The 72089-nt window shown below is 30.6% G+C and overlaps 4 protein-coding genes across 7 annotated transcripts; all 4 read left to right on the top strand.

Moving 5' to 3' along the window:
* Positions 1-8627: 8627 nt before the first annotated feature.
* Positions 8628-9557, top strand: LOC129310311 (21 kDa protein-like). Its single transcript, XM_054952127.1, has one exon. It carries the CDS (start codon positions 8731-8733, stop codon positions 9346-9348), a length of 618 nt encoding a protein of 205 aa, XP_054808102.1. The 5' UTR covers positions 8628-8730; the 3' UTR covers positions 9349-9557.
* Positions 9558-19362: 9805 nt separating this feature from the next.
* LOC129311545 (elongation factor G-2, chloroplastic) lies at positions 19363-23368 on the top strand. The gene is made up of 4 exons (XM_054953882.1): positions 19363-19728; positions 20353-21767; positions 21881-22393; positions 23100-23368. Exons 1-4 carry the CDS (start codon positions 19467-19469, stop codon positions 23265-23267), a joined length of 2358 nt encoding a protein of 785 aa, XP_054809857.1. The 5' UTR covers positions 19363-19466; the 3' UTR covers positions 23268-23368.
* A 2156-nt stretch (positions 23369-25524) lies between these two features.
* Positions 25525-33588, top strand: LOC129310960 (uncharacterized). Of its 3 annotated transcripts, none has more exons than XM_054952865.1 (2): positions 25525-25633; positions 32437-33588. In XM_054952865.1, exon 2 carries the CDS (start codon positions 32456-32458, stop codon positions 33365-33367), a length of 912 nt encoding a protein of 303 aa, XP_054808840.1. In that variant the 5' UTR covers positions 25525-25633; positions 32437-32455; the 3' UTR covers positions 33368-33588. The 3 variants fall into 3 exon arrangements, with proteins under 3 accessions (XP_054808840.1, XP_054808837.1, XP_054808839.1); XM_054952862.1 differs by lacking the exon at positions 25525-25633 and adding an exon at positions 27113-27133; XM_054952864.1 differs by lacking the exon at positions 25525-25633 and adding an exon at positions 31189-31513.
* Positions 33589-49766: 16178 nt separating this feature from the next.
* LOC129311310 (legumain-like) lies at positions 49767-56925 on the top strand. 2 transcript variants are annotated; one of them, XM_054953534.1, is made up of 7 exons: positions 49767-50269; positions 50394-50558; positions 53205-53361; positions 54634-54719; positions 54813-55061; positions 55201-55410; positions 56064-56925. In XM_054953534.1, the coding sequence occupies exons 1-7, from the start codon at positions 50036-50038 to the stop codon at positions 56451-56453; spliced, it is 1491 nt and encodes a 496-aa protein (XP_054809509.1). In that variant the 5' UTR covers positions 49767-50035; the 3' UTR covers positions 56454-56925. The 2 variants fall into 2 exon arrangements, with proteins under 2 accessions (XP_054809509.1, XP_054809510.1); XM_054953535.1 differs by having other exon boundaries at positions 50128-50269; positions 50389-50558.
* Positions 56926-72089: the final 15164 nt, after the last annotated feature.

Below are 72089 nucleotides of genomic sequence, written 5' to 3'. Positions count from 1 at the left end.
TTTTAATTGATTTTTTTGTGCAAATTATTGTTATTTTAAAAAAAATTAAACTTGATATGTTAATGTTTGATAATTTTTGTTAATATTTAAAAGTTTAATGTAGGAAGTTTTTGTTGATGAAGTTAATGATGTTAAGTTAAATAATTAAAAATACATTTTATAAAATTAAGAGATATGATAAAAAATTGTATAAAATTAAACAACTAAAGATACACTTTAGCCTAAGAATTAATCATTGTTAAATCATTATATTGTTATCATTTAAAACATTGTTTAATGATTAAATCACATCAAGTTATAGTTTAAAAAATTAATATTATAGAGACTAGAGGATTGATATACTTTTAGGTAAACCAATGTCTTTTTTTTTTTTTTAACCAATAGAAGGGGACCTTCATCGAAGTGATAAACCAAGTCTGCAACATAACAAAACATAATAGCAATGAAAAGTCATAAGCCATCGAGGCAAAGACCTAAGCAGAACTATAAGAAAGTACCCCCCCCCAAAAAAAAAAAAGGCAATCAGCCAATTCCTTCTTGGTCCCTGTTGATCACTGGAAGTTGATAATCATATTGATGAGAATTCTTGTTTTTTAAGGATTATAGCAACAAGAGGGGGTGGAGGGATAATCACCCAGCCATCCGCTTCCACATCCTTTAGAGATGAAGCAACCATCTAGTCGGCAAAGTATTGTCCCCAGTAAACTCATTCATGATAACATTATTTTAAAGCACCAGATCTTTCACTTTTTGAAAGTGAAACACATTGGTGTTGATTGCTACTTTGCTTTTAAGATGGACATGAATGAAGCTTTTGATAGGCTTGAATGAGAATTTATTAAAGTAGTTTTGAAAATAATAAGGTTTTTGTGATACATGGGTTCAATGGATTATGAAATGTGTTATGTGCTCAGCTTTTAATATTCAAATCTTTGGCAAGACTGTGGCTTATATAAGATAGCAAAGGGGATTAAAATAAGGAGATCAACTCTCCCCTTATCTCTTCATCATTGCAACTGAGTTTCTGTACCAAATGTTGAATATAATAGGCACATTGATGGGGGGATATTACAGGTGTCAGAATTATTGATGATTTTCCCATGCTAACTCACTATCAATTTGCTTATGAGACCATCCTATTTCTCCAAGCTGATAGGAGAAACTAATGTGTTATGAAAGAGCTCCTTCAATCCTATTGTAATGCCTTAGGTCAGTGAATCATCTATGATAAATCGTCTTTATATTTCCCTGCCAATATTCCACAATCTATAAAAGATGAGGTTTACTCATTCCTCCATGTTAATGTTGTGGATAATCTAGGTGCCTATCTGGGGCTTCCTATCCGGAAGATCAAAAGTGGCTGCACTCGCATATGTTCTAGATAAAGTTGGGGGAAAAGTTCATAATTAGAAGAGCAAGTTTTTGTCTTTTGCTGGTCGAGAAATAATAATCAAGTCAATTATTAATGCTATACTTATCTTCCCTATGACTTGTTTTAAATTTTGTAAGAGGACTTGTAATGAGCTCAATAGTCTTGCTGCTAATTTCTTTTGGGGATAATTTGAGTCTAGGAATTGTATTTATTGGAAAGCCTAGTTTATATTAAAGCCATACAAGATATGTATGAGGGGGTAAAACTAGTATAAGAACGCCTAGTGGTCAAACAAAGGATTTTTCTATAAAAATTGAACTACATCAGGGATCATCTCTAAGTCCTTATTTGTTCAACTTGATCTTAAATGTTTTGACGGAACATATTCAAGGGGAAATTCTGAAATGTATGCTTTTCGCGGATAATATAGTTCTTATAGTAGAGACAAGAGAAGAAGTTAATTGCAAACTTAAGTTATGGAGAAGGACATTGGAGTCGAAAGGTTTTCGTTTGAGTAGAAGTAAGACGGAATATTTATATTGTAAATTTGGTAAAGGACTATTTGATAATAATTTGGAAGTGAAATTGAGAGATCAAATTATACCTCAAGTGAAAAAGTTTAGATATTTGGGAGCCATTATTCAAAATGATGGCGAAATCAGTGGAGATATTTCACATAGAATTTAAGCTGGATGGTTTAATTGGAGAAAAGCTAAAGGAGTTATTTGCGACCGTAAGGTGTCTAATAAACTTAAAGGAAAGTTTTATCGCACTGCTATCAGACCGGCAATATTATATAGTAGTGAATGCTGGGCTCTAACGGGACAACAAGAGCATAAAATTAGAGTAGCAGAGATGAGAATGTTACGATGGATGTGCGGACATACACGTAAAGATAAAATTTGAAATGAGCACGTACGCGAAAAAGTGAAGGTGGCACCTATTGAGGAAAAAATGGTAGAAAATCGGTTGAGATGGTCTGGGCATGTACAAAGAGGACCAAGGGAGGCACCAGTGAGAAGAGTGGAACATATAACTTTGAGTCCGATTAAGAGAGGTAGAGGAAGGCCTAAGAAAACACTCTTGGAAGTTATTGAACGCGATCTCTTAATTAATAATATTCCTAAAAGCTTGATAAATGATAGAGCACAATGGCGTCTTGCAATCCATGTAGCCGACCCCACCTAGTGGGATAAAGGCTTTGTTGTTGTTGTTGTTGTTGTTGTTGGAAAGCCTAGTTTAAATTATGTGCCCCTACAAAAGATGGTGGACTCGAATTTTGAGACTTCATGAACTTCAATGATGCCCTTTCAGCCTAAATGTCATGGCAGGTGCTAAATAACCCCCACCAACAGTCTACAAGCTAAACATGGCCCAAAGGCATCATGGGATTAGAGCAGTTTACTAGCTAGGCGTGATCTGCTTCTGAAGGATGCTTGCTGTAGAGTGAACTCAGGTGTTGCAATAGGACTCTGATCAGACCCTTGGATACTAGGTATGCCAAACTATAAAGCTATTTGAATTAGTAACTCGAATATAGACAAAAACTTGAAAGTGGTAGATCTTATTTCACATGGCACTAGATTGGGATATAGATTGAAATATGCACGACGACACCCAGTGCTACTTACGGCCCCTAGTACCTCTTTGGGTTTCCCACAGCAGCTTTGGAAGGAGGTTTGGAGTTTGAAAATTCATCCTATGGTGAAAACACTTTCTCTGGCATGCACTAACTTGTTCGCTTGCAACCGAGGAAGCGCTACACTCTGGAAGGTGTGCCACAAACCCTTTATGCCCATTTTGTAAATTACACCTGAAGACTATTGAACATCTTTTGTTGTTATGCGAGTGGTCAAGGAAAATATGGTTTGGATCTCCTTTAACACTAATCATGGATCCCTTGAAAACTTCCTCTTTTCCACACTGGTGTAAATCTTTTCTGGTTGATGATAATTTGCTAGATGACTATGAAAAAGCCATTGTTGCTTGTCTTTGTTGGAATGTTTGGAAAACTAGGTCGGCATCAGTGTTTAATGCCACTACGCTGAACCCTGAACATGTTTTATTTTCCACTAAAGCTATTGACGAATTTTGGAGGTTTAATTGCAATGCAGCTGTTATTGCTGCTAACACATAGAAATTCAATGATGTTTGGCACCCACCTGCCTGTGACACGTTCAAGATTAATTGCGATGGGGCTTTTCAACAATCTTCTAAGAAAGCTGCTATTGGTGTTATAATCAGAGATAGCTTTGGAGAGTTTATTCAAGGATGGCAAGGTTCGGTTTCTGCTGATTCAAGCTTCACGTCAAAATTTTTTATGCTTTTGAGAAAGCTGTCTCTTTGGCTGCTAAGTTCAGTAATTCCAAAGAGGAGATTGAATTAGACTGCCTGGAACTTTCCCGAGCTATTGTCAATAAGGATCGTTCGTTTTGCTCGTGGACTTACCAAGGGTATCTTGAAGATTTATTTGTGTTTCTAGGATTGATGGATCACATCACCTCCTCGTTTGTTAAGCGAAGAGGTAACTCTGAAGCACGCTGATTAGATGATACACTATCTCCCAAAATTCCCTTAAAACGATTGGCCAGAATTTTTGATAGAACTTTGAAGGCAAAATTGTATAAGCTAATTAATAGGCTGAAATTGGCTTACCATTTCATGGCATTCAATCTTTGGAATCAGTACAAGATTGGTTTCATTCAAATTTACAGGCTCCTCATCATTGAACAAAATATTATTTACAAGCGTGAAGAGAGAGTCACTGACCTCATCCCAGGATGATTCACAGAAATGTCCTTTGAAACCATCAGGCCCCGGTGCCTTTGTTGCACCCAATTGAAAGAGAGCTTGCTTTAATTCTTCTTTACTGATTGAGGAGACCAACCAGTTATTTTGTGGCTCAGAGACGCAAGGTTGGAGATAGTTTAGTACCAACTCCAATTTGTGCATTTGACTCTTAGAAAAGAGATCTACTTAGAGACTAACTCAACTCCGAGTTGGGCATTTGATGCGATGTCTCTTTATTTGACATTGTGAAATTTTAGGATGTTAACTACCATTTTTCTTCCTTATTCTGTCTTTGAAATAATGCTCCCAACAATGAATAATTAATTATAGGAGATAACTTTGTTATTAGAATTAGTGTATGTGTTCATGCCAATTTTTTATTATTTAACGCAATTTTATCTAATCACATTAAAATAACCATGCCGTAATTTTAACAATAAATTAAAAATAATAATATTGTCAAATATTATTAAAAAATAGTAACTTAATATTACGCTAATTTTTTGAAGTTTTGACCAAAAACCTTGGCCATTTTAAATAGAGTATGCTAATTTGAAACCTTTATAAATAAATGGACTTTTCAAGTTTATGTATATTTAAAAGCATAATTTTTTTAAAAAATCCTAGGTAGTTTTAAATAAAAGTAATTTTTAAAATAAAATGAACTAATGATTCACCTTTTATGCAAAATAATTAAGGGAGAATTTGAACTAAAGACTACGGAAGATAAATATTGATCGGCGGGTTTTCAAAAAATTTAAAAATTCTCTACAAGTATTTTGAAGTGAACTAAAATAAAATTAGTGATTGAGAAGACTGAAGTATCCTTTTATAAAAGAAAGAAAATATGATTGACAATTAATATTGTTAAATTAACAAGAAAAGTTAAAAAATTAATAACTAATAATTTATGCATTTCAGATAAAATGATTGAACTAGTATGATTATTGCTAAATAAAGTCATATAATTTATAATTGATATTAATAAATTAACAAGTAAAAGTTAGATAATTAATAATTAATGATTCTGTATTTTGGACAAATAATGATTAAACTAATATGATTATTAACATATAAAGTCAAGTAATTTACAACTTTCAGCAAAAAAAAAAGTAATTTACAATTAATATTAATAAATTAATAAGTGAAATAAAAAAATTAATAACTAATAATCATATTTTTCAGTCAAATTAAGTGAACAAGTCTTGTAAAAGATTCACAAGTCACTTTAAGTAGTTAATAAATTATATTAACAAATTAACAAATAAAGTTATAAAAATTAATAATTAAAATTTTTAAGATTATGAAGTCACAGAATTAACTAACTAATTATTTAACAAGTACTATTATAAAATTAACAAATATAGATAAGCAATTAATAAATAAAGTTAGATAATAATCAAATGATGCAATTGACTTTAAGGAGTTTCAAAATAAACTTGCCACATCTATTGTGCAGCATCATTTCAAAGGTTTTACAACTAATATAAAGGAATCAATAACTAATGTGACATTCACGTACTTCACAAAAAAAAAAATGTTTCTACTTGTTAATTTTGTAAAAAGATATTTTAGCCTTTTCAGCTATCAATTTTGTTTCAATTCAATCCAAAAAACTTGCAAAGAATTTTCATATTTTTGGGACCAACTGATAAATATTTTTCTTTTCTAATCCTTAATTAAAATTATCTCAATAATTAATAGGAAAAATGATAACACAATTCCTTCAAAATATATAAATAATAATTTGTCTCTCAAAATATCATAATTTCTCTAAAATCTCTAGATACTTTTATGTCATTAATTAATTTATATAAATTACTAAATTGCTCTTGTTAAAAATAAATAATTCACAACTCTTTTTCTTATACGTGTAACTTTGCTTCTTAAATTTACAATAATGCAATGGCAAATCACAACTTTGTATGTTAAATTTCTTATTTGCAGTTGCATTATTGCGAATATAAGAAAGAAAGTTATAAATATAAAAAGAAAAGTTATGAATTATTTATTTTTAAAAAAATAATTTAGTAATTTATATAAATTTATTAATGATAGAAAAGTTTCTAGAGATTTCAGAAAAATTATAATATTTTAAGGGATCAAATTATTATTTATATATTTCGAAGGGATTTTATTGTTTTTCTTAATTAATATATAGGACTATAAATTATTCTAGAAGATAATTTTTTTTAGCACCAGTATAGTCCAGTTTGATGTAAGGTCGAATATTGAATATAGGCATTTTTTTTAATAGAGATTTAAACTTTAATTCACTAAGGTGTGAGGAATTAGTCTCTTTCACTTCCACTAAAAGATAATTAATACTCCATTCATCTCTATATATAAGATATTTTTAATCAAATTATATAAATTAATAAAAGTTGATTATCTGATTAAAAGTATGACGATATTTTAATTTTACCTCTAATTATTGTAAATATAAATAAATATCTTTTTTAAAAGTAAATTAATGAAAATACTTATTTTTTTAAATTTAATAAAGATATAATGATTAATTTATTAAAAAAATATGTTAACAATTTTTTATATTTAAAGATAAAAAAATTTAAAAAACTTTTTGTATACAAGAACGGAGGGAGTATATCGGAGTGTTATACTTGTAATTGTAATATTTTTGAAAATATACATATGTAATAAACTAATAAGGAGTCTAGATGTAATAAACAAGTGCTGCTTTTTTGTCGCCGCAATAAATGCTCCTTCTTCTTCATTTTATAAGCCTTTTTTTTTAAGAAGCAGAGAAAAATGCTTTTAGAAAAATAATAATTCAGAAAATTTAAAAAGCAAATTTATAACTCATTAATAAATATTATTTAAAAATTACCTTTTATTATTTTATTCTTTAAATATATATTTTTTTATTTTTCCTGTTAAATAAATATTATTTTTAAAAATTATATTTCTTTTTTAAAACAAATTATTTAGTTGATTTTAGAACTATTTATAATTTCAGAAAAAGTATTTGAATTACAAAGCAAGAAAAAAGAAAGAAAAAAACTCTAAAATATGCGCACAATAACGCCTTGTACATGTTATAATTCTTCTCAAATTCTTAAAGATTTTTCTGATATTGATAATTTTTTGATAACATAACTAAAATTCTTAATTTAAAATATAAAAAAGTAATACTCCCTTCATTTAAAAATGTACAGTATTTTTTAAGAAGTTGGATGTTCAAAAATATAAGACATTTTTAATCTTTCAGAGTGTAATAATTACCTTTTTTAAAGTATCCCTGATGACATTATATTTATTGTAGGATATTTAAAAAGAATAAATATAAAAAGATAGGGTTAATTAAAAAATAAGTAACTAATTACTTTATTGACGGTCAGATTCAGTTAAAAATATCTTGCATTTTTTAATGGAGAGAGTAATCTAACACACACACACACACAAATGTCAATTATTAATTTAATTTAAGTAATAACTATTTTTTTCTGATAATAAATGGAGCAAAATAAGCAATTATAACTTTCTCATGAAAATTTTTTATTCATTAAAATCCAAGAGTTGTAAATATTCAAGAATACTTTAATTTAAGTAATAATTACTTTTCTTTTGGCAATAACTAAAATGAAACAAGATATTAGAACTTTTTTTGTATAAATTTTGTATTCATTGAAATTTAAATATTATAAATATTTATGACTATTTTAATTTAAACAATCACTGCTCTCCTTCTGTTAATGACTAAAATAAAATAAACAGTTACAATTTTTCTATGTAAATTTTTTATTCATAAATTTTTAGTATTGTAAATATTTATAACTAATTTAATTTAAGTAAGAATTGTTTTTAGAAATAACTAAAACGAATCAAACAATTATTATTTTAATTTCAATTATTAATGTTACAAAGGTAGCAAGGAACTTAAAAAAAAATATTTCACAATACCTTATTATAATTTACATATCAAAAACAATTTCTTTCATTTTTCAAAAAAATAACGATGGAGTACTTGCTTTTTTTAATAGGGTTAATGAATAAATATGATTTTAAATTCTTTTTCTAAAATCACCCTAAATTTTAAACTCTTAAAATATATAAAATGAATTTTAAATTTTTAAATTTATAATAAAATAAATTTTGATCGTTAATTTTTTTTAAAACTGTTACTGCCCACACAGTGTTAAAAATAAATTTTAAATAGTTAAATTTGTAGGAAAATAAATTTTAAATAGTATCTACATAATAGTAATGATATTAAAAAATTAATAATTAAGTTTATTTTATTATAAATTTAAAATTTATTTTATATATTTTAAGAGTTTAGTATTAAAAAATTTTTTAAATAATAATTCAGAATTCTATTTATTCATTAACCCTTAATAAGGTTGTTTATTATTATTATTATTATTATTATTATTATTATTATTATTATTATTATTATTATTATTATTATTATTATTTATTATTGTTGTTGTTGGGGAGTGTGACCATCCGACCGTCACCGCAGTTTTCTTTACATAAGGAAGCGACAAGAATGAATCAGAGCGAAATCTGTACATATTCGATATTTCATTTCTCACTCAGAGTCAGACATGGCGAGATTTGGGACTTCTCTACTGCTTCTGAACCTCCTCATCATTATTCACACCTCCGAATCCGCCACAGCAAGACCTTCCAATTCCAACCCAACAACAGACTTCATCAAATCCTCTTGCAGAGCCACTCGCTACCCTGTTCTCTGCGTTCAATGCCTCTCCGGCTACGCAACCGTGATCCGCCATAGCCAGCGACAACTCGCCATCACTGCTCTCTCCGTCAGCATCTCCAGAACCCAATCATGTGCCTCCTTCGTCCACAATCTCGGCCAAGCAACCAGAATCAAAAAGTCCAGAGAACACAGAGCCGTTCAAGACTGCATCGAGAACATGGCTGATAGCCTGGACCGTCTTCGCCGATCGGTTCATGAGCTTGGCCGAACCGGTCAAGCCGGTGGTCAGGAGTTCGTGACGCATATGAGCAACGTTCAGACTTGGGTTAGTGCTGCTCTCACTGACCAAGACACGTGTCTTGATGGCTTTGCTGGTCCTCGTTTTGATGAGAATCTCAAGGCTAATATTAAGCTAAGGGTTGTGAATGTTGCTCAAGTCACTAGTAATGCACTTGCTCTGGTTAATCGCTTCGCTTCAAGTTCAAGTCATCGAAAAAGTTAAGAGTTTTTTATGGGAATCTTGTGATGAATATATTCGAGCTTTATAAACTGAGGTTTTGGGTTTTTCAAGGTTTTGATTTCCTGTTTGATGTATGTGTTTTTGTTGTTTGTAGTGTTCTGTTTTACTTTTGTTGTAATAGTAGATCTTCAGCTTCAAGGCTTGTTTCTTAGTTCAGTGACTATGAATTAGTTGTTTTGCTTTTGTTGTCATCCTTTCGGCTTGTTTATTTTGAAGTTTCCTTTTGGTCTGGGAATCATGAACTTTCTCTGCTTTCAAGGCGACTGAATCTGGTCTCGCAGTGGATTTCCTATGTCACAGTCCACAGACAATCTTAATTTAAAGGATAATTAATAATTATGATTATTATTTGGATGAACATCAACAGAAAAAGTGAAAAACCTCTCAACGGTATGAATTTCACATGGGTTGGAAAGGAACGAGAGCTCAACTTATTTTCATGTGATCCGAGAATATTTCAACTTAACTCAAATCATGTGGGTTGGTAAGAGATGAAAACCCAAGCTAGTTCAGCTCAATTTAAATCAGGCATATATGAGGGGGCTTGAATATGATTTTTGGAAAACAAATTTTAATTTTTACGTTAAATTTAATTATTGTTATTAGAATACTTAAAAAATATAGAATACCAATTTTTTTATGAAAATTTTAAGTTTCAAATTTTAAAAATTAAAATTAAAATACATTTTCAATATTATTTTAAGACATTTTACAAATTAAAAATAATATAAATATTTTAAATTTTATAAGAAAAAATATATATAATAATATACTTAAATATATAGTTTGTCACTGTAAAATGAAAATGGGAGAATGACATATAAGCCTGAAGAGATCAATTAATTTAAATTAAGTCTTACCTAATTTTAAAGTGCAAAATTTTATGAATTTACAAATTTAACATTCAATTTTGATGAATTTATAATTTTTTTTAAATTTTAATATAATTTAAAAATAAATAAATTTTTTTATATTAAAATTTAAAATACAAATTATAAATTTATTATAATAAAATTAAAATTTAATATTAAATTTATAAATTTTTGAAACTTGACACCTTGAAACTTGGTTTGATTTAATTTAAATTAATGGATTCTTGTACCTTTATGTTATTTTTCCGATGAAAGTTTAGATGATTAGGATGAACATGAACTACAAAACCTCTCAAAATAGAGTATGATCAGGCTACCTGGAAAACGCAGAAAACTGGTTAAAGAAGATAGGGTCCACACTCCACACAAGGGGTAGAGTAATTAATTAATGGAAAAATAGCACTGCGCTGCACATAGTTAATACTTAATGTTATGTTCCTACTTTTGAGTCTCGAAAAGAAAGAATGAAAGAAACGTTTGTGATATTCGAGACTTGCTGCCCGATGCGAAAGCACAAAAAAAGGTTAAAAATTTGTATAAATGGAATAGTCGGAATTTTTTTAAATTAAAATATAATTTTAACCCTAATTTTAATTTGAAGATTTAATTTTATAGAGTATTATTTTAATCATTAATTTTAATGTTGTTAATTTTAAATTATTATTTTTTATATTTATTATTATTATTTTTAAAAATATTAAATTAAATATGTAAATATTTAAGAATATTTTGTTAATATTTAAAATTTAAATATAAAAATTTGTTAGGATAAAATTAACAATATTATGATTAAAGGATTAAAAAAACACTTCATAAAATTAAAGAATTAAAATAAAATATTATATAAAATTAAAAAATTAAATGTGTGCTTTAATTTTTTTTAAATATCATTAAGTTGAGGTAGGTAATCAAAGTTATGAATTAAAAATGAGAGAATATTTTATGTTTTTTAAAGTATTCTCTCCATTTAAAAATATAAAGTATTTTTAATTTAATCTTATCTCTCAATAAAGTATTTACCTACTTTTAAATTAATCTTTTTTTTATATTTACTTCTATTAAATACCTTATAATAAATATAAAGTTATTATTAATAAGAGTATTTTAAAAAAAGATAATAATTATATTTTGAAATATTAAAAATGTCTCATATTTTTTAACATCTAATTCTTTAAATATTTTTTAACAAAGGGAGTATAACTAAGTGAACATGAGGATCAAAAATTTCATAGAAATTCATTAATTTTAATTTTAGAAAATTTAATTTCAAAAACCACAAAGAAATAGGGGCAGAGTCCACTAAAATGGTTATGAACATATAGAAGAAAACGAGATCAGTATAATTTCTTTTTAATGCAAAGGAAGGCATAGTTTTAAGGAGAAAATTGAAAGGAAAAAAAAAGGGGGGATTAACCTGTAAGGTCTAAAATATTCCTAATCAAATCAATTAAATATTAATTAATTTTTATTTTATACTAAGAGATCCTATGTAAATTTGCATATATTGTTATACATATTTTAAAAAAAATTGAAAAAATTCATGTTGTTTGTATTTCTATACTTTTATATGCAAAATATCTCAAAATAATATTAAAAAAATATATTTGAATTTGACTCGCCCACGGTAATTACTAGCTCTAGATAATTCTATGATGATTATCTCATCGTCATTCATGATTTCATGTTGAGTTTTTTCGCCAGCCAATCAACGGTATGGTGATAAGTCATACTTCTCCATATTGTAAAATACTTTTAATCAAATCACACACATGTTAGAAAGAAATGAGTTTAAAATTAATTAACACTCTTAAATTTTTGAAACAAAATTATTATAAAATTATTAAATTACCATTAATTAAAATTATTAAATTGTAATTTTAACATTAAAATTAAACAATTCATTCTAATGAACTAATTGGACATGTGACCATTTTTAAAAATAATTATAGAATATTTTACTAAATTTTATAAAGCATCTTACGTTTAGAACCAAATGAAACATTTTAAAAATTTATTGGTAAGAGAAAGTTACTATGGCATCTAATGAAGGCAAAAAAAGAGTATAAAAAATCACTCAAACTTGTATAAACATCAAGAAAACGAGCAGTGGTGTCAATGATTTATTCATATAAAGAGGTATAGAAGTGAATTAATATTGATATTTAATACCCAACCATGTCTCCAATAAAATAATACTTGTATGTAAGAAAAAAGAGAGAATGATTAAGAGGTCCCAAAGAGATTAATTAATTTAAATTAAATCTCAAGTGTCAAATTTTATATTTATAAATTTATCTTTCAATTTTACAATTTCATTATAATGAATTTGCAACTTGTATTTTAAATTCTAACAGAATTAACCAAACTTACAAATTCTTGAAGTTTGACACTTGAAATCTCATTTAAATTAATTGATCCTCTTAAGATCCATCTATTATTCTCTCAAGAAAAAAAAAAGATATTTTTAAAAAAATAAAATGATATCTCTTGACAAATGATGTATTTGAATACTTAATTGTAGATAGATTATAACGGTGTTCTGCCATTTATAATCTTACTTGCAAGATAACGTCTGTACTTTGTTGTTGTTATTGTAATATCTATTCACAAAGTGTAGGGGTACCGCAAATTCAGTAGTAAAATATATTATAGAATACTCTTCTGTTTAAAAATATAAAGTATTTTTTGAGAAGTTGTATTTTAAAAAATGTAGGTATTTTTAATTTTTTAAAGTATAATTATTGTTTTTTTAAAGTGCCCTTACTGATAATAAATTTATATTTATTATAGGGTGTTTAATAGAGATAAATATGAAAAGATAGGGTGAGTTGAAAAATAGATAACTACTTTATTGAGGGATAAATTTAATTAAAAATACTTTATATTTTTAAATGGATGGAGTAAAATTTAGTTAAATGTTGTTGAAGGGGAACATTCATTGCTGTTTGACAAGTCCATGGTCTTCTCAGTTCTGGCATAACAAATAGAGAGAATGATAAAGAAGTTATTTTAATTTAATTTAAATTTCAAGTCTCAAATTTCAAAACTTTATAATTCAGATTTTAATTTTTTAATTTTTTCATGATGAATTTATAATTTATATTCTAAATTTTAACACAAAAAATAAATTTATTTATTATTCAATCATATTAAAATTTAAAAAATAAGTTTTTAAATTTATCATAATGAAATTGTAAAATTAATAAACAAATTTATAAATTCCTGAAGTTTAAAATTTGAAACCTGAGCTAAATTAAAAGGACTTCTCTGTCATTAACCCTGACAAATGTCACAAATGTATCCCCCAAAAAAAAAAAAAGGCAAGAAAGAAAGAAAGAAAGATACGGGAAAGTTTGACTGAAGTATTTGACTCATTTCAATAAATTGATAATGTCAAGCTGCATTTCCTCAGGCCCAGCAAAAAGAAAAGAGCCATATTTCTAGGATTGGGCTCACGCCCAAAATCCTCTAGCCGGCAAAAGAAAATTTGGTTTCTTTTTTTTGTTTTTGTTTTTGGTTTTTTTTTAATAATGAAAGTTTTGGATTCGCGCTCATCATCCCAAAAGGTTATATTCGCCTTTTATTTTATCTCAAATGACATTAGCTGTTGATTTTTTTAAATTATTTTTTAAATATTAATATTATATTTATCAATATAAAAATTATAAAATAATTTAATATTAAATAAAGATTATTCAAAGTATATATAAATAGTCAATTTGTAAAAACTATTAATATTAAAATGACTGTTCAGATTGTATATGTACCATCCTTATATCTAGATAGTCAACTTATAAAAATTATAAAAAATTAATATTAAATTTGATCATTTAAATTAAATCTATACAGATAAGATTGATGATAAGCAGAATTTTTAAATATTTATATATTTTATACATTTTTATTATAATAAATATAAAATTTTTTAGAAGCTTAGATCTAGATTGTTTATATCTTATCTGAGGTTATGAGTACCATAGCGTGCATCCTCTGATAAGCATAGAGAACTTATCATATTTAATATTAAAATTTTATTATAATTTTTATATATATTTCTTTTGATAAATATAATATTAAAAATATTTTAAAAAACAATTTTAAAAAATCAATGGCAGAGATCATTTGAAATAAAATGAATGGCTAAGATTACCCTTGGGGTGATGAGCACCCAATGCGGATTTGAAACTTTTAGTTTTTTAAATTTATCTCAATTATTGATTTAGTCTTTCAAATTTAATTTTTTTTATCAATTTGATTATTTATATTTGTTTAATTATCAATTTAATTCTTATTATTTAAAGAGGAGTAAGCCAACATTTATGTTTTAGATGCTCCAGGACATAGAAGCAGGGTTAAAGCTGGCTCTTGTAGGTAGTATTTCCATTAAAATTATCTTTCTTAAATTTCTTGCTTCAGGTTGTTTTGTTATATTTTACTATAAGTTGTTTAAGTGCTTGCAGGATCTGTGAAATTCAGTGGTAGGTGAGGAGTTGCTCAATGCTTACTGGCAGTTTTAAATACACGAGAGAATGAAAGGGATTCAATATGACTTTGAGTAAACGCATGAATACAATTTAAAAAACCTTTTACGCTTTGCTTGGCTCATAGAAGAAAATAAAAAGGAGAGAAAATGAAGAGACAAAAAAAAAAAGTGATAGGATGCAATTTTTTCTTGCTATGCTTGGCTGAGCAAAAGAAAATAGAGAAAAGAGAAAATTTATTAGTTTTATATGAACAATAACAGCATTATTATTTATAAAAATATTTATATATAATAAAATTTAATATTTTGACATATTATATATATAACAATTTCTATCATATATTATTGATTGAATATAAATACAATTATAAATTATTTTATCAAAAAATTATTTTATTCAATTTATAATTTTCTTTATTAAATTATTAAATAAATATTAATATATTTTTAAAATTTTGAAACTACAACTAAATACAAGGAATTTAATTTAAAATTTAAAATTAACATTTGTCTAATTAATCTAAAAATTATATATATTGCTTCTTTAACAAAAGTCCATGATCAAAATGTAATTACATGTTATTGGTGGGTAAATTTGAAAATAAAAATTTTTCTCCAAAATCTCTCCATATTTGGAGAGAAAAATTAAAGATAAAAATATGTAGGTCTTATATGTTATTTTTCTTCCACTTTTTTTTTTTACTTTTTTTCTATAGTCAAGCAGGAAAAAAAAAATTTTGCCCTCACTTTTCTTTTTCCCTTGTTTTCTTTTCTGCCAAGCACAATATTAAGTGAAAGAGAATGATAAATCCGCCAGATAAATCAGACACGGTTTATGTTGAGGTAACATGCCACAATCTTCCCCTTAAAATTTCTCTTATCGGCAAATGGAATTTTTACACGCATTGGGTCATATTCGTTTGGCTGCAAGTCTTGTGTTTGCAAGTTGCAAGGGCAGGCATCGTAGGCGACCATTTTAGGTTCTATATTTTTGGAGGGGCTGGGTTTGAAACAATGGGGGATTTTAGTATAAAAAATTTTTAGACCTTATCTTTATAATATAAGCTTTATTCATAAAAGCTCAATGTCATGAATGATATCTTCATGACCATGTAAACAACAATATAATGAACGATCCGCTGGTTAGCCTCGCACAATATGAGTAAAGGGTGACATTAGCATTAAGTGCATTCTGCCTTAGTTTTCGGGCTAAGTACACAACTGATCGGGGGCTAGTACCACCTCCCTGATGAGCCCATGGCAGGGCGAAACCAGTGTGATTCGTATGTGGTAATGCTTGTCTCGGGATTATGGGTTCTCAAGACGCCGCACGGGCGCTGTGTGCTGCGCCAGACTCTCAGCCCGTGACATTAGGCTAATCTTTAAGTTCTTATAATTTTTGTTTTGGTTTAAAGGGTAAAAATACCCAACAATTTTTTCTTGATAAGCACTCAGTACCTTTAAGTGAAGAAGGCATAAGGATACTTACGAATTTTTGATAATAAGTGTAACAATCTCATTTCGTTAAATTTGACTAATATCCGTTAATGTTATTTGTTTAAAAAAAGAAAGCAACTGTAAGATATAAAAGTATCCATAAATTTTTTCTTTAAAAAACTTCTAGTATTTTGAGTCAATAATGATACATGGACATTAACTTTATAAAAGAAAAGAAGCAATATAGCCTAACTTAACCCTAACAATTCAAACTTTTAAACTCATTTGAGATGACCCGAATACCTGAATTGTTAAGTATTATTTTATTTTTATTATTTTTTCAATCAATTTTAATTTTTAAATTAAAAAATTAAGATTTTCAATTTTTATCTAATTTTAATTTTATTTTATTGATAATAAAAAATAATTTGAGTATTCAAATTAAAACCATTCAGGTTTGAATTTGGCCCAATTTGTTCATGCTTATTTTGGTAGCTGAATAAGGTTGAAGTAAATAAAGTTTTCTAAACTTTAAGTTCGATTTTAAAATTTTTCAAACTTATTTAAACTAACTTATCGAGTTTGATTCATATTATTGACTCTAATTTTTTTAATCAATTAAAATAATATGACATTGATCTTGAAATTCTAATAATAGAACTTAACATCTTAGAAAATATTGGCCTATTTTATAAAATTAATGGGTGTTTATACACCATTATTGACTTTTGGATACCAAAGCTCCTAGAAAAAATATGTTTAAGGGAATTTTTGCACATTATGTTTGTTTTTTTTTTTTTAACGGTCAATGTTAATGGACCAATTTAATGGAATATGGACTATTGCACTTATTATAATAAGTTCATGTAGATTCTTGCATCTTTATTCATTTGAAAATATTGGATGCCTTGGAAAAAAATTTGGTAGGTATTTTTATTCTTTAACCCTCACCAACTTGCCTCTTACTCTCTTAGTAGTATATGTCCAAATCATTTTAAATAATTTTTTATTTTCTTTTTTTAATGGATGCCATGTCTATTTTTTTCTTTTATATATTTATTATGAATTTTACTTTTTTAATATGTCCACACATCTATATTAATATTTCTATTTATATTGCTCCACCTTTTTATTGCAATTTTGCATAGGATAAACATATTAGTCTTATTAATAAAATAAATCATTAAAGAAGAATATATACTTCATTCGTTAAAAAATATAAGTAATTTTTTGAGGAGTTAAATATTTAAAAATATAAGACGTTTTTAATCTTTTAAGATATAATTATTATCTTTTTTTAAAAGTATCATATTAATAATAATTTTATATTTATTATAAAATATTTAATAAAAAAAAAAAAATAAAAAATTAAATTAAATTAAAATTAAATAATTATTTTATTAAGGCAGAGATTGGGTTAAAGGGCGACAAGCCTGTCACTCTTGGCCAGTAGCAAAAAGGCAACCCCTGGTAATGCAGAAGGTAATATTAACTGGGATTACAACAACTTGGAAGTCAAGCCGGCTTATCCAAAACACGAGTCACTGTTGGAGCTTGGAGGAAAATTTATGAGGAATTAAGAGAAGGAAAAATAAATCAAAATAAAATTCAACCGCAGGATGAGATCGCTCCACATGTGTGTTTTCTCTCATTGCTTTACGGCCGCTCGTTGGTTCTCTGGTCTTGCTCAACATTAACAAATTTTTCATTCATTTAAAAATATAAAATATTTTTAATTAAATTTTATTTTTAATAAAATAATTATTTATTTTTAAATTAATTATATCTTTTTATATTTATCCTTATTCAATAAAGTATTTTACTTTAAAATAAATATAAAATAATTTATTTAATATGAATATTTTTTTAAAAAGATAATGATTATACTTTGAAAGATTAAAAATACTTTATATTTTTTAACTTTCAACCCTTTAAAAAATACCTTATATCTTTAAAAGGAGAGAGTAGTATTTTTCTGCCCAAAAAAAACAAATAGTATTTGAAGCATTATTAATATTATATATATATATATATATATATTTCATAATTTCAAATTTGATCATTCTACAATAAATTTTTTGTATCTCTGATGAAAATTAAAAAATAATAATCATCAGTATGCCAAAAATAATAATAATCATCAATATCAATGTATTTATAAATTTATAATGAAAATATCATTGAAAGACTCTAGAAAGAATTTAATATCTAATAAAAACTTTTTATTAGTAAGCATTAACAATTAATAAGTACAGTTTAAATTTTAAAAAATATTCAATCCGTCTAAATCCTTATCAGATATTAAATTCTTTTACAGGTCCTTCATTTACATTCTTCTTTTATGAAAAAGCTATATAGTTTATAAGTTATAACCAGCTTAGGGAGAAGAAAAATTAGGACCCTAAAAAAATGTTAATGTTAAGTTAGGATCTCTTTACAACTAAAATTCCTAAATTTAATACTCATCTTTTATATTTCAATACTAAAATTTTGAAAAAAAAATCTTAATTTGACATTAATCTCATTATGGCCCTTACTTGTCATTCTCCCAATAGATTCCACAATCTTGATGAGCCGTTAGAGGCACTGATTCCACATGCATCCATATCAATTTCGTTGACAAACATGTTTTAGGAAGAAATATGAATGAAGATAATTCAAAATAGCTTGGTAAAGATCAAGCTTGTGAGCATAATGAATGATAGAGTTTCTTATATTTTAAATACTATAGATTAAAATAATGAATCCCTTTAGAAAATCAATTTTCTTGTCCAGAGTCCTTCAGAGAACGGAGATAACTTCAACAATCCAGAAAATCAGATCGGCTAGCATAATCTCCAATTTGTTTGATGAAGTTAAAACTAAGACTCATGGAAATGTCTGAAGCAGTAGCAGCCTTGAGTGCTCCTGGTTAAGCTGTTTCCACGTTGCTCTAGTCTGCCTCCATTGAAAACAAATAACGGAAAACTAATTATAAAATTATAAATTATAAATATACGTGAGGCCATCACCCAAAAAAAAAAAAAAAAAAAGATGTCCCAGGGCCCTGAAGTGATTCCGTGGTTTCTTCTGAATGAGGGGTGAACATTGTAATTATAATTCTTTTAATTATTTTTAATTATTAATTATTTTAATGAAAAGAAAAAAGAATAAAATGAACGCTCGAGATTGCTTGGGTGAATAGAAGGTCTCAAGCTTGCTCGTTTACTATATCGTTATCCCTTGAGCCACCCGAACGGAGAGCAAGAGGGGGAAGAGGGGGAGTGAGCCAACAACACAATCAGCGAAAAGCAATCTTTTCCGGCAATATGGCGATGGAGTCTCTCAGAGCGACGGCGACCTCAGCTTCAGCTTCCTCTCTACGCAATTTAAATGGCTCTCAGAGGAAGCCAACCTCTATCTATCCACTTCGTTTCATGGCTGTTCGCCCTCTACCCTCTCGTTCTCTCACTTCTTCTTCTCTTTCTCAGTTCTTTGGAGCTTCTCCAATTAAGTCTAAATCTTCCCAGCTCTCATATTTACGCCACCGGAGCAGAAGAAACTTGTCTGTTTTCGCCATGGCCGCCGAAGGTCTGTTTCCCTGGTTTCAGTCATCTTTCATGCTTGAACTCCTTAATTTTTCTTTCAATTCTCTATTCTGCTTGGATATTTGATTAATTTTATGGGATGTCTGGCCTTCGTTTCTGCTTTATTTATCTAACTTGAATTATGAAACGATTTGAAGTGAATGGTTCTGATTACCTTAGGTTGTTCATTATGATCCTCTTTCTTCATACTTATTCTCATCGTCAGTAACTTGAATCTTTTATGTTTGGTCATGTAATCTTGTTTGATATATTTATCCGTTCTGTGGACGTAAAATGTCAATCATGTTTGAAATTTCTAGGTACACCTGGAATTTCATAAAGTTATATTGTATGACTGTCTTTGAAGTTCTGTAGAAAGGAAAGAACTCCTTTTGCCAGAGAAAATCACTGGAAGGAACATATATACGTTCTTTAGTGAATGTTTCAACTGGGCCACTGCTAATAGCATGGCCTTTTTTTATTTGACTTTAGCAAAATGGTTGTTATCTTCATAATGCCGCTGGTGAACTCTTATTCTATTGAATTTTAGAGTAGTTTAGATTCATATTTTTAAAGTGACAATGCATCAAATAACACAAACACGATGGCCTCTTAAATTTCTCCTCAGATGGAAGTCGAGCTGTTCTGTTGAAAGACTATCGCAACATTGGAATCATGGCACACATTGATGCTGGAAAGACAACCACAACCGAGCGAGTTCTCTACTATACTGGAAGAAACTACAAAATTGGAGAAGTGCATGAGGGAACAGCTACGATGGACTGGATGGAACAAGAACAAGAAAGAGGGATTACCATAACTTCCGCTGCAACAACTACATTTTGGAATAAACACCGGATCAACATAATTGATACTCCTGGTCATGTTGACTTCACTCTGGAAGTGGAGCGTGCTCTTAGGGTGTTGGATGGAGCTATATGCTTGTTTGATAGTGTTGCTGGTGTGGAACCACAATCAGAAACTGTGTGGAGACAAGCTGATAAATATGGGGTTCCACGTATTTGTTTTGTTAATAAGATGGACCGTCTTGGAGCTAACTTCTTCCGAACAAGAGATATGATAGTGACAAACTTGGGTGCTAAACCACTTGTAATTCAGATTCCAATTGGTTCGGAAGATAACTTTCAGGGAGTTGTTGATCTTGTAAAAATGAAAGCTATAGTTTGGTCTGGAGAAGAGTTAGGTGCCAAGTTTTCTTATGAAGATATTCCTAGCAATCTTCAAGAGTTGGCTCAGGATTATCGATCCCAGATGATTGAAACAATAGTTGATTTGGATGATCAAGCCATGGAGAGCTATCTGGAAGGAAATGAACCAGATGAGCAAACCATCAAAAACTTGATTAGGAAGGGAACCATATCTGGACAATTTGTGCCAGTACTGTGTGGCTCAGCTTTCAAAAACAAGGGGGTTCAACCGCTGCTTGATGCTGTTGTGGATTATCTACCATCACCAATTGAGTTGCCACCCATGAAGGGAACTGATCCTGAAAACCCAGAAGTGACAATAGAAAGGAAAGCAAGTGATGATGAGCCGTTTTCTGGATTAGCTTTTAAGATCATGAGTGATCCATTTGTTGGTTCCCTTACATTTGTGAGGGTGTATTCTGGAAAGCTAAGTGCAGGGTCTTATGTACTCAATGCAAACAAAGGGAAAAAGGAGAGAATTGGCAGGCTTCTGGAAATGCATGCAAACAGCAGGGAGGATGTTAAAGTAGCTTTAGCAGGTGATATTATTGCTCTTGCAGGTTTGAAAGATACTATTACAGGTGAAACGTTGTGTGACCCTGATAGTCCTATTGTGCTTGAGCGCATGGACTTCCCTGATCCTGTGATAAAGGTTGCCATTGAGCCCAAAACTAAAGCTGATGTTGACAAGATGGCAACTGGTTTAATTAAGCTTGCCCAAGAAGACCCTTCTTTCCACTTCTCCAGGGATGAAGAGATTAACCAGACGGTGATTGAAGGAATGGGAGAATTGCATCTTGAAATCATTGTTGATCGACTCAAGAGAGAATTTAAGGTTATATTTTTGACTATTTCTTTTCCTTTTTCTCCCCTCCCTTCTTCATTTTCTTATATTGGTATTATATATGATTGAAATAATTGTCTAAACTGTCAGATTTTTGAATGCAGGTGGAAGCTAATGTTGGTGCACCCCAAGTGAACTACAGGGAAAGCATTTCCAAAGTCTCAGAAGTGAAGTATGTGCACAAGAAACAGTCAGGAGGACAAGGTCAATTTGCTGATGTCACTGTTCGTTTTGAACCTTTGGAGGCAGGTAGTGGCTATGAGTTCAAGAGTGAGATCAAAGGAGGTGCTGTACCTAAAGAATACATTCCTGGAGTGATGAAAGGATTGGAGGAGTGTATGTGCAATGGGGTACTTGCTGGATTTCCAGTTGTTGATGTACGTGCGGTGCTTGTAGATGGATCTTACCACGATGTAGATTCAAGCGTCCTGGCATTCCAGTTGGCAGCAAGAGGAGCTTTCCGGGATGGAATGAGAAAAGCTGGACCAAGGATGCTTGAACCAATTATGAAAGTTGAAGTGGTTACTCCTGAAGATCATCTAGGAGATGTTATCGGTGATCTCAACTCAAGAAGAGGCCAGATCAACAGTTTTGGTGACAAACCTGGTGGCCTAAAGGTATGTCAATCAACCTGATTCTCTGTATTGGATTGTTCTGTTAATTTTGAAGGATGACAACAAAGTACTTATGCTAATTCTTTGGTTAACTTTACCTGGCTGTTTGTCTCTAGTAAGTACATATGCTAATTTTGATGGTAAGTGATAGTAGTCAATTCAGCTGCCTCGTTGTCATTATGCCTATTTAGTCTTTGCCTAAATTTTACTTATGGCTGTTTGGTTATTGGAAATGATAAGAATAGAATGGATTAAAGAAATGAAAACAAAATAAAGTCTCCATTTTAACATGATAAGTTGATGACTGAACATCTATCTTGTTATCATTTTTTCCATGGAAAAACCCAATACCACAAATGTGAAAATCATCACGTCCTTCGCAAACTTATGAATCATGATTTCCAACTTTATGAACTAAATTTCTTTTTCCTCTCATGAGCATGGTTGACCTATCTCCTTTCCACATTTACTTTGTGTTTATTACTTTAATCCATTCCATTCCCATTATTTTCAGCAACTAAACTGCCTCTTAGATTAAAAATTCAGAATCTTATGCAACTATTGCGGCTTTCACTACAAGTCCAAGAATCTCATCTTCGTATCCCTGCCAAATGGATGCTTTTTTTTTTTTTTGACACAATTATAACTTTTGGACCATTATTGTTACTGAGGGTTGGACTAACCAATTGTTACTTCCTTTTGACCACAGGTAGTTGATGCCTTGGTTCCTCTTGCTGAGATGTTTCAGTATGTGAGTACACTGAGAGGGATGACCAAGGGTCGTGCGTCTTACACAATGCAATTGGCCAAGTTTGATGTTGTGCCTCAGCACATCCAAAACCAACTCGCCTCAAAGGAGCAAGAAGTTGCTGCTTAATGTATTATTTTCCTTCGTCTCCTCTTGAGGAGGAACAATTTTTCTTCAACAGTTTGTGTTGTCCAATAGTTACAAGTTTTTTAATTTATTTTTTATTGTCATTTTTCCTCTTCCAGTGTGAAGTTAGATGACAATTATTAAAAAAAAAAAACATAGAAAAGCTATTTTCCCTTCAACTCAGATAGAACTGGCTTTAGGCAAAAGGAAAATCTGTTTTTCAATCTTTCGGCTCAAGTTAATCCACCAGTGTAAATTATCCAGGTCAATTTTCATTAGTTTGAATTTATTTAACTATGTGATATTATAATGATAATCTTATGAAATATTAAACCTCAACCATGCAATTTTTAATCCAAAGGATAGAAATGGAATGAGGTGAAGAAAAGGAAACAGAAAACGTGGAGATATCCAAATCTGTTTGGATTGCATGTAATTTGCAATTGAATTCCATTTTGAGAAGCCGTTGTTTTGGTTAGTGTTTGCAAAATTAAGATTTTGTTGCACCAAAAAAAAAAATTAAAAATTTCACAAACCAGAGTTTCCAAACTAAAGTTTAAATAAAAAATTAGTTACTGAAACATTATTTAAATTTGGATACATTTTTTTTAAAGGATTAAAGGTTAATTTTTTTTTTCAACTTTATTTAAATTTTATCGCTTCAACATTAAAGAGTTTCTCTCTCATCATCTGTGGTTTTTTCACTATCTTCATTTTTAGTGGACTTCACATTACAATTTTTTAATATATTTTAATTATAAAATATTTGAGTTTAAGGTGCCATTGATAATTTAAAGTAAAGTTGAAGGGTAAAAATGACTATTAATTCAAAATTTTATAATAAAAAATATTTAAAAAAAATGGAGTGTAAGGCTTATTAACAATGAAGATATAGTGAATTAACGTCAAGAGTATTGAGAGAGTGAATTTCTAACGTTGAGGGACATACTAAACCCTTATTTGAGTGAATTTCTAAGGTACTCACTAATCATTCAGGTAAAGTTGAAGGATAAAAATAACTCTTAATCATTTTTTAAAAAAAGGAAGAATGATAAAAAAAAATATACTCCTTAAATATGCAACTAATAAAGAAATACTACAAAATGTGATGATTATCATGTAATCTTGGGGCCTTTTTAGCATATTGGCTTTTGGCAGAACGACAAATTTGCTCCTAATTTAAAATGAAACATGTGGAGCTACTTAAAAATAAAGAATGACAACTTTGTTTTAGACAAATGACTAAAATCTAGTAATACATTACAAGTATCTTCTTGCCATTTTTTCCCATAAATAAAATGCAACATATAGAGGATAGATAATACTTAAGAATAGGAACTGACAACTCCTCTTAGACAAATAAATGACTGAAATCTAATAATAAATTACAAGTACTTTTTTTGCTATTTTTTTTCACTTGCTATTAGGTTTTAATCATTTGCCCAATAGAAGTAGTCATTTTCTATTTTTAAGTAGTCACTATACCTAAATTACAAATAAATTCCAATATAAATTTCCAAAAGTTAGGGTACAATATGTACTATACCTATCATCTATTTTGCTTTAATTACAGTTTCTCTTATTTTATTTTTAAAATCTATGTAAACCTCCTCTCAAATCAAGAATTATACAACAAATACTTTTATTTTATTTTTATGATTCCATTTCCATTAATTTAATGATTAATTAATATTAAATGAAATATTTTTATATCCATGAATTCTTTTTGACCGGATTCTATCCATAAAATTTGAATCTTCTATAGTTGATAATACACATACATTTTTAAATATATTTTTTTTCTAATATCTTTAAATCCCGAAATTGCGAGAACTATTTTCAATTTATACATGTATATGCATCAACCTGATATAAAATATGAAGTTCAAGCAACTCAGTGCAGACTTCAGATTTCATTTCAGGAAAAAAAAAAACAAAAGAATAAGGTCTCTGTGCATGTTAATAAGAAGTATAATCAATTTAAGAAGCCAAAACCATCATCTTGTAAAAATATATTTAAACATGTCAAAATTCAAAATTTTGATTTTTCTTGAAAATATTCAAAATCCCATTAAATCAATTATAAAATTAAAATTAAAATTAAAATTTCTTAAAAATATCCAATCATCTTTGTACATCCAAAAATTCAAAATCAATTATACACTCAGCATGATTTATAAATTAGAGTTTATATGTTTTTTGAATAAATTTTTAAACATGCACAGTTGAATCTCAATCCAACTTTGATGAGGTGCAAAGAGGGCCCCAAGGCCCAACATTTTCCGCTTCGCCCCCTTTTATTTGTTTGTTCACTCTCCCGCAAGAATGGATCGTGAGTCCTAAAAGAGGTGTGGTGCCACCCCAACACTGTAAGCAAACATCTTCCGAGCCATGTTTTTAATCTTCGATTGTTCTTCATTGAAATGTGTTTTTAGTTGTTATTTGCTGTCTTCTCAAGTATCTGCATTTCTTTCATAGTCTGTACCAGTAGTGATTAAGAATGTCTGAGGGAAACGAAATCCGTTGGAATGCCTTCATAATGTTTGTTGCCATTCCGCAAAGCCATACGCCCTCCATCTAAACTCTCATGTCGCGTGATTCATGATTTCCATGTATGAGTATGCATATCTAACTTCCTGTGTCGAATACTTGCTCTTCATTCTTTATATAAAGTGGTCTGAGCTCAGACTTTCACTCATTGATCAAAATGCTATCATAGTTGTACTGATTGTTGCTATTACTTTCTACACACACAGACTATTAACCATGGTTGCGCTCTTGATAGCCACTACAAGATTAAGCAGCCTGCAGCATCTAAGTTAATAGTTCATGTAAGATAAGAAATTTTCTCTTACTGAGAATTCAGATTATATCCCACCAATTCATGACTTGCTGGTTTTCATAAGGCAGCTTGCTGCTAGCAAGAGAACTAAAGACATAGAAGTCTCCATCAAGTGTAAAAAGAGTTAGATTCCTTGCTTTTGCTTCATTATCGGTTACATTATGACTCGTATGGGACTGGTAGGATGATTTGCATCAAAATCTAGGTTAAATTCATAGAATAGAAATGTTATGTTTAATGTCTAAGGACATGTACCAGATGAACAAAACTTACCGGAATTCATTTGAACTCCGAACTTATTGAGCCTGTTACATGTACCAGATTTATTTTTTTATTCATTTACGTTTTTGGATGATGAACTTTTAAATTGACATTTTAATTCCTATCTTCTAATTTATAATGTGAACTTACTGAAAGTTCCAAATCAATTCTTAAGCAGATGGTGCAATTACTGTATGCAAGTCAACATATATGTACTCTTTTATATATAGAACACACTTCCTTTGAATGAAAAATAGTGTTAAGTGTACTGACTGCCCAGTTGGATGGGTTTTACTTTACGCGTGAGAATTATATATATACTAGAAGTTCTATAGAAAAGCCAAAGCACTGTATTGTTTTGCATGGGCTACTCGTCCAGATTGGATGAGATGGTTAATTAAATAGTCAGCATTGACTCATTGAAGCCTTTTTTGGGAACCCAACTGCTATGGTGTACAAACAGGCACTGGACATGGACCCTAGAAAAAAGCAGAATGAATATATATATATATATATATATATAAAACAAGCCGGCTTTGCGGACCAACACGGTTCAGAAAAAGAAATAATAATTTATTTTGGCCAGTATATAATTATGTTTGTTGAGTGTTTCCCTGTCATTATAGGTTTGGAAGAGGTTTTGTTTAGCAGGATTTTAGTGGGGTTGCTTTGGGCATATTATTCATTCACTTGAGGAAGTCAAGCCCTTGATGAAATTTGCCGATAGTGGTGATCAGCAGGGGTTGTGCTTGGCTTGGTTATGTTGGTTAGTGATTTGGTTACTTTAGCTTACTGTGCAGAACTTTTTGTTCTTGACATTTTAAGTAGTAACTCGGGTATTTGTTCAGGGTTTTTTTTTTTTGGGTGTCCCTCTTCTCTTGTTTCTTCAACTTCATAACCTTGCACCTTGTTTAAGAAATAGAGTAGGCATGTGATATTTAATGTCTAAGGACATGTACCAGATGAACAAAACTTACTGGAATTCATTTGAACTCACAGAACTTGTTGAGCCTGTTACATAGAGGATGGGCTATTTGATTGATATCCATTTTGAGTCTGTGATAAAGATGAATGTACTGGGCTTCTCCTCTTTCCACTTCATTTTAATTCAGTTGCCCCTCCTTTTGAGAATGATGATAAAGTCTTCATTAATATCAGCCCTGTATAATGTTATCTCTGTTTTCTCTTTCCTGTCCATATGGGAATATAGATGAAGCTAATTGTGGATTTGATAATGCATTTTAGCAATAGTGGTAAACAAAATTTTACCTCATTTTCTGATATAAGTTGTTAATGATTATTTTCACTTAAACTAGGAGGTAAGCTATCAGTTATAACAACCTGGCTGGCTTTTCAGTTTCTTTCTTGAGCTGATTTTCTTTGTACAAATTCATGTGGGTATAACTTTCTATATACTACTGATACGTATTAAATTGGTTGCTCTGTTGATAGGTATTACCAAGTTACACAACACAAAAAAGTGATAGGTGGATGACTACTATCCTAATTATACTCATGCGTTTTTTTTTTTTTCAACTTTTAAGTATTTCCTTAATGTGAGTGTGAGTAAAAGAGAAAGCATGTGCAGTCTTTGTCTATAAACAGAACTATGATATGAATGGGAAATAGGGTGGTAATCTAGGAACCAGGCTAAGTTGACATTTAAAAAGTAAGATCAAGTATCGGTCAAGCTTAACTTATTGAAAGTCATCATGAAAGAGTGCATTTTACTGTTTTAGCATAAATCTTTAAAGATGCAAAGAATTTGGTGGCCAACAACGCTAAAGGAAGCACGGATACGTGCAAAATGCTGCCACGTCCGTGTCAGATACGGACACACGTTCAGGACGCAGAAGCTGAGCGCCCTGTCACGGCCTTAGAACTTCCCTTTCCTTCAACCGTGCTGGTCTTAACTTGATCAACCTCTTGATCGTGATTAAGTTAGCTGAATCCACAAAGTAAGTAAAGGGACTTAGAGAGCTATATGTACAAGTAGAGAGTAAAGAGTTTGAATGAATGAACTTGAGAGCTTTATTACTTAGCTTGAGTTGCTACAAATGAGGGGTGAGGGGTTATTTATAGGCCTCCCCTTTCTCTAGAAAATTCCACCTCCTTAATGGACAGTTGGGATTGATTCGATCCTACGGTATACATTCTATCTCTAGAAATATCTACAAGAAATATCTTAATATTTACAAGGAGAATTTTAGAATGTATAAGAGAAGGATATCCCTAGAATAGTCTAGATACCTCAAGTGCTTTCTATACTATTTTAGAGATATTAGGTTTTTTGAGGTTATACCAACATATTCCAAAGACTCCGGTGCCTTCTTGATTGTCCTGGATCATTCCAAAAGCTTCTAGAATATTTTAACCTCGTGAAAACTTTGACCTCGTCATATTCTCCCCCACCTAATCTAGTGATGTCCTCGTCACTGACTTGATTCATGTACTTAGGATTCCTCTCACAAGGATCCTTCTTTTTCTTGGTTTTGTTACGATTCATCTCCCCATGAGATGAGATCATTCTTGGCCTTCTTGACAGGTTATTCTTCTTTAATACTCGCATGGTTGATAATCGTGAAAATCCACTCTCTGAAGTTACCGTGCGAGCAACTCCTCCCTCGAGAATGCAGAATATATTATGATATCGCATGATAAAGGCTTTTACCTTCCGCATGAACTCCAAACCAAGTACCACCTTGTTGTCGTCCATATAAGCAACTGAGAAATCTACCTTTCCATGCCAGTCCCCAAGACATAGCTCGACCCCTAGAGCAATGCCAACTAAGGGTTGAGGAGGAGAATTAGAAACTTTCAATAAATCTCCCTTTTTTTCAACTTTGAGACCTGCCCTCTTGGCCTCTTTTGGAGAAATAAAGTTGTGATCGGCTCCAGTATCCACCATGATGTTGATAGGCTTCCCATTTAATTTAGCCTTCACATGCTTCAACCTATTGCCTTGTTAAGGTTGGGTTTTAGAAGTGTTGAGGAGTTGAATTGATCTTATCCTAGGATTTTTCTCTTCCTCTTGTGCCTCCTGCCTTTGCACCATAGCAGATAATGACCCCAACTTTGAGCAATCCTTCATCCTATGAGAGCCTTGACATACAAAGCAGTGAAGTTTTCTCTTCTCCTTCTGCTTTGTCTGGGATCCCTTCCCAGTGTCTCCCTTATTCATCGCCTTTCCTTCAAGGTTTGTCCCTTTATCGTTTCCTCCCCCACCATTCTCAAGATTAGGGTTAGGAAATCTATTCTTAGGAGACTCACCTCTTTCCCTTTGAAGCTCTGAGAAACTCTCGGCGACTACAATGGTTTCATAGATGGTCTTGATGCATTGTCGCTGCAACTCATGCTTGGCTCAATTTTGAATTCATCAATGAAGTAGAAAGACCCTCTTCACTACTCAGATTTGGAATCTGAAGAGTTGAAGAGGTGAATTTCTGTACATAGTCCAAGATAGTGGTTTTATGTTTAAGCTTTCAACTTCTTGCGAGCTACATAGACCACGTTCTCCGAATAGAATTGTCTCTTTAACTCCTTAAAATCTTCCTAAGTGTTGATGGTACAAAGCCCCTTCTCTATGTCTGCATGCTTCCTTCACTACCATAACCTTGCATTATTGGTAAGAAAGTAAGCAACAGTACGTACCTTAATTTGATCATCTGTTATTCCCAAGGTGTCGGCATAGCGATCCATCTGCCATAAGAAGTTCTCCACTTCTTGGGCATCCTGTATACCTTTAAATTCCTTGAGTTTGGGAAGATCCATCCTCACTTCCCTGATTCCACTATTTCCATCTAATAGTGGATTCCTTCCTTTTGTCTTTAAGAAAGTCTTGAGAGTGTTGAGTTGTTGTTGCATTGTGGTGATAGCCTCCATCACCTTTACCTCAAAGGATTTCACAGCATCCTCCCGTTGATCCTTTGAGTTTTGCAAGGCATCCACACAACTCTTCACCCTTTTTAAGTTTTTTGAGAGTGTGGTTCTCCAACATACCCATGTCACCCTCAACGTTCTCTACTCTACCCATCATTTCTTTCATAGCCTTCTCTAAAGCATCGATTCTTATAGAGAGTACAGTAAGGTCTTCTGAATGTACCTTACTAGTGCTTCGTGCCTTCTTGCCATCTTGGTATAGAGGTTAGGATTCCCTTCCCCTCTCTTCCACATGAGCAAGAGTCTCTTCAGTCACACCTTACATTTTTGCCTACGATTATCCACTGAAACCATGGCTCCCTCGAATCTTGACTCTGATACCATGTTGTCATGGTCTTGGAACTTCTCGTTCCTTAAATCGTGCTGGCTTTAGCTTGATCAACCTCTTGATCGTGACTAAGTCAACTGAACCCACAAAGTAGGCAAAGGAACTTAGAGAGTTATATGTACAAGTAGAGAGTAGAGAGTTTGAGTGAATAAACTTGAGAGCTTTATTACTTAGCTTGAGTTGTTAGAAATGAGGGATGAGAGGGCATTTATAGGCCTCCCCTTTCTCTAGAAAATTCCCACCTCCTTAATGATGGTTGGGATTGATTCGATCTTATGGTGTACATTCTATTTTTAGAAATATTTACAAAAAATATCTTAATATTTACAAGAAAAATTTTAGAATATACAAGAAAAGGTTATCTCTAGAATAATCTAGATATTTCAAATGCTTTTTATATTATTCTAAAAATATTTAGATCTTTTAAGGTTATACCAATATATTTTAAAAGATTCTAATGTCTTTTTAATTATCTTGAATCATTACTTCTAGAATATTTTAACCTTGTGAAAACTTTGATCCAGTCGCAGCCCGCTTTTTAATTTCAGTCGGACACGTTCAAACACGGGCGCACACAGGTTGTACCCGCAACGCAGCGTTTTGGTCTGTTTTTTTTGTCATTTCCAGAAATCAGATGCCCTAAGCTTCGTACAGTCGATCCTTTCCCCTTTCACTCCCAAAATCCGTCGCGACTCGCGTGAGCTTCGCTCTGTCTCTCTATCGTCCGTCTTTAGTCAAGGCTCACGGCGCTTCTTCAGTCACGGCCCTCTCTCTCTTCAGTCACTTCGAGCTCTGTCTCTTCAGTGACGGTGATTCTTCAGTCAAGGCGTTCTGTCTTTTCAGCCTGTGATTCCGTCGCTCTGTCTCTCCGAGTCCGAGGTAAGTTCTTCATCTTCTTCTCCGGTGCCTTTTCGTTCTTCCGTTTGACGCTTCACATTTGGCGTTCCCATATATTCAACTTCAAGTCCTCGATGTCCATGTTCTCTGGGTATAGCTGACTGTTAATATTTAATAGTCCTTTTTAAATGCTGCTGTTTTTTTGGCCAGAAATGTTTAAATTTTACTAACTTATTGATTGTTACTGTAATAATGTTGTTGATTTATTTATTTTTTTATTTTGATAGATTATTTTACTGAGTTAACCTTTGATTTATTTTAAATTTTAATTAGCTCTCTTCCTATTAAAATCAGTCATTTTACTGCTCAAGTGCTTGTGCTTGACTCTTTATTATATTGTATTTTGTGATGACGTTGGACTTTTTAAAATTATATTTTTTAACTTTAAATATGAAATTATAAAATTAAAAATATGTATGTATCTAAATATTTAATATTTAATTATTTATATGACAAAAAAATTTTGAAAATTGCTATGTCTGCATATCGTGCGTATCGTCTCCTATGCTTGTACCTGTATCGGTATTTCATAGTCTAGTATGATTCATTCATTTGAGGAAGTCAAGCCCTTGATGAAATTTGTCAGTAGTGGTGATCAGCAGGGGTTGTGCTTGGCTTGATTATGTTTGCTGGTAATGTGGCTGGTTTAGCTCACTATGCAGAACTTTTGGTTCTTGACACTCCAAGTAGTAACTAGTATATTTATTCTCTGTTTTTTGGTTCACCTCTACTCTTCTTTCTTTAACTTCATGGTACTTAGTTGGCCCAAAAGAGGGGAAAAAAAAATAAAAAACACTTGTTACTTTCATTTTAAATATCTAATTCACCATGGCATGAATTCTGCTTCGGATAATTTATTTTTGCTTTTCTTGTATCATTGTCATCAATTTAGCTTTTATCTGCAGGCACCCTGGTGAAGATTTAATGAATGGTGCTTCTGCATCTAGCAGCTCAAGGGCAGCTTTCTCCTATTGCGTACAACAAGTGCGAAGCTATGACTATCATCATTATCTATGTCTTCTTGAACTCCCTCCATCGATGCGGAAGGCTGCATTTGTGCTACGTGCCTTGAATGTCGAAACAGCAAGAGCTATGGATGTTGCATCTGATCCCAGGATTGGTCTTATGCGCCTGGTATGGTGGCAAGAAGCCATAGACAAAATATATGCCAATAAATTGATTGAACACCCAACAGCACAGGCCCTTTCATCCATTCTTGCTGAAACCAAACTTAGCAAGACATGGTTGAAACGTTCTGTTGAAGCTCGGATCAATGATGCAAGAAGAGAGGCTACTGACATGCCAGAAACTATTGTAGAGCTTGAGAAATATTCTGAAGACACAACATCAACTATGCTGTACTTGACCCTTCAAGCTGGTGGTATCAGATCCACAGTGGCTGATCATGCGGCCTCACATATTGGTAAGGCAAGTGGCATCCTCTTGCTACTCAAATCGCTGCCTTATCATATCAGTCGCAACCGCCATTTTTCTTATATTCCGGCTAAAGTGGCATCAAAACATGGACTGATAGTTAAGGAGGGAGGTAGAGAAGAAATGCGCTTGGATTCTCGTGGGGGTCTCTGTGATGTAGTTTTTGAGATGGCCTCTGTGGCGAATGCACATTTAGAGAAAGCGAGGAAATTAGCTGAAAGTGTGCCATCTGAAGCTGTTCCAGTGCTTCTACCAGCAGTGCCTGCGCAGATTCTGTTGGATTCTCTGAGTAGGGTTCAATTTGATGTGTTTGATCCAAGGCTTGCGCGAGGTGTTCTGGGAATATCCCCTTTGTGGTATCAGCTTAAACTGAAGTGGATCTCATGGAGAAGGAAATACTGATAAGTTGTCTTAGCTGAATGATTTTTATGTGGCAAATTCTTAGAACGCTTGTTGTATTTATTGTGTTCTTCATAAAATTGGCGCTACTTGTAAAAGTGATACCAAGCTAGCGTTCAGTCTTACATTCTGAAGCTCTGTGTTGATGGCAGAGATTCTCTTCCAAGAAGTATTGAGAGTAAAGAATGTGCACAATAATTGAGAATCGAACTTTTAACTATTCACTTCAATAACATGAACCACTAATACTCACGTTAATTTTAGTTAATAGTGTTGAATGATATTTTTATATTTTGACTGATACTCATCTGCAAATTTCAATTGTCATATTAAAAAATGAAATAAGAGTGTGGACTTTACCGTTTGTATCAAGGTTATGATGATGCAACTTGTGTAAGATATGATTTTGAAGTCTGCAAATTTTTATTTCATTTTTGTGCTTGCACATTTATTATTTTTATTCTTGCTCACATTAACTAAAAAGAGTGACTTATTTAATTATTTGAATATCGTTTATTTTTTGGGACAATTTGAATGTTGTTCAACACAATTTCTTAAATATTTTAAATAAAATGATCCTTGAAAGAGTACCACGAAAAAGTTTAAAGACGTTTTACACTTGTATCATCTATCACAAACGTAAGCTACATATATAATATAACAAATATTCAATTAATATATACTTGACTAATGTAAATAGTTATCTTTTGATGTTTGGCATGATAAATGTTATTTATAATATTCTCTAAATATCTTCGATTATTATTATGTATATATCTCAATTATTATTAGGAAATATTATTTGATATTACTATATAATTATTAGTCATTATTGTATTGTCTAGTTTCTTGGTGTATATAATGTACTGTTTATATCAATAATAAATATGACATTTTTCTATCTTTTTTTGTTTATTTTTTTCACCTTTGATGGCTTTCATGTTACCAAAGCCATAGAATATTATTTTTTTCATGATATGTCAATTTTTGAAGCTTTGTTTGCATCAGTGTTGCCATCCTTCATCACAAGTTCAGTTCCACCTCAAATCTATTTTCACATATCTGCAAGCCAATTCTAATAAATTGGCATTTTTAGATTCATTAACCATCAGATTGTGATGAAATTTGATCAGTATGTATAGAACATCCAATGCATCATTTTTAATGGTTAGATCATTGATTTATTGCCTGGTGTAAGAGTTATTCTGTTTTTACTATAATCTCTAGTTTAGGTTTTTTATCCTTTATTTACTTTTGTAAGCTTTTTTTTTTAAAAAAATGAAACATTCAAAGGTAGCTCAATCTATCTCTGTTACTTTAAGTTATTGTAATTACTGTTTTTAGTTGAAAAAATGTGATCTTGCTCAATCTACTTTGGGATCTTCTTTAGTTGAACTTGAAACTTTGCTGTGCACACTTATCTCTAGTTCCTCTAGCCTATCTACTGCCTTATCTTCTCTCACTAGTAAATCTACTAAGTATTTTGACTTTACTTGTTGCAATCATATGATAAGTCAAGAAAATTTCTTCTCCTCTATGACCCTTAACTCTACTGCTTATCCTATACACATTACTAATAATTCTCAAATGCCTGTTAGTCATATTGGCACTGTCTTCTTGCCTTCCCTATCCATTCATGATACATATTTTGTCCCTTCCATTAGCTTTAACCATTTTTTTTTTGTTGGCAACTTGTTAATATGGGTTATGACGTGTTATTTAATGAACATGGTTTTGTTGTGATGGATTCTCAGATAGGATAGGCTGTTAGGATCGGGTGTAAAGTTGCTCGTATGTTCGAGCTCACCTTAATGCACCTACCTAAGACCATTGCTCCCACATTGTGTGCTGCCTCCACATCCTCTTCTCTTGATTTTTTCTCTCGACTTATGGCATTATCATCTTGCTCACCTTCTTTGAGTAAAATGCATCATTTAATTTCTAGTGGTCTTTTAGGTCATATTCATAATCATTTTTTGTAATGCATTTCCTATCAGACTATCAAACAACCCACATTGTCTTCTCATAAAAATGATTCTATTACTGCTTCTTCATTTGATTTGATTCATTCTGATGTTTAGGGTCTTTCCCCTACTCCCTTTATAGGAGGACCCCAATACTTTGTGATTTTTGTTGATGAATTTTGTCGTTTTACTTGGATTTATATAATAAAATATCGATATGAGTTACTTGAACTTTATATCAAATTTGCTATTATGATTTGTACTCAATATTCTAAAGTCATCAAAATTTTTCATCGTGATAATGCTTTAGAATATCGTGACTCTAGATTACTTGGCTTTCTTGATTCTTTGAGCACTATTTCTCAGTATTCTTGTCCCTATACTTCTCAACAAAATGGTTGTGCTAAACATAAACATCATCATATTATTGATTCTATTAGAGCATTGCCCTTTTTCTCTTCTTAGCCTGCACCATTTTGGGCTGAAGCAGCCTTAACCTCTATCTTTTGCATCAATCGTGTCATGGGTAACATTTCTCCTTTTGAGCATCTCCATAGTTATCCTCCTGATTATAGTATTTTAAGAGTCTTTACGTGTGCCTGTTTTGTTCTTCTTTCATCTCATAAGACAAACAAACTTCAAGCTCGTTCTCGTGTATGTTGTTTTCTTAGTTATGATTTTGAGCATAAGGTTACCATTGTTGGGATCCTCTATCTCATCGTATTCACATTTTTTGACATGCTGTCTTTTGGAAAAATATCAAGTTTTCATCTCTAACCAATCTCTCATCATTCTCATCTTCTTCACCTCTTATTTTTACATATATTTCTGCTGATATTTTTCCTAGTGACTCAAGTACATACTTTTCTATTAAGCTTGTTTTGACGACTAACAAGATCCTAATCATGCAAGATAGGAAAGAATTACTTTATATTTTAGGAAGCTATGATAACTATAAAAATATGTCTAATAAATAGATATTTATACCCTAACCTTAGTAGAAAAAGATTAAAATAGTTAAAAAAACTACCAAGGGTTTAAAAGTTTACCATTATTATTTAGAACTATAAATAATATGTTTCCATAAATACTAAAATTTGTTTTTAATAAATATCTTGAGATTTAGAATTATATACTAAAATATTTACTCCAAATAGATTTGTTATACAATTTCTATGGCCATAGGCCTCAAATAACAATATTCTTGCAGCTATCAATAAATAATAAACAATTTTAAAAAATTAAATCAAATGACAAGTGAGTCATGTACTGGAGAATGATTATTCTACAAATTGAAATGAGACTTAAAGCTTACTCAAGTTAAGCCTCAAGCTTTCAAATGATTCCCCTTTACTCTGCTAAGCTTACCTAAAATGTTAAAAGAAGGGGTGAACACTAACGTCTCAGTAACCCAGAGTTTTAACCATACATGAATAAACTCCAATCACATAAATATACAACAATTATACAAGTGTTCATGAGAATCAATCAATAATGACATAAGAATTTCTTAAGATATAGCTCATAACATGCTAATATGTAATACCAATAATCCCTTATATTACTCCATCCATCTTTTCTCCGCTGATTGAAACTATAGGCTTATATGCGATCTAGTCCACATGCTAGATTAACTAAGCTTTTCCGGTACTTGAGATATACTTGGCCAAAGGTACAGAGCTCAAACTCAAACTATGGCTCCCTTCCTTGAGGAACCCAATAGGAGGTGTCACTATCCCAGATTTTCTCTTTACAAACCTGGCCAGGTAAGTATTAAGAATAAGGGCTTTGAAAGAGGCCAATCACTGTGCACGTAGTGGAGGCAATTCACATGGTCACTAATTCATATATACATCAACATCATCATTTTCTCATCAACCATTCCCTAATACATACTGCACATATACAACATTTATATGCATACAAGGATGCTTGGAAAGAAATAGAACTGTCTTATTCGATCAACTCAGTTTATAAGTATGCTTGAAAGAAATAAACTACTCTTAAATAATACACAATTTTTATAAAATAAACATTATTAAGATGCACTCACAACCATGTTTGACAAGATTCAAGTAACATATAAATTTTTTACAATTAAATTTATGATTATTCACATTCGTTATCAAATACAAAGCTTGTACATATATGAAAAAACCCCAAGTTACCTATTTTTCTTGAGCTTACGAATACTCACGCATTAAATCCAAATAACAAGAGCTCTCAATAAGAGTTTGGTCTTAAAAAAACTTTAAACCACCTTCAAAATATCTGATTATAAAACTCAAGTCTTGAATTAGTCTCGTATGCACATAAAGCCAGGAATAAGGGCTGGGCTTAGAAGGCCGGGTCTAAAGGCTCTATTTAAATAAGGATTTAAGCTTTAAAAATTATTATTTTTAAAGTAACTAGGCTTAAGGGCCTGACCTTGATAAGCCTTGTAAAAAAGGGCTTGGGCTCGGGCTTGGGCGGCCCTTCAAGCCATGTATATTATTATTACTTATTTTTTTCTTTGGTGGAACACGTGTTTGAAGTCAAGAAAAACCTGCTTACCTGAAGCCCTGATCCTACACACGTTATATTATCATTAATATTAATTTATTTTAAAATGTATTTAATATAATTTAATAAATATTAGTGTACAGTATAAAAATTTTAATATTTTTTATTTTTCTATAATTATTATATTTGCATATTTATAAAAAATGAATTATTTTTTAACTAAGATTTAAATTTTCTTACTAGACTTCTAAATGTATGTTATTTAATTTTTAAAATATTATGAGACTTTTTATTTTTTTAAAATTTTAGAATATTTTAATTAATTTATAGTGATTAATTTTATTTTAATTAATTTAATTTCTTTTTTCATTATAAGGCTTAAGGCTGGGCTTCAAAAAAGGAGTGAAAAATGAGAAATCAGGCTTAAGGGCTCAGGCCCTTATAGGTCGGGCCCTTAAGGGCTAGGCTCATAAGGGTTGAGTTCGCCCATTTTTCCAGCTCTATATTCGTACGCTCGTGCTCTCGCTTTGTGCTGCTGTGGGGGAAAATAATTGTGACTCTATTATGTGTTGTTAGATGGAGGTTAATAGGGATGGGAATGGGCCTTGGGCCTACACTCAATTTCTTTTACTCTATAAATATAACTTATAACTATATAATATATTATAAATATTTACCCATGTGTGTTTTTATCACTGTCGCTCTTTTATATCTTATTTTTATTATATATATATATATATTTGAAATTATATCCTTATAATTTATTTTATGTTGGATAAATTTTCCTTTTTTTATTATTTTACTTATTCTTTAAATTTCTACTCCTTGACGATTGCTTAATATATTGCTATACTATTAGTTTCCTTTTCCATACCTCAACATTATCTATAATTATTTTATTATCTATAGATTAAAATTTAAGATGTCACATGCTTGGTGGCCCAAGGTTTCACTTAAGAGTATAGTGTTGATTATGAGAAGACTTTTGCACCTGTTCCTCATATGACATATGTTCATAGCCTTTTAGCAACTACTGTTGTTAAGTACTAGACTCTTCATTAAATGGATGTTAAAAATGCCTTTCTAAATAGCAATTTAGAGGTAGAAGTATATATGAAACCTCCACCTGGGTATCAGCATCCGAAAGGCAAGGTTTGTTCTTTTATTGAGCTTTATATGATCTATAAGTTCTCTATATCTAAACATCGTTAGCATCAAAATCAAGGTAATCAAGGGACTAAGCCCACAAGGGATTACCAAGTTTTCACAATTTACAAATGGGAGAAATAATTTTAAACCATTTACAATGGAATCCCATAATTTTCAACATTTAAAATACTCTCATATGGTTTTCATAGTCTCAAATTAAAGTTTTTAAAATAGTGTAGAAACTTAGGATTCAAATGAGACCCAAAGCATTTGATTAAAGGTTTAAAACTGTGAATTATGCAAAAAATGGCACAATCATCATGGCTAAGTGTCATTGCATCATGGCTCATTTGCCTTTGTGCCATGCGCCGTGGTGTGTAGTGCCATGCACTGCAGCGCATTGTACAAAATTTGACAACAAACTTCTGCTGTCATATGACAGCATATGGATGAGCTTTCGACGCATCCCAAACTCTGTCTGATGTTTGATTGAGGTAATTTTGGTGTCTACAGAGAACTTTCTCCTAGCTTTAGTTAATGGAATAAGTTTCACACTTAAATTCATTTTCTACAAAAAGTTGGACACCCAAATTTATTTTCATTTCTTTTTCACAAGAACTCACAACAATGGTGTCCAAAATCACACACAAGTACCAAAAACCCACACCGACCACTCAAACACACTCAATGGACTCTATAGGGTTTGTTCAACACACAACATTCAAACAAATACACATAGCATGAATTCACTATTCAACCCCAAATTTCTTAAAACACAAGAGGGAGGGAAACTTTTCACAACCCAACCATTTTCATTCCAAAACATTCTAAATACACATAAACACTACTTGCATAAGTATTTTGGCCCTATACAAGGTTTACAACCATAACTTACCATCCCAGAGCACCAAATACACAAGTTGTGCACAAACATAATGCAAGTAGCTCCAAAATAATTATGTAAATCTTGGTTGGCAATGTAATTAACATTAATACACATAAAAAAAATAATAAGGCATACTAAAAAGGATTACTCTATAATCCTATGCCTCAACACATTTTCTTAGATCTAAATCTGATGAGTTAGATCCTGAAAATATTAAGAGTTGAGAGTTAAGTACAATCACTCAATAACTAAGTTTTATCTAATCTATATAGTTACATATTAATTAAAATAGATGCAATTGGAAATAAACACATATAAAGCACATGTGGTAATCATAGCCACTGCTTATAACAATAATAACCATGTGACCAGGCCTAAGGCACATATAATCATACCTAATTGCAATGCATATCATAAGATCATAAAAATACCAGCTGTGAGTCCCTAACACATGCGGTACCACAATAATAACAACCATGTGACCGGATTTAAATACATGATCAAATACCAGTCTTATACCTTCCTGTTATCTCTAACATAAAATCAGTGGCTATTAAATGACTATGTCCTCACGAACTAACTCAGCCTTTTACTTGTGAGGAGCTACATGGTCAGGGTCAACTCACTCACTTGTGTATTGTGGTTTCCCCTAGTACTAACAACTATAGGATGTTGTACCCCTAATCTAAAATCCTCATTAATTGATGAAGATTAGTTAAGTTTGAGTCCTTCATAGAATAAGTGAGACAGTCCTGAATCAACTATAAGATAAGGGCTACCTCTCGATTGCAACTGTCAGTGCTAAGGCAAGCTCCCAATTTCAATGGTCGGTGCTAAGGTAAGCTCCCGATTCTAACAGTTATCGCTAATACCATGTGGATTTAACCATCTACTCTTTTCCTTAGGCGAACTCCCACCAATGATCATGCTATACACGTATTACACATACTATGCACTTATGACCATTAATGTCATTTGATACATTTGTCTCATCACATCATTTACCTAAAACTCTCCCCTTCTCCACTATACTCCATATACCAATTAGTATATATTCACACATTCTCAATCATCATCATTATTCGCATGCATATGAACATACATATCATTTCAATAATATCATATCATCAAACATGCCAAATTTGCATCAAAAGTTTAAAATATCAATCATGTTTACAAACTAACAATTTTAACAAATAATTAATTAATATATAACTATACAGACTAGGTCTTCTCTGGTTACCTCAAACCTTTGAGAAGTCAAAAGTTTACCCTTCTAAGATTCAATGGTGCCAAAGTTAATAGTCTATAATCACATTACAAGGATGTCACCATTATCTCATTCTTGAGAATTTTACTAACATTAAACTTCACATATCCCTTTTTCATTAAGATCATAAAATCACACCCAATCATACCCAATAGATTCACTAGGTTCTTTTGACTCACGTTTTCACTAATGAGTCATTAAACTATCATTAATGAGCCATAAACACTCCCAACCACCTTATTTATGCTAATTTTTGTGTATTAATGTCTCCTTAAACTAACTTCTCACAAACTCATTAATGTAGAGTTTAAATACTCTAAACAACTCCCATTATATCCATTTTAACTAATAGGTTTTAACCCATAATTCCTATGGACCAAAAATTATCATTAAAACTCAAATCCTAACTTAACTCTTCCCAAAAATGGAAGTAGATAGAAGAAAGGAAACATATTATACTTACCTTAGGTGTTGAAAAGCTTATAACTATCCTCAATGGTCCTAATATGCATGCCTTAACAGAGTAATTTTATGTTCTTCGTTCCCTAACTTCCTTCTCTTCTATTTTCGCACGTAGACATAAGCCAGTTAAATTATATTTTTGGCCATACGCTGTAGCACATGTATCATCCTAAGTTTCCTAATTAGGAATTTTTAGTGTTTCTAAGGGTAATATGATCAATTTGGATAAATTATTGATTAATGAGTATTATGAGAGACTAATATAGTTTTTGAATTCTTGGACAGCCATAGAAGAGGGCTAGGTCCATGTTTAAGCAAGCCATGGCATGGAAGGGAGTTTAAATTTTTGTGAAACTTTTTGTGTCATGCACCGCAGCGGGCGTTAATGTACTGTGACACATGTGCAAAATTAACACTTATTAGTTCATGAAAATAGATCAAAAATAGAAAGGAGAAAGAAGGAAAATGAGAGAGCAATTGAGAGAAGCTCATGATCTACTAGGGCACGATTCCTAGACCATGTTAGGACTATTGGGTAAGTTTCACATTCTCTCTCTTTTCCCATTTATGCAAAATTTCTGACTTAAGTGGTAGTATAGGGCTTAATCTCAGTTTTCTTGTGTTTAGACTGAACCCATTGGTTTATCTAAGGTCTTGGAGAGTTAAATCAAGCCTCTAACCCTAAGTCTATAAGTTTTGTGGTGATTGAGAATTTTTATTGAAGGTTTAGATGAACCCTACGTATAATTTAAAGGTGTTGAGATAATGTGGGGAATTGGCTAGTGATTTTAGTGTGTGGAGATGTTTAATAGGATGATTAGAGTGTTTAGAAATGATTAATGTTGTTAGAAAAGGAAATTGAGTATTTTAGGCACTTAGAACCTAGTGAATTCAGGGTTATCCGAAGTGATAATTGATGATTGTCACTTGATTGTGTAGATTGAGTATTCTTGAGCTACCTCATGAGTATAGAACGTGTGAAGCTAACATTAAGCCACGGTAACTCTTTTGTGTGGCAAAGGATTGAGGTAATAGAATAATTTACATTGATTGATTATATTGCTTAATTGTTTGTGAGTAGATAAATGTATGTGTTTACATGTGTTTCGAAAACTTGGCATATTGTGAAAGATGATTTTCTCGTGCATTAGAAACTACTTTTGAAATGATAAAGAATTGTGAGTTCTTATGTGAAAATTTGTGATTTCTCATAAAGGTGTGAAATGTGTGGTAATTTGAGCATGATCGTGTTAGGGAACAGGAGTTCACCTGTAGGAAAGAGTAATAAAAGTCCATATGACATGTATCTCCTTATTGTTTAGTGAGGCACGGTGTTGGAGATTTTCTCCTTAGTATTCATGTGGGATATGGTGTTGGAGAGTGACACTCCTTAATATTAATAATACAGTATTGAAGTAACGACACCCCGATTCATGTACAATAGGAGGAGAGTATAGTCTGAAAGTAGGATAGAACACCTTTGATCGGGTGATCTTACCACTGAAGGTAAGCTAGAACCATTGTGAGGGTGTACTTGGTTCAAGAGCCTATGATTTCAGTTAGCGTGATATAGAGACTCGAATGGTAGAATGATCATACTAGCAGTAAATAATTTATGTTGATGAAAAAGAATATTGTAATATGTTAAAAGTATATTCTTGGTGTTTTAATAGCTTTACTCCTTGATGGTTGTGCATGTTAATTAATAGTAGTAAATTATTCTGTTATTAAGATATTTATCTCACCTTGTGGTTATGTTTTATAGGTGAGGGCTCCGGTAGGGGCAAGGGGAAGGAAGGGGTATCTGAAGAGTAAAGAGCATAATTGTATAGCTCTTTCCTTTTCTCTTTTTGGGTATTGTAACAAATATTATCAATATATAATGCCAACTTAGGAACATGACATTATTTTGGAATATCACTTATATGAATTTGTGATAAGTGTGCATATCTTGGTCCAAGGTTAATATTATGTGTGCTTGGCCAAGTTATAATTACAAGTGATATAATTGAAGTGATTTATGTGCCAAAATGACCAAGTTGATATGTGTGTGTTAGATTTTATTCACCCCTTTATATTGTTGTGAATTAGGATTTTGGTGGTTATTTTGAGTGTAAATTCTTAATTGTGTGTTATGATTGAATTTTCATGTTGTGAGTGGTCCATTTGAGCTGGTCAAAGTGTCTCTGGGACTAATGGCATTTGGCATTGTGAGTGGGATACCTTTGTGTGTGTTTTGAGGTAAAAACAAATCATTTTGGGTTCAGGTGCCCATCTTTTAAATGGATAATTTTTGAGTGTGAGACCAGTACCATTAGTTAGAGGGCTCGAAGAGCTTCGTATGGATACTTGAATCTCTCAAATCGGACGTCAAATGGTAAAACGGCACTCTTTGAAAGTTCGGAGAGCTGTCATGATAGCAATCTGCTGTCATAATAGTAGGTGCGCACCACGACGCAAGTGGCCTTCGAGGGACTCATTCTTTTGTGCCATCTGCCATAGTAGGTGCGGCTTGCACCACGGAGAACAAGCTAGATTTTTAGAAAAATGACTTGTTTCAGCTTGTTTTGAAATGGTTTGATTTCCATGCTTTTGTATTTATTCTTAATTGATTTTAAATCATGGTTTGAGCTCAAACAATATTTTAAAAAGGGTTTCTTAGAATTCCATTATTTTAACTAATTATCTTTTAAAACTCTTGGGTCGTGATAATCTTTGCTTGGGATTTTATCTAATCCTGATTATCACAACAACATGTAAGAGTATTGTCCTGGTAATGTTAAGGCGGACATTATAGCGCATGCAGCTTTTTACCACAGTGCATGGCATAAAGAGGCCCAGTTCAAGCTTAGTTGCCTCTATGTGCTGTGGCAAGTGTTCCTCGCGCTGCAGCATGTGGCATAGAGAAATTTCTTTAGATCTTCCTTTTCTTTCCTTGCCCAGATGGCTCGACTTCACTTTAGACCCACATCTTGAGCTAAAATCACAATTAAATTCACTTATTAGACTCCTCTAGCCACATACCTTATTAATTCACTAATTATCCATACTAAACTTAATTAATCATGCTTAGATTTCTAGGATATTACATGGGCTTAAGCAAGCTCCTTATGCATGTTTGCTAAGTTTAGTAACATTATGAATCAACTAGGTTTCATATGTAATCCTCATGTTTAGCTCTTTTTGTTCGCTCTACTACTCATAATATTGTTTTGTTGCTGTTGTATGTTAATAACATGATTATTACAGGCAGTGATGATATGAGAGTCCAAAAGCTTAAGACATATTTGGGCTAGCAATTTGAAATGAAATATATTAGAAGACTAAACTATTTTCTTAGGCTTGAGGTCTACTATGGTATATCTCTTTTATAGGTTAAGTATCCTATTAATTTGATATCCTGAGCTCACCTTTCTAATGAGGTTAAAAATACTCCTATTGAGATGAATATTTACTATACTTCCACTGATGAAACCTTATTGGATATCCCACCTATTACCACTAATTAGTTAGGGGCTTCATCTATCTTACCATTACCCATCCTAACATTGCTTATGCAATTCACATTGTCATTTAGTTTATGTCAGAGCCTCGAACTACTCATTATATAGTAGTTTTTTGAATCATTTGGTACATCAAAGGCACTCTGTATTATGGATTTTACTTCTCTACTAGCTCCTCTCTTGTACTATGGGCTTACTCTGATACCAATTGGGGCGATGATTGTGATGATCAGCGATTTATGATTGGTTTCTGTATCTTCCTTAGCCATTCCTTTATCTCTTGGAGAAGTAAGAAGCAAATGTTAGCCTCCCGCTCCAATGCTAAATTGGAATACCTATACTTGCAGACATGACTGCTAGGGTACTTCAATTCCATTGGTTACTTGATGATCTAGGATCATCTCAAAGCTCCTCCATAGATATATATTGTGATAGTTAAGCTGCAATCATAATTACTCACAATGATGTGTTTTATGAATGGACCGAACATATTGAGATGGACTATCACTTTACTCGAAAGCATATTGTTTAGGGCACCACTCACTTGTTCCAATTTGAACTAAGCATCAGCCGACAGACTTGTTTATGAAGTCCTTCCATCTAGGTCACTTTTATTTCTTAGCAGACAAACGCAAGTTATTTTCTGTTAAACCATCTTGAGTTTAAAGGGGATGTTATCTATAATATTCTCCAAATATCTTTTATCATTATTATGTATATATATCTCAATTATTATTATGAGGTATTATTTTATATTATTATATAATTATTAGTCATTATTGTATTGTCTATTTTCTTGATGTATATAATTTACCCTTCATATAATAAATACAATATTTTTCAGTTATTCTCCGATTTATCTTTTTGGCCTCTAATAGCTTTCAAAAAAATATTTGTCCAAAATATTGTTGGCTATTACAAATTTAAAAAAAAAATGAAGGAGTAAAAACATATTAACAAAATAACTTTCACGATTAACTATTTAAAAAATTAGTAATATTTGATTTCAATATAATAACTTATGTGTTAAATATTAATTAGAAAATATAAATATTTTCATAAATAGATAAAATTAAAATTAGTGTTTTAACAAAATTAATATCATTTTCAACTGCCCAGAATATACGTATAGGCTGGAAAATGAGTGACTTGTTGGGACTCCCAGATCATAATGGAACCCAAAATTACGGTCTAAATTGGTTCATTAATCATATTCATAAATCTAAACCACACATTAGCGGTCCTAAGCTAGATTTTTATACATGTTGATAAAGACAATGATAGATTTTGCTTTTTTATTTTTAAAATTCAAACTTAGCATAATATGCCACCTAAACTCGTAGATTATTTATTGAAAGGTCTCTTTGAAGAAACCGGATGTGCCTTGCAATTCTAATCACTATCATTGTCATTTTTGAATAAAAACAAACAAGATACAGCTAAAATTCTAAAAAAAAAAAATAGCCATGAAAAAAAAATCAAGATTAAAATATCACGAATGGCTATAATTTTCTTTCATTAAAAATATCTTTCCCAATTTTGACTAAATTCGTCTGTTCGTTAATTTACCATTTTCTGGTACTTTTTTTTTTAAAAAAATTGGTTAGCTTGGGCTACATCTATAGTAAAATTTAATTGAGGCCACTGAATAAACACAAAATAGTTCCAAATATTTTTTATATTTTTTATTTTTAAATTAATCATTTTTTGTGCCATAAAATTAATCATTTTGATGCAAATGAAAAAAGTGTTCATAAAAAAAAAAAAAGGTTTAATGCGGAGACTGCTCTCTCCAATCAGCCTCTGGGTCTCTCAGAGTACGGAATGGCTTTATTGTTTTTTCAGTGCAAGGCTGCCCAAAAACTAAGCAATGAGACAAAAACGAGGGGGAGCATCTCAGTCATGTATCACAATTTTAAACTAATAACATTTAAATTCTCAATAATTTTTTATTAAAAAATAAGTTAAAAATATCAATCTAAATAATTATAAATTTAAAAATTTTAGTTATAAATAAGTATGTTAATGTTAAATGTAACTCTTAGATTGTAATTGAAATTTTTATTTGTAATTATTTAAATTAATATTTATAATTCATTTTATATAAAATTTTGTTGGGACTTAATTATCATTAATTCACTCTTTCGGGGCTTTACTATCATTTTTCCAAAATGAGGTCATGTCAAAATTCATGAAATTTCTGCACTCTATGGAATATTTAAGTTATGGTAGGATGTTTTGTGGACAAGCAGATCAACGCATCTTGATCGTCCAATCTTTTATAGTGAAATTCTTAATCTTATTAATAATTTTTGAGAGGGGATGTCTTTTGAAATATTTTATGCTGGATAAGTGATAAAGTTTTCATGAAATCAGAATAGCTATTGACTTTATGTAGTGAATTTTTCATTCCAAGAAAGATTAAGGCTTTTCAAAATACTCATGAACTTTGCTATCATATTGGAGTGATAATCAAGATATTCAAAAAATTCCTTAATTCAATTTCATTTGTCGTCTTTGATTATGCCTCTACAAATAGCAGTGCTATTGATGTTGATTGATTATCAATCGCAAGCCTAACCTATCCTAATTTTGGAGGACTCCATTTAGTGATAGATTAGCACTTTTTTTGTCAAGTGATTGATTTTTTATTGAAATTTTAGGCCATTGGTTACTTGTTGAATGCAATATATATCTATCCTAATCATCTTCTTCAAAGTAAATCCTTTTGCATTCTAGCCTTCCAAATATTCTAACAGGTTTAGATTAAAAGTCTCTACCAAGGCATTTTTCTTGTACTCAAACTTTTTACTTTATTTTTAATATTTTAAATTATCTACTCATAGAAAGAAAAGAAAGTATTAAATATAAAAAGATTGACTATTTTCTTTCAAACATCTTGAATTTTCTTACAATCATAAAAGATATAAATTGAAGAGCCTAAAGAGTTACAAGCAAGAGAGCAAATAAATTGTTGGGAAGTACTTTTATTGATATTTGTGAAATTGTTTCGGGGTCAGTTAAAAAAAATCTATTGTTGAGTTATACATAACTATCATAGTCTGTATACGTATATTCTCTACCTAGTCGCACTAGCCAATTTTAAGTTATAAATGCTCTTATTTATTAGATCTTATATATATACATATATTATTTTTTCAATTAATTTTATTTCTAAAAATTATTTAATTAATAGTTGATATTTCTATTTTAAAAAATACACCTTACTGTTTAACATTTGGGGTGTATTATAACTCTATTTTTAGTCAAAAAATTATTTTTTACATGATATAAGATTACTTCATATAATTAAAATAGAAGAATAATAATGTAACTTTGAAAGTAACATATATATATATATATATATCATATAATTTTTTAAAATTATTAATATAGTTTACTCTAAATTATACCATACGTATCATCACAGGCTCAATCATACATACCAATAAGGCGCGAGCCTCTTTTATATTTATTAAGAGAAATGACATGCTCGTGGGAGAGTTTAAAAAATTAAACCAAATAGGAAATGATTTTTTTTTTTTCTGACAGATGATGGACTTTTGCTTTTAAAAAATCTCAGTAGGTTCAATATCTCTAGCTTGATTTTTTCCCCCTCTCCTATTATTAAAGCATACCTAATCTTCCAGCTGTTCATGATTAACCAGTATGTGAATGCAAAATCAAAGTTGGACTGTTCTAAAAAGTTTGTACCATACATAAGGTTGACAAATAATTTGATATTTCTTCAACGTGTATAATGTTGCGTGCAAATATGGTAATCAAACCAGCAACACTTTGTTTAATGCAACAGTCGTCATATTGCATACAAAATTTACCATCCAACGTAATGTAAGATATTTTTTAAAAATTTTATTTAATTTAAAATATAAAACATTATATAATTTTTATATTTATTTTTTTAATTATATCCCCACTTTATTTTATTCTTTTTAAAGAAATGATATATTAAATTTTTAATTGTTATTATTAAAGCATTTAAGTATTGTATATTTTTATTGATATAAAAATTTTGTAAGAAATTAAACGGTTCAACTATTTTTTTTAACTGTAAAATAATTACTAATGTCTTATATTATGATAAGAGAGAGGGAGTATAAAAATTATAATAATTAAGTCTTAAAAAATTGAATTCATAATATAATTTGATTTCTGACAAAATTTTGTAAAGAAATAAGTTGTGAATATTAACTTAAATAATTATAAATAGATATCTCAATTATAAGAGAGTTATCTTTAAAATTTCAATATTTTGATTATAATTTAAATTTTTGAATATTTGGTGAATGTATCAATATTTTCAACTCATTTTTTTAAAAAAAATATTTAAATTTAACTGTTATTAATTTAATTTTTAGTACCTATAACTTTTATTCTTTTTCGCAAAGGACAAAGGTGATAAGAACAACCATATATATAAAATAAAAAGGCCACCAATGTCACATCAAAATCACAAAATATCATCAAGGGAAAACCTATTTTAATTGGAGGGTCCATTTTAAGTGTAAATTGGGATCCCTCAGCATATTATAATCTAGAAATCTGTCCACGTATCGTCATAATGCTTTACCAAACAAGAATGTTGATGCAGTGGCCATATTATATATTATACATATATATAAACAGTGAGGGAGAAAAAGAAAAAACAAAAAAAAGAAGAAAAAACCAACGGCAACATCATTTGAAACCTAACCACTTATTTTGCAACTAGACATGTCAATTAGTTCCCTGGTACAGAACATTTAGGAGACAGTTTCTGAAACAAGAAGCAGAGAACAACACACAGAGATCAACCACCACCACCTTCACTACCATATATTTTCAAATCTTGCTTAATTTCTGAACTTCTGGGAATATTCTGTAGGCATCAAAAGGGTGATATATATACATATAGAGAGAGAGAGATAGAGAGAGATGGATGGAGTGTTGTATAATTACGTGAGGTTGATGATGATATTAGTGATGCTGCAAATGGTGAGAGAGGGAGAAGGACGGAGAGTGATGAAGGGATGGGAGGTGGAGGATGATGAGCCAAAAGTGGAGGTGAGATTGGAGATGCCGACGGCGATGGAGGCGGAGGAGGAGGAGGGGACTCGTTGGGCGGTTCTGGTGGCCGGTTCTTCCGGCTACGCCAATTACAGGCACCAAGTAATTAATTAGTGTGTAGATCAGTTTCCTTCTTCAATTAATTCAACACTGTCTTCATTAATCTGTGTTTGATGATGATGATGATGAAGAAGAATTAATAGAATGAAATGAAAATGAAGAACAGGCAGATGTGTGCCACGCGTATCAGTTGCTGAGAAGAGGAGGAGTGAGAGAAGAGAACATAGTGGTGTTCATGTACGATGATGTTGCAGATTCACCCTTCAATCCAAGGCCTGGTATTCTCATCAACCATCCTCACGGCCAAGATGTTTATAGCGGTGTTCCCAAGGTTCTTCTCTTTCCCCTTCTTTCTTTCTCTTTCTTCAGTTCCTTTTTTTTCTCGCTTAAAGTTACGAATAGGTCTTTGCTCAAAAAAAGAAGGTTACGAATAGGTCCTGACAAATTAAATTAATGACAATTACATCACTTATAATTTTTTTAAAAAAAAAGAGTCGTAAATTTTAATTTAAAACCGGTATAAAATCCTAATTATAATATAAGAGTTTCATTTGAAACTTAAAAAACATTTTATTTATAATTAAACTATGAAATTTATAATTGTCTAATGACAAAAAAATTTTAATGAACTCAATTCTGGGGCTAGTTTTAGCTATTTGAAACTTAATTAATATAAACTCAGGCCATACAGTCGATAATTTGAGTTTTTAAATTGAGTTTAAAATATTGAAGTATATAAAAAAATTTTATACACTCAAATCTGACCTTAATATTATATTCGAATAAGACTTATTTTATTTTGTTTTTTTATAAAGTTTTAATTTTTACCTTAAAAAATTAAGATTTTTCAAGCATATAAAATTTTTCTACCCTTATTAATGTGAGAGTAGATATTGAAAGTGTAAAAAAGGAAAATAAATAAAGTAAATTTTTATATTTTTTTCCCTTAACATTTAAAAAAATTCAAAACAAACAATTATTGAAACATTGAAACTTTAGTTAAGATTGCTTAGTTGTGAATTGAGAGTTTGAAAGTGAGCTTATGATTGTGAAGTTAATGTTAATATAATTTTGTTAATAAAAAATTGAATATTTAAGTCTAATATGTTTAGGTTTGAATTTTGACCAATTTTTTTTGGGCTTATTTTGAGCGGCCCAAATAAAGTAAAAATTAAAAGCAAAAAAAAAAAAATTGAACTTTTCAGTTTTTCAAACCGTTCTTCTTTCATGAATATTACACTTACATGATTTTCTTTCTTTCATTTTTTTTTAAAAGAATATTTATTATTTTTCAGTGTGTGAGTGAAACGGGCCGGAAAGTTTTGGCCTCCCGACAAAGCAATAGGTTCCGGAAAAGCTTTTTGATTATAAAACAATGCTAGAATATTAAATTACGTTTTGTTCTTATCTTCTTTTCAATAAAAAATCTGAGAGAAGAATCTCCCTTTTTTTTTTTTTAATGTCTGTATTATTATTTGCAATTGGTTATTATTTTTTTTTTTAATAAAAGTCATTGGTGGACACATTGAAGTATCTGTGGGCCGATTACTTTCGGTGGTGGAATGTAAAGTCGACACTTGACAATGTGACTCATGAACCAATCTATGAAAAATTAAAGACGTTTTTAGTGGGGTATAGACGTGTAGTGAGAAGAATATATTAGTTTAAAAATGAAAATGTCCACCTCATTCGATCAATCACAAACAGCAATACGGTAAATTATAATCAAATGTTCTGATTCGTTCAATTAACAGCAAAAGCAAGCATGTTGAGTAATTAAACATTGGCCATTATTGGGTCACTAGACAAGTACATATAAAGTTGTTTATAAAAATTGGCCCGAACAGGTTTGATCTTAAAGGCTTAAGTTTATTAGTTATTTTATCTTAAAATTAACATTTTTTTTTTAAGTTTGAACCTTATTGTCAGGGCTCCAGATTAGATCCAAAAGCCCATATAACTTGTTTTTTTTTAATTAAATTTTTTTAACTGTACTAATACATATTTTACTTTGTAAATAGTAAAATGTCTAAAATATAAATAGTCTTTAGTCCTTATTTTCATTAATCTTCATTCAAAAGTAAAACATTAGGCCCTTTAGAAGGAGGTCTACTTGGAGGAGATGGTGTTATTTCAATAACCCCATCAATTTCATCTTCATTTCTTAAAATAAATATTTAACAAATTGTACTGTTTTCTGTTGAGAATTGTAAACTTGAATTAAGAAAAAGAAGATTGGATATTCATTGATGAAGATGGTACAACATTACAGTATCATAATCTTTCACTTGAGGATCTACAATCTAATCAACCCACTTGGGTGATAAACTAACATTATTTTAGGGACTAACAGGTGAGAATCTTTATTAACCTCCCTTTTTTTTATAAGATTAGACTTCCTTACCTAAATATTTAATCCCTTATCTTTTTAATATAAGCTTAGGTTAACAATTAACTATCATTAATGTTTGTATATACTAATTTAAAACTTTAAGTAAATTATATAAATAAAGTTAAGAAAATTATAAGAGCTTAAGAGCTAGCCTGAACCCAATTCCAAGCCCATTTTTGCATCACTTATAAAACTAGGGTTTAAAAGTCCTTTTATGTCAAAATCTTTTATTTTGTTAAGCTTTGCCCTTGAAAAATATAGGGTTTAAAAGGGTGGTTTGTTAAGTTGAGACTTTATTGATGGCTCTAGTTTCACACTATCGTGGCCATGCTTAAATATATTCCAAATGCCAACGTTATTAAGGTTCCCCCACCCCCTTGCTGCCTGTAAAGGATTAAAAGTCAACGTATCACAATAGTATTAAATATTTAATAAGTTGAACTAGTATTTTAACTAATTTAATGAAATATGTGTTTTTATAATCAATTTGACCATTATTTTGACTCATAACTCCTGAACTAGCAGCGCTTTGAATTGTTCGTCCAGTTTTTAACACTCTGAGAATAAACAAAAATTTGGTGGCAGGATTACACAGGTGAGAATGTGACCGCAGAGAATCTGTACGGTGTAATTCTTGGAGACAAGACGAAGGTGAAGGGAGGAAGTGGAAAAGTAATAAACAGCAAGCCGAATGACAGAATCTTCATCTATTACACCGATCATGGAGGCCCTGGCGTTCTAGGTACTGGATCCGCTAATTCCATCTCATCAACATTCTCATTCTCTATCTTGAATAACTAATGAACAAATTAATAAGCTAGATTACTTGAGAAGTGAAATCCTAAATATTAGAGTCAGGAATATAAGTCGAGTTATATAAATTGATCTGAATAACTTCTCATAAAGGGTGAGTTGGGTTGAAAAAAATTAGTTTAGATAAAAATTGGTTTTTTTTTTAACTTAGATCATATAAATTATGAACCATATAAGCTAATCTTGATGGTTAAAGTTGACTTGTTTAACTCGTAATATTTTTAAAAAAATTAAAAAAGGAAAAAAGGAAAAATTTTGTTTGGTATAAACTAGAACATAACTTACTTAATTGGATCAATTTATATATTTTGTATTAACATTATATATTAATATTTTAGTATATCTAGAATAAATCATGAGAGAATATCAAATTAAAACTCATTATTTAGATGTATTTTTTAAAAAATTTAAAAAAAATAAATGAGTTAGAAGATTAACTCATTTAACCCATAAACCTCCAAGAGTTTGGTTGGGTTGAAATTTTTTCAACCCACATGAAACTAAGTTTCCTCCAACTCAACTTACATTTCTCCCGACTCATGGTTTGAATTGACTTATATTATTAGCTCTAATCGTGATTAGAGAAGGGGAGAGTTTAGAGTTCACACTTTATAGTTAAGAGTGGCTGGGTTTAAGACTTTTAGGTTGAGTGGGATTTTAAAATAAAAAATAAAAATATGCTATCAGGCTAGACCAACCTCTTTGTTTTATCTGGATTTGAAGCCTGAGCCCAAAACCATGCTCATTTCTCAAGTCCAGTCCCATATAAAATGTGAACAAAAAATGTGTCGGCCTGAATTCTGTATTCTACTTATATTAGTATGTGTTTTATATTGATAGCTAGATTAACGTTGCTTTTTCCTTTATTTTTTTGACACAAAGAAACTAAAACAGCTTGCAGCAAGGCAGGATCAAGAGAGGACTTCCTCTCATCCTCCACCACCTTGACATAGTAAAGTGGTAGTTGATAAAAAATAGTCAAAACACCTAGGTAATCTTAGGCATTATTAACTAAGTAATGTTGCAAAAAGCTACAGATTGGAAGCCGCACGGTTTACAATTTAGTTATTGATGTAAAATTTATAACAATCATACTATATATAAGTCATGAATATAATAATATAACTTACATGTTATGCAAAATACAAGGCCAGATGTCTAATGCATATATTGACTTTGCTGATTGGAGAGTATATTGCAGGAATGCCAAACATGCCCGTGATTTATGCAATGGACTTCATTGAAGTTCTGAAGAAGAAGCACGCATCTGGGGGTTACAAAGAGATGGTAATTAACACTTTCTGCACAATCTGCATCACAAAATATATCATAATTTTCATGAACCAAGATTGAATCAACGATGTGAGCATGTGTGTGTAGGTTATCTATGTGGAAGCCTGTGAAAGTGGAAGCATATTTGAAGGAATAATGCCCCAAGACATTAATGTTTATGTGACAACAGCTTCGAATGCACAAGAACTGAGTTTTGGAACTTACTGTCCTGGCATGGATCCTCCTCCTCCACCAGATTATCTCACTTGCTTAGGCGATTTGTTCAGTGTTTCTTGGATGGAAGATGCTGAGTCTCACAATCTCAAAGCTGAAACACTTCAACAACAATATCAGGCTGTAAGATTATCTTCCATTTCTCAAACATTTTCATTGTTTCATGCATGTTCTCTGAAAAAGCAGATAAGATCAGAGACCAACAAGAACAAGCAAATTGAGCCTGAACTAAATTTGTTTTTACTTTTTCCGTGTTCTGCAGGTAAAGACAAGGACTTCGAATTTCAATAGCTATGGATTTGGCTCACATGTGATGGAATATGGGGATACTAACATAAAAAGTGACAAGATTTATCTGTTCCTTGGTTTTGATCCTGATTCAGTCAACTTCCCTCCTTACAATATCAAGCTCCGACCTCCAATGCAAGTCATTACACAAAGAGATGCAGATCTTTTGTTTCTCTGGCAAATGGTACATATACCTCTTCTTTAACCTAACCTTACGCAACATAAAATATTTGGAAAATACAACAGTAGGTCTTGGTTGTGTTTTTTTCTTTTTTTAGTTTCCATAGTTTTGTTTTGTTGTTCTCACTCAATCCTTTTAATTTGATACATTTACAATATTAGTCATTTTAGTTTTAAAAGTGCACACAAAGGATCATGAGTTGACACCACTGATGAAGTTAATTTTGCTTACGTGTATTTAACCCTATCATTTCCTTCGCTGATGTGTATTTGATCTTACTTTCGTTAAATACATTATGTTGAAGTCAAGTATAAAAGAAAAAAAAATTTCTCATTACCTTTCTATTTGCAATCATACTTGATCAATTTATTTTCATGTCAGCATATTTTTGTCATGTTAGCAAAAGGATTAGCAGGGTTATAACGAAATTAATTCTATCATTGTTAGCTCATAATCTTTATGTGCATTTTTAAAATTATAGTGACTAACATTGCAAACTGATCAAAAAGGATTAAGAATAACAAAATAAATTTATAGGGACCTGAAACAAAATACAATGAAAATACATGAATCTGCTGTTATATTTTCCCTGGAATATTTCTTCCCACTGACACTTGAATTCTTAACATTGACTTGTTCATGTCATTTTGTTACAGTATAACAGATCACAACATGAACCAGACAAGAGGAAAGAAATGTTGAAGCAGATTAGAGACACCGAGAAGCACAGAAAGCACATAGATTACAGTGTGGAATTGATTGGAACATTCCTGTACGGACCAGGAAAGGGTTCTTCAGTGTTGAATCAAGTGAGAGGACCTGGTTTGGCTCTTGTGGATGATTGGACCTGCTTGAAAGCTATGGTGAGATTATTTGAAACAGAGTGTGGCTCACTCACACAGTATGGGATGAAACACATGAGAGCATTCGCCAACATTTGCAACAGCCACATCTCCACCGTCGCCGTCAAGGAGGCTTGCCGGGCGGCGTGTGGCAGCTACGATGCAGGGGACATGCATCCAGCAAGCAGGGGTTATAGTGCTTGATTCTTTTTTCTCCCACTTTCTTACTATACTTTATGTTGTAGTTTTGAGAAATATGAATTTGGTGACAGTAAACATTGAGTGCTCATCCCGTCTAAACCGTTGAAATTCATATCAATGGTTTATATAAATTCACTCATTTATTAATCTTAAGTGATGTATGAATTTATAACCATTGATATTAATTTCAATGATTTAGATAACACAGGCAGTCAGGCACTCAGTGTCTACATAAAATATAGTCATCGAATCTAAGAGTGCAGCCACATCTTTTTTTTTTTTTTTTGGTTTTTGTTTGGGAAGTAAATATCTTTGTTAGTGGGTGAGAGAAGATCAATTTTGTTTTCATGTATTATTATAATGGTTCATGCTTGATAAGAAGCATGTTGCCACATTTTAATGGAAGTTGGTACAAGGTAAAAAAAAAAAATCGTATAAATACGTTGGTGTAATTAAAAAAAAAAAATTGATAGTCTCTCTTCCGGTTATGTGATGCACACTTTTTTTCCAGTCAGCTTTGTTATTTTTCAGTTTTGATAGTCACAAAGTTTCTTAACAGTTGACTAGAGTTATGCCAACTTAATCAAATGTGCTTGAGTTTTGGGAATATAACAACATTAATGGTAAAGCTTATGCTTGAAAGAGTCTCATCTTAATTCAATCTGAATTAATTTGAATTTATGTTAAAATTTAATCAACTAGATGCGTTTGAGGTTTGGAAATATAACAACATTGGTGATAAAGCTTTCATTTAAAAGAGTTTAATCTTATTTGAATCCGAATTAGTTTGAACTTGTGTTAAAATCTCATCAGTTAGACATGAGGCAAGCTTTGAAATCATATTCCAAGATAAAAAATGTTAATCATTTGAAACAATTCTAGGAGACATGTGTGAATTCCTTGGGTCATTTCCTGCAATTTCCCACATGAACTGAGACACCAACGACAATGTATTTAGAAATGCAAAATGATATATTTGGTAGAATGCAATATGAACATTCTGGCGTTCACGTAAGACCTTTTTCCTTTTTAATTAGTTCCTTTTGTTTTTTCACTATTTGATCAGTTTTTGGGCCTGGCCCATTTCATTATAGGTACAATTAATATTAACTAGTATTCATTACTCTCAATATTTTAAAATAGGTATTAATCCTTTCATTTGAAAATATAAAGTATTTTTAGTTAAATCCTACTCTTAATAAAATAGTTATTTACTTTTAAATTAACCCTATCTTTTTATATTTAACTCGATTAAACACTCTACAAATGCCTTATATTTTTTAATATCAAACTATTTTAAAAAATATCTTATATTTTTGAACAAATGGAGTATTTATTATTCGCGGAGTTCACTTTCTATACTTACAAACACACACACTAATTACATTAGTGTCAAATAAATTAAGTCAAATTAAGTCCGAAACAGTTTCTTGAATAATTCATCATCTATAATCCAAATCTTTATTGTGTTTCTAGATTTTAATACCATAGCTTTCTTTCATTACTTTAGCTTTCATATGTATACTTTTGACACCATTTATGTTTTCAAAAAATTACTTTTAATAGAAGGATACTTGTGAAAAAAAAATTTGAAAAGAATTTTTAGGGTGTTATACTTACAAAAAACAATAACAACAACAACGTGAAACAATTAACTATTTGATCCCTATAGCTTTGATCTAATTGTAACTCAATCCTTAAATTTTAACTCATTGTAACTCAATCTTTATATTTTTAACTCGATTGTAATTCAGTCCCCGAATTTTATTTCTTACAATTCAGTCTTTATAATTTCAATCACTTATATATTGGTCTCTATATTTTAAAAATAAAATTGTAAAAAAATTTAAAATATTTTGAAATTTTAATATTTATAATATTAGTAATAAAATTATAAAGATTAAAATTATGTTAAAATTTATTACTAATATTTTAAATTATTAAAACCTTTTAGTTTTTATAAATATTATAGATACTAAAAGTTTAAAATATTTTTAATCTTTATAATTTTATTTTTTAAAATATAAAAGATTAATATTTAAGTGATTGAAATTATTGAAACTGAATTGCAAGAGATAAAGCTCAAGAATTAAATTACAATCGAGTTAAAACTATAAAAGTTAAGTTAGAATGAGTTAAAATTTAAGAATTAAATTATAATTGATTCAAAATTATAAAGACTAAATAATTAATTTTCTACAATAATAATAATAATAATAATAATAATAATAATAATAAAACCAACAACACTAATTTCTATTAGGTTTCCTTTGGATCAAAGCAATATGGTTGGTTCTAAAATCTATATACGTCTACAGTATGTAAAGTATTAATGACATATACCAAATAAAAGTCTAAAACTAAAAAACACAAAAAAGGAGTGAACCTTCTATATATGGGCCAAGTGGGCCCCCATTTGGTCCACTTGACCCTCAAGGTTAACCTTTTTCACAAAGGATAAGTGGGCAGATCCAGATTAGAAAAGATTGGGGTGTGGCTTATGGGACTAATAGAGCAAATTAAGGGCCTATTTATTTAAGATCAAAAATAAGTAATTTTTTTCAAAAAATAATTTTTAAATAATTTATAGATTTTATAAAAATATTACAAATATTTTATTAAAAATAAATATTATCTTATGTTTATTTATTATAATAAAAAGTTATTATTATTCAGTTATTTTTAGGTTTAAAATATCTTCATGGATTACTATTCATAAAAAATTATTATCTGGTTATTTTAAAATTTTATAATATTTTCATGCTTTTTCATATTTTTATAACATTCTCTCTCATGTATCAAATTATTTTAAAAAATTATTAAAAGTTGCTTCTCAAAATAATTAACAATATGTTTTTTTTCATATTCTGATTGTTTTCATAAGTTTAAAAAATCATAAAATATATTTTTTAAAAATAAATGATGTTTTTATGAAAAAAGCTTAAACAAAATTCCCTAAGTTAATTTTATGGCTAATGAACAGTCTAATTTTGATTTAAGACCTTTATTATCGTAAGTTACAAATCATTTGAATGTCAAATTTTGGAAGGTCACTATTGAATCCTTGCACCTACATTTGATACTTCTAGGTTAAATGACAGAACATGAGTTACAAATTCCTTAAATTTGAGTATCAAATTAAAGGCTCTTAATTAGAATTTAAATTCTCCTTTTTAAAATGAAATTAACTCTTGTTCCACTAGTCTCTCAATTATTCCCCAAAGGAAAGATAAGAAAACCAACAATGTTATTAATTTAATCTTAATATTTTAGTTAAATTTACCGGTCATAAAATTACAGGCTGGTTAATTCGTTGCATTAGCCTTTTCCCGCCAACTGGTAAACGAGCAGTACTAATGTGCATACCAAATTTAGAAATTTTTACTAGTAATATTTTATAATTAAAACAGTTACATCAATATCATTCATAATTTTGGATTAAAATAATAGCTAAAGAATATTTCAAACCTGCAGGGTTGAGGCACATGAAAAGTTGATTCGTTATGAAATAATAAGAGAGAGAACACAATAACAGATATACAGAGTTGGCTTAATTAGGACAATATTTAATCCAGGAACCACTTGAAAATTAAAATCTAAAATAAAATTGTAATTAGTGGGTGGTGGTAGGCACATGATAGTAAAATAAAATTGATGAGAAGGATAAAATGAAAGAAGAGGGTGATGATTTGAAAGTCCAAACATGTCAAAATTTGGTTTGTTGTCATTTCTTAATCCTATTATGAGTGCCATAATTGGGAGTATTATATTGAAGCAGACACACAAACCAAAAGCTATAATGCTACTCTCTGTGTGGTGCTTCTCACATGATTATTAGTATTTTACTTTTTGTTTAATATTTCAATTAATTAATTCTTTTTGCTTCATTTTGCCTTTCCCAACTGGGCAATCCATAAAGTAGCTGTAAAGCTCCCCAAAGAGCCACGACCACACAGCACAAAGACAACATTGTGTATGTTGTTATTATTAGTTCTCCCACATCTCATTATATTTGCCCAACAAATAATTAAAATTGTAACATATGATGCTCATTTGCATGTGTTTCTGTGCCATGACAGTTGACCAATCCTATCCCCACCAAGTTAAGTCGCAAGTTTTTTTTTTTAATTTAACATTCATAAAGTTTTTTTAAAAAAAAACAAGAGGCAAAAGAGGGGGAAGAAAGAGAAAGTTACTCATTAGAGTTGGATTAGTAACAAATGAAACGATTCAATATTGTTTAAATTAAACAAGCTCTAAAGTTTGAGCTTTTTATCAAGGTATTAAAATTGAAATGGTCATTAAATCGGCATTGGTTCAAGGATTAATATTTCAATGAAAAATTAAATTAGTACCATTATTATGTAGTATATGAAAAAAGTGTAATTTTGGTTCTTTAATATTTATACAAGGTTTCATTCTAATCTTTTAATTAATTAATTTTATAAAAAAAAGTGTCTTTTCAATCATATAACCCTAATCCTATTAGTTTCATTAATAAAAAAATTGTCAACAATTGAACCTTTAAATGCTGACAAGATATTGTCAAATATGTTGACATATAAAATTTATTTTTTAAGCAGTAACAATGATGATTGTAAAAAAATTATTATTTGGTACTAATAGTATTAAGATTGGAGAATTGAAAAGATATTTTATTAAAGGGTTAAGATTCAATTTTGTTCTTGTACTTATTTTTAAAAAGTGCTGAGCACCTTACACTCTTAAGTGGGACAGTTTTTTTCTTGAAGTTTTTTTTTTCAAGGTCCAAAAACACACTTCTATAGGAGGCCGCTATGTTTTCCATTTTGTGCTAATGTGGATATACGTGGAACCCACGTATAGAGATAAGTAAGGCTTTAATCATGTCTTTTGGTGTTAATTTGTCCTTGAATTCTTTTTTCAGGAATGCTGGATACCCTAAAGTCTTTTTCATGAGCATTGGATACCTTAAAATTTTATTAAAATAAAATTTAATAAATATTACCAAAATATTAAATATTTTTATATTTAATAATTTGAATATTATTATTTTTTAAATATTCATTCAAAATTTATAAATTACTTTTTTAATATTAACAAATCAAACTAGCATTTTATAAATTTATAAATGACTTCTTATTTTTTATATATAGATCTTCGATCTTCTCTTCGAGACGGTGCCCAAATCATTATACCTTTTGTGCATGTTAGAATTTATTTATATTTTTAATATTGGTTAGGTTTCTTAAATTTTTAGATCATTTTTTGTAATTTTTTTTGATCAACTAACAATCTTCCTCCAACATATTACACTACCCAAATTTAATATTCTCTGTACGTTATTGTGTTAAGAATAAAATTAGAAATATGACAAATCAAGATCAACAATATGCAAACAAAAATGTTAATTTATAATATATCGCTTATTTCATTAATGTCCTAAAAAAAGTTACTTAACAAGAGAAAAATAGAGAAATGAGAAAAAAATTCTTTCGCAATAAATGATGGATGTTTGAAACATCAGTCATTTAAAGTTTCAAATCTAATTTTTTAAAAAATTTAAAAAATTAAACTTTAAATGATGAGTGTTTCAAACAACAGTTATTTAAAGTCTTTACAATAGATGATGGGTGTTTGAAACACTTGACATTTAAAGTTTAATTTTTTTAAAAAAATTAAAATTTAAATGACAAGTATTGTTTGGAAATAATTGACAGACATTCAAACACTCGTCATTTATTCCCTCATAACTATATATGACATGGATTTAAAAGCCTGTCATATATGCTTCTTTTTAATGCTTAGTTTCTTCTTTCATTTTCATTTTTAACTTGTGTCGATAGTTTTCTCTCTTTTTCTTCATTGCCTCATCTAGTCTGTTCGCCCATATTTTAGCATGATTTTGTTGTTGTTCATCCAGATCTGTCTAATCCATTTGAAGCTCTGGCCAATCTACCATTTTTTATCGTCTGTTCACTTAGATCTAGAACGAGGCTTATCATCCATTTGCTCAGATCTAGAATGAAGCTCGTCATACATTCAAAACGAGAAGGTATGAGATTTTAATAATACTAAGTGGCTAATAATCCTCACAATTTTTGCGAGTCAAGGACCATAAAAAAAGAGGGCAACTTTAATTTGGCTTTCCCTTTTTTTCAAGATTTGTCTTGTGTTCTCATCTCTCAAGCTACCAAACATCAATAGGTTCTATTCAATTATTGCTTTCTTGGATGAAGAATTTGAACTGATGAATTTATTCATAATTAATAAGAAATTTATTATTTAATTAAATTATTTTTCTTTGTTCTATTTTTTGTTTCATTTTAAATTGATTTAGTCTACATTCAATTGGTGTTGTTATTGTTTAGAAATACTATTATTATTATTTGGATATAGATTTTGCATGAATGTTAATAAGGAGCTACTGTAAAAACAACCTCCTCTATACAAAAAAATGTAAAAAATGATAGTTATTTAAATAATTGTCATTTTTTTTTCATAATACATGACGGTTATTGTAGATAATCGTCATATATTGTGCCCATCTATGTCAATGCTTTATAATAACCGTTATATATTCCTTTATTTTTTCATTCAAAATGATTATAATAGGAGAATCTTTATATGACAGGGATATTTAACTATCATAGATAGTCAAGTATATATGACGGGGATATAACTGTCATATAAAGGGGGAGACTTTAAATGACAAGCCTATAAATTATAGTTGTTAACCTTCATTTATAGGTAAAAATAGCCGTTATTTATAACTTTTTTTTTGTAGTAGTGTTTAGCAAAAACTCATAAATTCAAAACGACAATCTCATATAAAAGACATAAAAAGAATTTAAGAAAGAAGAGAAAAGAGAAAAACTCCTAGCTCGGAAGACTCAACCGGACTCCCTAATGTGCCTCCTAGCATTTAGATATAAGTTTGGACGTGTTAAGAGGGTTTTGGGAGGTTTATTTATAATAAATTCAACCTCTATAGGCTTAGAATCTATCTAAATATAATCGTGTCTTATCTCATTAGATATGGTTATATCTAATATGAGATATTTAAAATATATTTTTCCACCCATTTTCCTTCATCTGTGTGCAATCATACTTTGTTTTGCCTTGTCCATGCACAATCAGGATTTTTGTCCACGAGTGGATGAAATGTGTGCATTTTCATCCACAGGTGGATGAACTAGGACCATGCAAACTCACCAGGGTATGCTTCATCTGCACACCATTAGGGCCTTCTAATAAGTGCATGAAAATAAATAAAAGGACTAAAGAAAATAAGAAGATGGAGCTCTTGTTATATATATATATATATATATATATATGCAAAGAAGAGAATATATACTAATTTTGAGAGAGAGAGAGAGAGAGAAGAGAGAATAATATATCTTGAAAGAGAAAAATATTAGATTTCAAGTAAAATAAAATCAAGAGAAAAATAATATCCTTGTGTTTTAAAACAATTAGGAGATTTTACTTGCTAAATATTATAAGCAAGGGCTTCTAAAGTTATTTAAGGGGATCCAATTTCATCACCTGAGGGCTAAAAGGCAGAGCATAAAGTCTAGAGGAGTTCTTTTGATATAGGAGCTTTTCCTTTTCATTATTCTTCTTATTTCATCAATGTTTTTTGTTGGGATGTTTTGTATTGAGTTTATGAGTTATTGCTAAACTTTTAGTCAAAGTAAGGAGTAGTTTGACTAGGATGGATTTTGCTCTTTTATTTTTCCCATTTAACTTAACGTCTTGTTTATGAGATTTTAATGTTTCCATTTATATTTATCTCACTCGTCGTAATCACTCTTTATATAAACAATCGCTATATAGATTGTTTGTGAATGGTTTGATGAATTGAAAGGTAAAAAATTTACCTAGACCTAGAGAGATAAACATAGATAACTAGATTAGGAATTTGTGGTAGCTTAGATTGTAACTTCATAGTTTAGTAAGAGAGTAGAATTTAGTTAAAGCTAAATTTAACTCTAATTAAATACATCTTAATCTACTGAAAGGTAATTATGATACATTAGAAATGATTGTCATTATAAAAGAAGGGATGATAATTAATTGAATTAGAATAATCCATCCTAGTAGATGAATGCTAATCCCTGGTGCTCATTTGATTGGTTGGTTCATCATTTTCATCACTTTTAATTTTTTTCCTTATTTTCATTATTTAAATTAGTTATCTCTTTTAAAACTATTTTTTGCTTTCCTGAAATAACAAGTTAATTGATTTTCTGTGAATTTGACTCCTGAAATACTCCAAGATTTAGTACTACGTTGATCTTGTGCAATTGTAAGGCAGATCACCTTTATAAGCTTCTCTATGGGTAAAGGAGTCAATTTTGGCTTGATTCCTTCGTCTTTGACTCCAGGCTTTATGATTTAAGGGTTTTTTTTTTATTTTGTCTCATTATCCTAAGAATACACCAAAATCTCTAAATGAGACATTTTATCTCATTTTATCTTCAATTTACACATTAGATAATCAATATAAGAGTAGAAATAATATATAAATATGTATAAAATACTCTCTTATCAAACTTTCATGTGCTTAAACCTTTGCCTATCCTCAAGCAAATACTTCTTATATAAGTATATCAAATACAAGACCTTTTCTTAGAGCATTAGTACAACTAAACCATGCAACCAACTTACCAAACTTCAATGTGTGAGAAAAAGCCAATAATTCTGCCAATACCACCATAAGGAGTGAATTTAATTTTGATTGAGTTAGCACTTATCTATACAATGGATTTGTCTATACCCTTAGGCCTTACCTATTTCTTTTTTTTTTTTTGAGTTAGTGCAATAGGATCATCATTCTTGGCTATTCATGAGTTTCCTTTCTTCCTTATACAATCTTTAAGTACTTTGGGTGCGAAGCCTCATATTGGTGACGTAATTGCTAGGTTATTCAGACTTGGGGAAATCTATTGGCACATTCTTAACACTTACTAAGCTGTTTAACGTGAAGGCCGACATTGGTGATAAAGGTCCTCAATTACTAGGCCCAGTTGGTGTCAGCGGAGTGGTTACTCAGCATTTATTGAACTTTTTTTCTTCTTTTATACAAGATCATTTCCTTTTTTAACTACTTTACAAGGTGTTAGCTTTCTAGGCATAGATATGAATAAATAAGATAGATAATTCATGCATTATATATTAGTTTTGATAAACCCTCATTGGGTCTTGGCGGCCTTAAATTCTTTCTCAAACACATAATCGCCCTTACTAGTTATACAAATAAATAAAATAGTGCAGACAAGTGAAAATCCTAAAAGAAATTTTCAAAATTTTCAAGAATAAGGCCAATTACAGCATATACATCAGTAATAAAATTATAGCAACATAAGCAATGGGAAGCTATCATGATAGACCCTCCCCTACACTTTAGATGTTACAATGTCCTCATGGTGAAATCAAAAATGAAATCAAAATAAGAAAGGAGGATAGGAGACCAATACTTCCCTAGATTAAGTGTGAGATGGATTTTTTGTGGTCCTTCAAGCGACTTCTCTTCATCTGTTTAGTTTTATTAAATGAAATTACTAAAACAAAATGCAAAAAAAAAAAATTCAAAACTGAAAAAAAGCTACAAATGTTAAGGGATACCATCAAAGGGTGAGAGGGGCACTTGTTCTTCTAAGATGCAAATATTATCCTTAAAGATAAGGAGTTTTATAGGCTTAGCAAATTTGAAAAATTCTTTTTTCTTGCTTTCTTGAAAAATTCATTCTCCCTTAGGGACATTAATTATAGCTCCTATAGTGGCAAAAAAATGGCCTATCCAAGATGAGGAAAAAATCATTGTCATCTCTAAGGTCTTGAACAATGAAATCTATAGGTAAGTAAAGGTTACTAACTTTTACCAGGACGTTCTCCACAACTTCAAGTCTGTACCACAATGATCTATTTGCCATTTGCGGAGTGATGTTCGTGGGCTTCAAGTCAGTGATCTGAAGCTTCTTGCTTACAGATAATGGCATAAAATTAATAGAAGAACCCAAATTATACAAGCATTTATCAATTTTTAAATTTTTAATAAAATAAAGAATAGAAAAACTCCCTGAATCTTTAAGCTTGGGGAATTAGCTTCTATTAGACTACTGCACTGCATTCTTTCGTGAGGGCTATAGTATCAAATTTTTTAAGTCTTTTTTTATTCAAGACAATCTCCTTTATATACTTGGCATAAGCCAGAATCTTAATTAAAGCTTCTATGAAAGGGATGTTGATATGGAGCTTTTTAAATAGCTCAAGGAATTTATTAAATTCCACATTGTTCTTTTGTTTCTTGAGAATTTAAGGGAAAGGAATAGGAGGCATAAAAGGCTTCACATGAGCATCATGTCCTTTTCATATGATCATTTACCTCTATAGGTGAGCTAGTCTCTTTTTCCAATGGTAGGTCTTGCCTCGTGGCTTGTTGTGGAGGGACTAGATTCTCTAATTGTTTGCCACTTCTTGTACTAATTGCCACGATCTGTTTCCTGGGGTTGATTTTATTATTTCTTGGTAGTTGACCTGTGGACGTCTAGATAGACATTAGCTAACTTGTTCATCTGGGTCTCCAAGTTTCTAATGGCCGCTTGATGTTGTGTCTCCAAGCTTCTAATAGTGGCTTAATATTGTGCCTCTATGTTCTTAAGTGCTATGACAGTGGTAGACAATGCAATTATCTGAGTCGTGTATAGCTTTGGAGATCATACCCTTTAATTTGTTGAACTTTTCATCAATGTTAGAGGGTTGTTGAGGTAGAGCCAAAGGTTACTCAAAGTCCATTAACTTTATGACTTGTCTGACTCCTTCTCTAGTTTTGATTGGCATCCATATAATGAGCTTTTGTGACGTAGCTACTATAATTATTCTGAAAGGAACCATGAGATATATCAATAGAATTAACAAGAATGGAATGATTAGGAATAATGCCATAAGAAATTAAGTTGAATACTCCTGTTAAGGTCTTCTAATTGAGTAGCAACACTATAGCTAGATTTTACTTGATAGGATTGGGCTTTCCTCCCACTGTTCTTTTTTGACATGAGTTTCTAGCGAGACACTCGTAGCTGAGCTGATCTGCCATTCTCTCCTCCATAGCCATCAGCAACTATGTCAACTAGATTATGATAAACTATTATGAACACTGTATTTTGTCCTGGTATTTTTTAAATTTAATAAAAATAATAATAAATTTAGCCAAAAAATATAAAAATACAAAAAATGAAATTCAATCCTTTTCAAGATTACATTTTTTAAAAAAAATATAATAATCCAATAAATTTTAAAAAAATGTATCTTGCTTAAATCTTGAAAAATCTCTCAAGTTATTTCAACAATGAGAAAATTATGAGAATCAACTTCTTAAAAATTAAGTATTTTTAAATTCTTGTAGATCTGATTGTCTCCCTTATATGGACATAATAATAATAATAATAATAATAATAATAATAATAATAATAATAACATAATTAAAAACTAAAAAGAGAGAGTTAGGTTTCTTTTTTTCTTTGAAAAAAATATGTGAATCAAGGGTTAAACGTTGGAAAATCCAGCGTTTAACCAATATCTCTGTCCTTTGTCCACATGCAGCACCAAAAAAAAGAAAAAACAAAGAACAAAGCATGCATAAGTCCTTCATCCGGACACAGCACCATAAAAAAACAGAGACCAAAATATGCACACAAAACACACAATAGAGACGCAATGGAAAGCAGATACAAACCAAGGGTTAAATGCTAGAAAATCTAGTGTTTAACCAATAGTTTAGCCCTTCATCCATATGCAGCACCAAAGAAAGAAAAAAGAAAAACAGAGACCAAAGCTTGCACATGGAACACAGGACAGAGAGACTTAAAGAGTAGCTATAAAAGACATTTTCCTCAATGCAGAAGACACACAATTACATGAAAGGCACATAGAAAAGAAACCAAGAGTAGTGGACAGCAAACCTGAAGGGTTTAGCCACATGTAAAGTGAAATGCAGAATAAAGTAGGAATGCAGCCATGCAAAAACGCAGAGAAAGAAAGAGCACCACATGTTTCGATCAAAAATGAGGAAGGAAAAAAAAAGAAGATAAACATAGAGAGTAGACGCAGAGAGCTAATCTTTCAACAACAGAATAGAGGCGCACAAGCAAAAGAGAAACACAGAGAGCGAAGGAGATAAAAGAAAACGCAAAGAGAGAGAGAGAGAGCAGAGAGCAGGTGCACACACAGAAGAGTCAACCACACGAAACCACAAGGAAAAATAGAGAGAGCAGCTTTACGTACATACACGCAGACAGAAACTTAATGAAAAGAAGAAGGAGATATGCACGGCAAGAGGAAGGGTGAGCTTCAGTAATAAAAGAGAGCATTCATGCAAGAAGAGGGGGAGGATGATGAGAGGCAAAGGAGGAGAGGTTTCTCTGTGCCAAAAAAAAATGAAGGTTGCATCTTGCATGTAGGAAAGATCAGCATTTCAATTGAGAAGCGTGACTAGGAGCTAATGTGAGCTGAGATTCAAACTCCCCTTTCGCTTATTAGCTCCCTTCTCTTTCACTCCTTCTACGCATTTTCTTTAGGTATGCTAGAGTTATTTCCATCACTACAGGAAGTTTGATTTACTGGTTCTTTCTCCCTTCTCTACTCTGCTATTAGTACGCTCTACTTGTTTTTGTTTTATCTTATCCCTGTTCTAAATTCTTGCAACAGATATGCACGTAGATTTCTATCATGAAAGGGATCCTTAATGATAATTCCTTGTACTTGAAATAAGGAGATTTGAAAGTTTTGAAAGTTTAAGTATGGATAAGGAATATTTAGGAAAATATTTGAAGAGAATGTAGCTTTGTATCATTGTGTTTTCTTCTCTAAATTATGTTGCATATCTTAAATATGCTCTAACACGTGTTTATTTGCTTTTACCAATGAGGTTGATTTAGTTATAATACTTTCCTATGATGCTTTTGATTCTAATATTTGAAAAAAAAATTATTGTTGAGCTAAGTGATAAGTTAGTTCAAGTTTGCTTTTAGCATGAAAGAGTATTAATCAACCTAAGTTTGATTTTCATTTTTTTATTTCTCAAAGTCATACACTATTCTGTGTTTAATTTTCATTTGATATTAATTGAGTAATTGTTGAAGACAATTTTCATTTTAAATGACATCATTTTCATATGGAAATTTCAACTATGTGGTCAAATGAACAAGTTTGTTCTTATTATTTCACAAATATAATCAATTAAAATATTTGAATGGTATCATGAGAGATTTAAAGAATTTCTGTAGATATTCAACTTAATCTTCTCGTTGTGAAGGATAATAAGTTGTCACAGATGTTGTGGTTATTAATTTATATAATAAATAAATAAATATTATAAATAATAATAAATAAATACTTTTTTTAATTATAGTCCTCGTTGGCCCATTGAATAATTTTTTTAATATATAAAAAATATATTGAATAAAAATATTGTGTAGATAATCTAAGATTTCATATCATAAAGAAAATATAGAATTTTAAAAAGCATTAAGGTCATTTAGATATCCATAAGTGACAATAAGTCTCTGTAGGCATATTAGAAAATTTTTTAAATTACTTTTTTATATTGACAAAGTGAATCTTTAAAAGAAGAGAAAGTATAATAATGAAAACATTTTCAAAATAAAAAATGAGAGTAAAAAAGTGAAACCAAATTATCTTTGCAAATTAAAACACAGCACATCTTAGAAAACTATTTTTTTTTGTAATTGATAAGTTATTTTCATTTAAACTTCTCTTTTATGGAAATTATAAATAAAAAAACTATTGACACTAGTCTTTATCTCAAACTACGTGGACTTTAATCCCCCTCATAGGATACGTAGGCCTCAAATTCTGATTCTGAGTTAAGTCCTCACTTGTAAATAAATAAATATTTCTCATTTAATTATTATCATTTTTTATACCAAACATGTGAATAAGAAAGGGATAATTAAAATAACTTTAAAATCATATTAATTTTGTACAACAAACTTCAGGTAACCGTTCTCACGAGCGAGTGTTGTGGGGTGCCTAACACCTTTCCCACACTCAATCAATTCTCGAACCTATTTTTTATTTTCACAAACTATCTTTATTCTCCTTTAAACAGTTTTCTAAGATTTTTCTCAAAATTTTGATGGCCACTCCCATTTCTTTAATCTTCTTTCCAGAGGCCAGAACCTCAATTCTCGCACACCATCCGCGTCACATTTACGGGTACTGCAACCATCACCAACCCCTTATAAAATTTGTCAATGATCATTAAAGGGGAGAAGCCATGGTGTGGGCATTGCTTTAATAAAGTATTGTATCTTTCCTAAGCTTCACAAAATGGCTCCCTTAGCAATTGGGAGAAATTGAACATCTTGTCATGAAATTCTTGAATATGATATAATGAGTAGAATTTGGACACAAATACTTTGTACACTTGCTCCCATGTAGTAAGGGATCCTTCAGGTAGGTTTAAAAGTCACTCATTAGCACAATCATAAAGGCAATGAGTGAAGTAACGCATATAAAATTTATCATCATCTAGATCATTGGGAGGAAGCATAAAGAAAGCATGGAAGAACTTCTTGATAAAAGTTAGAGCATCTTGTAACATCCTAGATAATTTAATTCCTAATTGATTGAATAAATGAAGTTAATTAAGTAAATTAATGTGATATGTGGTTACAAAAAGCTAATAAGTGTTATGGGTTGTGATTTCAGCCCTAGGATTGAGTCTGAAGCAAGGTTGAGCCATCTAAACATCAAAAAGTGAGAAAAATAAAGAGAAAATGCTCTATGCCACATATCGCGATGTGTGCATGAGATGATGTGATGTACAAACTATTAAAATGTATGAATCCCTTCTCTATACCACATGCCACAACATGTGGTACATGTGCCACAACACACAATCACGCATCAGCAGAAATAAGAGCATATCATAATGTGATAAATAGGGAAAAATAAAAGATACATGAAGGAGACTGGAGGAGATCTGCTAGGCCTAAAGGATTAGGAGTGTTTTGAAGCTTCCAAATGCTAGAGGTAACTTCCCTAAGCTTAGATCTCTCTTCTTCTATTTTTCTTAAATATGAAAGTTACGGTTTGCTAAGAAAGATGATTTTTGGTTTATAGAGGCTATAGGTCCAAAACTATTGACTTTGTTTAGATTATTTAAACCTAGCATCTATGACTTTATGTATTTTTAGTAGTAAGGGGTCACACATATATGAAATTCCACCATTGATGAGGTGGTTGGGTAATGTGAAGCCTTTAATGACTAGTTGAGAGTTCAATAAAGATAATAAGCATTAGAGGAAGCTGATAAACCCCATAAGTACATTTATATATGGTGAAATCAAATTTTAAGAGTGTTGAAGTGTGAATTAGGTGTTAGAAATTTTTTTAAGGAGGTTATTAATGATTGTTGTGTGAACGAATGTAGTGTAATAGTGACTTGGCACTATTCAAGCTTTGTCAAAGCTTTAAGAGTGAGTAATTGAAGGGTATACCTTTGACTTCTTAAAGGTTTGAGGGGACTGAAGGAAAATATTTCTTGTGCTTTTGTGTGTTAATTAATTTACTAATTTATATTTTATAATTGAAATGTGTAAAATTATTAAAAGTGTAAGTGTGGCATAAAAT

Source organism: Prosopis cineraria, unplaced genomic scaffold (assembly GCF_029017545.1).
Source record: "Prosopis cineraria cultivar Desert tree isolate PC_DT_omini unplaced genomic scaffold, ASM2901754v1 PC5, whole genome shotgun sequence".
Classification (NCBI taxonomy): domain Eukaryota; kingdom Viridiplantae; phylum Streptophyta; class Magnoliopsida; order Fabales; family Fabaceae; genus Prosopis; species Prosopis cineraria.
Note: the sequence above shows the minus strand (reverse complement) of the source record. Positions and strands in the feature narration are given on the sequence as shown.

Excerpts from the sequence above, each read along its gene's own strand:
- LOC129310311 (XM_054952127.1), top strand. The coding sequence starts at position 8,731 with ATGGCGAGATTTGGGACTTCTCTACTGCTTCTGAACCTCCTCATCATT.
- LOC129311545 (XM_054953882.1), top strand. The coding sequence starts at position 19,467 with ATGGCGATGGAGTCTCTCAGAGCGACGGCGACCTCAGCTTCAGCTTCC. Across the intron at positions 19,729-20,352 it reads TTTCGCCATGGCCGCCGAAG|ATGGAAGTCGAGCTGTTCTG; the intron begins GTCTGTTTCCCT and ends ATTTCTCCTCAG. Across the intron at positions 21,768-21,880 it reads GACTCAAGAGAGAATTTAAG|GTGGAAGCTAATGTTGGTGC; the intron begins GTTATATTTTTG and ends TTTTGAATGCAG.
- LOC129310960 (XM_054952865.1), top strand. The coding sequence starts at position 32,456 with ATGAATGGTGCTTCTGCATCTAGCAGCTCAAGGGCAGCTTTCTCCTAT.
- LOC129311310 (XM_054953534.1), top strand. The coding sequence starts at position 50,036 with ATGGATGGAGTGTTGTATAATTACGTGAGGTTGATGATGATATTAGTG. Across the intron at positions 50,270-50,393 it reads ACGCCAATTACAGGCACCAA|GCAGATGTGTGCCACGCGTA; the intron begins GTAATTAATTAG and ends AATGAAGAACAG. Across the intron at positions 54,720-54,812 it reads CTGGGGGTTACAAAGAGATG|GTTATCTATGTGGAAGCCTG; the intron begins GTAATTAACACT and ends ATGTGTGTGTAG.